The sequence below is a fragment of the Mastigoproctus giganteus genome, chromosome 6, assembly GCF_048544385.1.
Source record: "Mastigoproctus giganteus isolate SK-2022 chromosome 6, ASM4854438v1, whole genome shotgun sequence".
Taxonomy (NCBI): Eukaryota; Metazoa; Arthropoda; class Arachnida; order Uropygi; family Thelyphonidae; genus Mastigoproctus; species Mastigoproctus giganteus.
In genome coordinates this window covers 216,074,505-216,146,593 of record NC_143580.1, presented here as the reverse complement: position 1 = coordinate 216,146,593, position 72,089 = coordinate 216,074,505, and the positions used below count along the sequence as shown (strand labels likewise).

The following is a 72,089-nucleotide window of genomic DNA, read 5'->3' as shown; positions in this document are numbered from 1 at the left end:
TGTTATCTGCTGAAATAAAGTTGCTTTCTGTTGAGGTGTATGAAAAAATATAAAGTTTATCTGACTTTCTTAACTGATGTAATTTAACCGAATCCATATTACATGACCCCTGTAGCATGCTGTGATGTGTATATATCGTATGGTATCTTTATGTACAATAAAGATTAATTAATTATAAAATAACCTTAAGACTGAGAGAAGACTACATTTACCTCTTTTCATCTTTTGGGAATCTAAAGAAAGTCAGATTTTTCAAATCATTATAACAATTTGAACATGTGAGAGCTGCACAATATTTTCCACCACGTTTTGCATCCATTGAAATGCAATCCTATATTAAAATAAATTGATACAAATTAACAAATGCAAGTCAGCAATATTTATACAAAAAATTTCAAATGTAGAATATTTATATTTTTCAGATGTTTATATTTTCTGGGGAAAGAAAAGAAAAGCAACTGGTTGAAACAAAACAAACAAACAAACAAACAAACAAAAAAAAAAAAAAACCTGGCTGAAATTAATAATATATACAAGCATAAATGAACTATTTATATAAATTTACTATTTGTAAAAGCAGTTCATTTCCAAATTGAAACATAGGGAAACATTATATACATGGAATCATATCTGAAAACAATAGATAAGAATACAAAGTCTGACCTTGGCATTTTATAAATAATCTTTATTGCAGCACTGATCATAAATCAGATTACAATCTTTTGCTTCATGGCCAACAGTCAGGGGATTAACATAAGGGAGAAACAAAGAAAAAAAAATAAGTTAAACTTAGTCCATGACAACTCCCAGTTAGATCATGAGCTCTGGCTGACAAGATAGACGTACAAATAAAACATTACAGAGAAATTAATTCAGAAATGAAACCATATAAATCCAGTTCATATTTTGCCTTATATCGTATGTAATGCTATATTTATTATACTTAATGATAAAGAATCAAAAGTAAAATTTTTACTTTTTGCAAGTTATGTGTATCCCCACTTCTCTTTATATATGAAGCAATGATCAGAACCCACTGTAATCATGCCCAGCAAGATAGCCTACACTAACTATTCTATCATGCCTACTATATAATCTTTCCTCAGCCTATTGCTACATTTTATTCTCATCTTATGATAAGATAGACTGAGATATAAAACATTATTTCCTTAAAACAGATCATTATTCATGTACTCTATGCTTGTAGTCTGTTAAAAAAAGGCCACCAGCCTGGAGTGTTCCTCATTTTTCAATTGACTGTTTCAGCCTGTTTTGACTGTTTGAAAATCTTCATATATTTATAGGATAGGTAACACAGGAAGCTACATATAATGTGGCTCCCTGTGTTACAAAGTTGATCATTACAAATTTGAAAGGTCTTAGAATATCACCCTCAAAAAATAGTTTTACAGATCTGGAAGTGATTATTTTTTTTATTTAGAAATGCAAGAATTTAAGAGTTAGTAAATATAACAGCTATGATTCTTTCATCCATTTCTGTCTGGAAATAGAAAATTATTATTACATTGTCTGTTTGCAAATTATCACAAATCTTTTATTCTGTTGGAGTCTTAGGTCATTTCTGGGTATATTAATTTCTGTAATGAAGGAAATTTAACTGGCTTATTTTCTAGTAAAAAGCTTTATCTTGAAATAGTTCAATCATTCATTGCTTTAGACAAAGTAGCTAAACTTAGAAACACCAGAAGTTTTTTTTTAATGGAAAAAGGAAGTCAAGGTTATATGCATGGCTTTGAGCACACTTCATTGGAAGAGGTTTTTATTATTTAAATATTTTCTCTAAGAAGTTAAAATTATCAATAAAGGGAAGAATACATTTTAGTTCTCTTTAAAGATGAGTTCCTTTAGGAATAGTATTTAATTCCAGAATTTGTTGCCTTCTCTGTTATGATATTAGTTTATTTATTGTCTTCTCCAAGTTGTCTAAGTGTGACTGCTGAACCCAGAATTTCTGTAATTCAAAATGACTTAAAAAAATAACCAAAAAAATTAACAGATGAACCAATTCCCCCCACCAAAAAACAAGTACATTTTGGAATTTCAACTGTTATGATGTATTTATTTTTCATGTGATGATCTGTTCAGTCATCCAGTGTATGTGTACATTCATAGTTCAAGGCTTGATTCTAATTATAGACAATTCAAATCTACAGATGCAATCTTTATAATCACATTTTTAAACCATGAGTAAATACAGTAGATGAAGATGTTTTCTAAATCATTATTATAAATACAGTAAGTTGCTAGGCCTAATTTAGCCCTGAAAGTTGTGTGGAAAAGTTAGTGAGAGATCAAGATCATAACTTGAAGGGGATTTTAAACACCTTGGAAAAGAGACCTTAAGCAATTCTCTTTATTAGAAGTAATGCTGACAATATGATACATCTATAAAGAAGTAATGATAGAGCAATTATTATTATTAGCCATATGGTGCAAGGAAGACTGAGGCTTATGCTGCATCAGCAAAAACAAAATTTCTGAATTACCCGGAGAGAGAGAGAGAGAAGTAGAAAGGACTCACCAAAAAAAAAAGAATGATGATATCCAGCTCAGGACCCTGGGTGTCAAGCCCATACTAACCAGATGTGAGCCCAATTGATAACTAATGCAAAATGACTGAATCTATAGAAATAAGACTTTGCTAAAAATAGGGATGCACAAATCTTAAAATTTGCATCTGAAGTAGCAGCTGATGATTAATAAATAGCTATGAGTAAAATAGGAAATCAGACTAGGGAAGCAAAATAGGAAAACACAATCAGTGCTTCTGGTGAAAATATTAATGACAGCTTCAGAAAGAGTGATGCACAGATCTTAAAATTTGCATTTATCTTCAAGTAATTTTCACATAATTACTTGCAGTTAACTCACAAGGGAACTATCCACACAGTCATGCTGAAATCTCATCTGAAATTCTGCTCGTTTATAGAATAATGAGCAAAATAAGAAATCACTGTTGTAAAAATTCATGCTTACACAAGTCTCATTTTCTTAAATCTGTTAGTATGGTGGATCCTCTAAACTTGATATGTGCTAGTCCTGTACTTTGACCACCATATCATTGATTGAAGAAGTGTAACCAGTACTACACTAATAATATTTTTGAGTTAACTCATTTGCAATTGATTCTTACTTATGAGCACTGAATTGTGGGTACCAGAGCATTATCATATTGTTGCTAGTCACCAATGAAGATGAATATCTAGATGTTCTTTAAGTCCCTTAGTGTTGTGAAAGAGTATTGCCATTTCCATAGGATGACCTAAGGCAGTGGTTTTCAACCAGGGTGCCGCAACAACATTCCAGGGTTCCGTGTAATTTGGGTTTAAGTTACTTAAACTTATTTTTTTACATTTATATATTTATTTCATTATAAAAAGGTACATCCTTATTATTGTGTTATAAACCATTATTATATAAGTATATATAATTTGTATTACAAATTGTAATTTTGTTTATAATTATATTAGTATAATAACTACCATATATTTTTTTATATTTTATATATATATATATATATATATATATATATATATATATATATATATATATATATATATATATATATAGAGAGAGAGAGAGAGAGAGAGAGAGAGAGAATTGGATCTGACAGGCAGAAAATTGAATAGGGATGCCACAAAATAAAATAAATTACTTAAGGGTGCCATTATTAAAAAAAGGTCGAAAACCACTGACATAAGATATTCCTTGAGTGGCATAATACATAAGTAAACTGTGTTGTTTGAAGATAACAAAGCACTCAAAACCTACACTGGTGTTATTACGTTTATTTCCGAATTGTAAATAGGTACACGATGGAGTCGAACATTTTGTGGTACTTTCTTTTTTTGCAGTTACTGAAGAAGTGATCAGAAAATACCACAGAAAGTTTGACTCCACTATGTACATATTTCCAATTCAGAAATAAACATAATACCAAAGTAGGTTTTATATTTTCTGAGTTCTTTATTATCTTCAAACAGTATTACCATGTATTGTCCTCAATGAGTATTATTTGTGTTTTATATTTTTTGGCAATAAAGGATTTTATATATATATAAAATTCCACCTATATAACTTACATTCTGATGTAGTTTGGGAAACATTTTACATGGTTGTTTAAAACAATTATGAAATAAAAAAAAACTCTTATACCATATGGAGTTTTATATATGGGTTTAGTAATTGACTAAACCCATATATAAAATGCAATAAACTAATTAAACTTGTACAATAGCTCTACATGATATAAGAATGTATTTTCTTCCACAACTATTTACGGCACCTCCGTAGCCAGGTGGGAAGGCTACGGAGGTGCCGTAAATAGTTGTTACCACCAAATACGGAGGATGCGGAAAGGTCTGACCACCGCATATCCCGGAGCAATATGGCCTTAGTTGCTAATGCTCCTAAAAACCAAATAACAAACAAACAAACAACTATTTACATTTCAACTTTATAAAGCAAAAATGTTTTTTCATTATGGACAAACTGTTTTTTATATTGTCTTTTTTATTTAGCCATAACAGTACAGCTCTCTATTCTGTCCTCAAATGAGATTGGTCCACTTGATTGGGTTAATTGAGATTGGTCTTTTGAAACCTTTTATCTGGGCATTGTTATTTGTTGACTGATTGGTACACTTTCTTGTCACATGACCGATTAACATTCACAGTGTCTTCATATTAGTTTTCCATAATGTCAACCACATCAACAGTTTTCATAAAGCAATCAACAGTGACACCATGCATATCAAAATATTACAAAGACAAAACTACAAATCAACCGAAAGCAGTTTCGAGTAAAGATATATAGCCCTGCCTTGTGGTTATTTTTTAAATTAATTTGAACAGTACAATATACTTATTACTTCTGTTTGATATCTTCTTGAGACATATGTACAAATTTGCTTCATCAGCACTCCTCTCAAGTCTCTTTCTGCAGTAGCAATTATAAATCTCGGCACATCAATAGATAATGAAATTTGGGCATTGAATTTTGGATACTTGCAATTGGTATAGGGCAGCTAAAATTTTGAATAAGAAAGTATTACTTGACATAATCTCTAAATGAGAAAATTTTCAGATGAGCTTTTGACATGACAATGTTAGATGGTTCTTTTGTCAGAAAAAATATGCATATGTTAACATTTATTTTGATAGCTTATTATATAACTGCAAGCTTAAAATATAATAAAACAGGCCTACGTGCTCTGGATTCATAATGCGAAAATTTATTTTTATTTTTGTTACACAGAGCATTAATAAAACTACAATAAATAAATTAGCTTTCGGCTGGGTGGCAGCCTTCATCGGATTAAAAAAAAATATATATATATATATAAATATTTTTTTTTTTTAAAAAAAAAATATATATATTTTTTTTAAAAAAATATTTTTTATTTTTTATATTTTTTAATATAATATAATATTTAATATAATTTAATATTTTTTAAGCTTAAAATATATATTTTTCTGAACAGAACTGTCTATTTATATAAATTAGAACTTACTAGTAATAAATTTTTTCATTCAGGTGATGATGACAAAGAAAAATTCTATCTGAAGCTAATTTTATGTCATGCTGCCTCTTCCAAATACAAATTTCTTCTTCTCTAAAATAAATTCTGGGGAAGAAGGGGGGAAAAAAGAGCACATATAAGAAACCCATTTAATAAAAATTAATTTGATATGTATCTTTATTATGTAATAAATTGATTACTTACACAAATATTATTAAAATTGGCTAAACTTTAGTATAGTGTGCTACTGAGTGTGGTAGATGAACAGTTGAAGTGAAGGATATTATTGGTTCTGTCAAAGTGAAGGATGTGACTGCTAGCCATTGTGTGTGGCCGACGAACAGTTGAAGTGAAGGATGTAATTGTTCCTCCCCTCATGTCACGTGACATGTTACAGGGAAAGGTTATATGATGAACAAAAGGTCATGTGAAGGATGTGAACTGAGAAAAATAGCTGTGATTAGAAGGAAAAAACACTTACAGGAATGGTCATATTTTCAATCGACTTTCATTTCTGTTTAGTGAAAAAAGTTTAGGTTAGTTTATGGCCCTAGTTTGGGACAGATTCACACAAAAGAAGTGTGAGTTTTTAATAGACTTTCATTTTAATTTATCAGTTCATTCCTACTTTCTATGCTTACTACCTTGTTTTCTGCAACTAGTCGAAAGTACGTTACAGAGAAATGTCACTTTATGAGAAAAAGGTTATGCGATGTGGCTGCTCTCTCTTCTTCTACGGAGTTCTGTGATTGGCTGATGATTAGGAAGGCATAGTTTCTTTTATTTGCATTTTTGATTATTTGCTAATATGCCTTGAGTTTATTGGGAAGTTTGTTAGTTTTTGTTTGCTGTGGATGTCCTTGTGCAGAGAGTTTTTCTTTGGTTACTTTTGTTTCTTCGTGCTGCTGCCGTGATTTGTTTGTTTCCTCATGTTTGTTGTCTGTTTAACTGTAATGGAGTGAGAGAGTGAGTGCAAAAATGTTGTATCTTTTGCAAAATGGTGGTTGTAAGAGTGTGTTTGATTTGTGTGTTATGTGATTGATTTGTATATTTTGTATACAGGGTGTCTCAAAAATATTGGTACAAATGTTTAGGGAAGGTAGGTAACATCTAAAGGAATGTGAATCGCATAGGAACCTATAACCGGAAACGTCACAGGAAAGTAGTAGCAGAGGCACAAGAAGCAGAAATGATACAAGACTGTAATTAGCGGCAAACATTTATTTGACATAATATTAACAATGGAGTACGAGATGGATGCATTTCATGATGTTACAACAGACAGATGCTCGAAGGTTCCACCATGAGACGTGATGCATGCATGACACCGATGCAGCATGGATTGGCAGACACAGTTGAACACACCTGGAGTTTCTTTGACAGTAGCAGCAGCGCAGACGAGTCTCGCCACGAGATCCATTTCCGTCTCCACAGGCGATTCATACACGATAGATTTGAGGGTCCCCACAGAAAGAAATCAAGGCTCGATAAATCAAGTGAGCGTGGGGGTCAGACAAGGGGTCCACCATGGCCAATCCATCGACGCTCAAAACGCCTGTTCAAATGGTCACGAACACACCTTCTATAATGGGCAGGCGCCCCGTCATGTTGAAACCAAACGTTGCGTCTCACATTTGCTGGAACATTGTCAAGTAACCCTGGTAGAACTTGTTCAAGAAAGATCCAATATTTAGCGGAGTTCATGCAAGATGGTAACAGGTACGGGCAGACTAAACAGCCACCGACCATACCTGCCTACACATTTATTGCGAAGCGACGTTGTGCCGCATGGGGGCGCACACCGTGTGGGTTGTCGTGAGCCCACACATGAGCATTGTGCTGATTGAATAAGCCTTCCCGAGTGAAATAAGCCTCATCCGTGAACAAAACATAGGTTGGAAAATTCAAGTCTTGAACACTTTCTTGGAGAAACCACTGCGCAAAAGCCATACGTGCAGGATGATCTTGGGGGAGCAGTAACCGAATCCTTTGGAGATGAAAGGGGTGTAAGGAATCGTCGTGCCAAACATGCTGTACACTGCAACGAGACACTCCTAAGGCAGTGGCAACGGCACATGTGCTGGTAGTAGGATTATTCTGGACGGCATTCAACACACTTTCTTCCATAGCGGGAGTTCGCGTCAAACGTGGTCTGCCTGCACTACTCCTGTTACCTCTAAATGACCCATAATCACACAAATTTTGATGCACACAGGCAAACAAACGGTGGTCCGGTACATGTCTGTCTGGGAAGCATTCTCCATAAATTCGTTGAGCAGCTTGTCCATTGCCCTCTGCTAATCCATACACTAGGTGCATGTCTGCCAGCTCACAGTTCATATATCAATGCATGCTCTTCGTGCGGCGACTACCGCACCGTCTACCGACTTATCGGTTCCTATGAGATTCACATTCCTTTAGATGTTACCTACCTCCCTAAAAGTTTGTACCAATATTTTTGAGACACCCTGTATATATATATGTGTCACATGACCTGTTTGTCACAAGGCCTTTCTCTGTGACAGGAGGAGGGAAGGAGCAATCACGTCATTCACTTTGATTGTTTGTTGATCATACCCAGGGACACTCTGTTCTAAAGTATTACTTTAAAATTAAATTAAAAAAAAAAACTGGTTATGAAATTTATTTGCCAACTGATAAAGAGACACATCTACCACACTAAACAGAAAGGCAAAGGAATTTTACTGGTGCAGATAAAAGGATATGGATGTCTATTAAGACTACTATTTTTTCTGATAACTTGTTGATTAACAAAAAGTGTTAAATTTTGAAAATGATAAGAAAGCACAAACCAAATAACTAAAGAAATCTTGTTACTTTGACTTTCAGTAGCATTCCAGTCACTGTACATTATTTTTAAAGTAGTAAACAAGATGGTTGTCTCCTGGCTAGTGCCTTCAGCAATCTGGTTTGCACTTTCTTACCTCTAAAAATTATGTACTTTTCATTAGTTCTTAAGACAACTCAAAATAATGGAAGCAGGCCATTATTTTATTTGCCTCATCATTTCCTTTACATTCTATTCTACATAGTAAACATGTCTAAAGCTTTATCAGTTTGTTCTTCCAGAGTTTTCTTCAGCTTGTACTTTATTTCACTAAATTTTATTAGATGCAAACAAAAAATACATGTAATAATTTGAAAAAAAATAAAAAATAATAAAATAAAATAGTAATAGGAGTCAAGTTACAACAGAATGAATGGAAGTTCTGCTCCATTCTATGAAATTAAAATTCATAACACAGTAGAGAGGCCGGCTTTTGATTTTCAGTGAGGGAAGTAGAATAGTCTGAAAAATATATTTAGAACCAGAAGGGATAGCAAATCATTTCCCCTCCGTGCCCATCCCCCAATTAGCGGAGTGCGGGGACGACTGCATCCTCTTTCGGTTGTAGGCAGGATAGAGGATGCAGTCGCCCATGTAGAAATATATGGCAGGGCCGTGCAAAAGTTCTTGGGGGTCCGCATGCAAAAGGGATTAAGAGGCCTCGTTTCTTTATGTTGAGACTTTGATCGCTCCCTCCATTGAGGGCCCCCAGATGGGGGCCCTGGTGCGGCGCATCCAATGCACTCCACATTTGCACGGCCGTTTTTGGTTAGCGTTATATCTATTAGGTAACGTTTGGAGCTGTTTGTTTCAATTTTCAGAGATGAAAATTAAAGTTATGATATAATTTCGATGTCGAAAAACATAAACTGACCTGCACTAACTTCATGTATTTTAACATTAGGAAAATAATAATATATAAAAATCTCACACCAACAACAGAAATTACAAAGCACAGTTTCAGTGAAATGAAGCATACCAAACATGCACTAACTAATGGCAAATACCTTTCCTACAAATCTGAATTCAAAAAATAAGTTTACCTTGAAATTTCATGACAGTAACACATTCCTAACATCTATAGCTCAATACGCAGACCAAGATGTACACAAACACCAAAACTAACAAAATATTTACAGAATACGCATTAACATTTACAAATAAAGTGATAAATAGCATCAAGCTGCCACCTGCTGGCGCTAACACGAAATATGGCTAGCACTCATAGAAGCCAGGTTATTAGGCCGATACGTAAGTTGTTATTGTTGGATTTTTTTTTTTTTTATATAGTATAGCTAGTGAGGGAGAAGAGAATTGGTTCTATGAATTTCCAGTTGGACAGTAAAAGGATGCTGACTGGTTGAGGCACGTGTTCAGGTTGGTACGGTAGAGATAGTGAGACTATCTCTACCGCCTCTGCCTATCAGTAGAGATAGTGAGACTATCTCTACTGATAGGTAGAGGCGGACCTGGTCAAAAATTCTTACCGGGGGGAGGGAACTTATGATATCCTCATACTAGTGAGTATGGCCAAAATCACCGGCCCCCATCCCACCAGGGTTTTCCAGGTAAGTCTTATGGCTAGTCTGCTTCTGCTTATCGCCCAATTCAGAAGAATTGGCCCATACAGTGCCGTACTGTTCTCCCCGGGCACAATATTCAACTAGGGTTCCACTCGCAAAAATTAAAGATGGTATTCTTAAATTTAAAAATAAAGTAAAAAAATTATTCAAATCATAATTATTTAAACTTTAACGACCAGTACATTAAACTTAAGTTTTCACATCATTACCTTACGATATTTACTTGATATAAATTTGTCTATAACTTCTGATGTTTTTATAAATAAATAAATTTTCTGTTTATACTACGGGACGACCAAACGGTCAGAGGAGTTCACAAGATAGATAGAATACAAAAAACACCACCGTATTCAGTAATCACGGGCGTGAACCCCGGTCACTCAAGACACGTGTACTTATATCTTTTAGTACATCTAGTTTTATTGACATAACGGCCAATCCATAATTCTTTCTTGGCCAATTGTTGCTCGTGAATACGTTTTAATTATTTTGAGTCTTGAAAAACTCCTCTCTTCAGACGCAGCCAACTTTCTCAGCCACGGAGTGAGAAAAGCCCATAAAAGTTCCTCGAGTCATCGACGGGATTTGAACCCGAGCTTTTCCACGTGGTGAGGATACCACTCTGCTACCCACGTAGACTTCCCCTAAAGGATCATGAACAGTAAGTATTCCAAGAAATGTCCACAAATTTTTATAGTGCAGCTAGACACAAAGGCACTGAAATATTATTATTATTAGCCATATAGTGCAAGGAAGCCTGAGGCTTTTGCTGGGCCAGCCAAAAAAAAAATTCTGAGTTTCCCCTGAAAGAGAGAGAGCGTCAGATATAGAAGGGAATCACCAAGACAGAAAGAGAAAATGATGATATCCAGCTCAGGACCCTGGGTGTGCCAAGCCCATAATACCAGGTGTGAGCCCCTGGGTATGTTCCACCTGCCAGTAATGTGGTCTACTACAGATTGCAACTTGTAAAGTACTGTGTTAGCGAACAATTTCAAGCTCTTCTGCTCCGCGCAATAAGCGAAGTAATGTTTTTTTTTTATATATATTTTATGTAAAGTACGTTTTTTTAAATACGAATCTAGCAACTTCGATGATTGCCCCGTCGAATTATGTGTCCTCGTGTATTCGCATGTCCGAATCTCACGAATGCGCCATAAAATACTAAAATAACCAACCAATAAGGGATGGTTGAGTACTTTTTACCAATTATGGACACAAAATCCGTCATATTTTCCCACTAATATAAAGGGGTGAATTCAAAATTTAAAACTTTCCATCTCATTATAGGGGACATAGTGTTAGATTCAGAGAAATGCGAACAGTATTAAATTGGAATCTGCATTATTTTGGATTTTTGTTTCATTAAAACTAGGTTTAAATAATACAAATAGGCAAAAATTAATTTTTTATGACATTTGATTATTCTATAAATAAATAAATTTGATATGTATAATTAATATATTGTATTTAGAAACGACCATTTTTCATATTTAAAAAAAATTAAAATATCATCGGAATTCGAGATCTCTACATTCCTGGGCCCCTGCGCCTACCCGATCTTCGCGTACTTAGAACCCGCACGATGCCCGTGGAAGTATCCGTGGAAACGATAGGCAGCAGAACCAGAACTCCAATAGAACAAAGATTGCAAAGAATTTATTAGAGATAGAGATGTTATCTTCAAATAGGCCTACAAGGCTGGGACAATTCATATTGAGCAATTAGACTTCACACCAGCCGGTATTTAAATAAACTTCAATACTGCAACTAAAACACTTTATTTACAATAAAATAAAATTACAAGTATATAGAATAAAAATATAATCTAAAACTGATGTTTAATTTACAATAAAATAAGAAATGTAAAATAAAATATGATGATAAAAACAGCGAAATAATATACTAAAATACCATAACAACTGTAGCTTTCGGAGACAGCAGTCTCCTTTCTCAACAGCATACTTCTGGTGTGTGGCACATCCTTAAATAGCAGTTCCACGGCAATCGTCACATGGTTCCTCAGGAATATGGTTGGAATTTCCCATTTGCGCACCAGAACCGGAAATGGCTCGGGAGCGCGCTAGCTGAAACCGTTCATCTCGTCCAAGGACAACGGTTTCAAAGAGGGGATGTAAGCATACACCCATGTCTCTATTAATGGTTTTGCTAGCTGCCCCAATACGTAAACTAGCAAGCCATTTACGGTCCCAGAATCCCTGTGCATGATCCATGATGACAGCATCCTCCGGGGAAATTTGATGTTGCTTCTCCTAGAAGTGTTCTGCCACGGCAGACTTCCCGTAATTTGCGGACTTTATTGCATTCATATGCTCCCCCAGACGGTCTTTCAGTCGTTGCCCCGTCTCACCCACATAACACACCACACATCCGGGCATTTAATTTCGTATACCACTCCACTGTTGGCTTCTTTCGTTATGGGGCCTTTAATAACGGATATCACTGTGGCAAACCTCCGGCCCGGGAGTTGCACACAGCGTATCTGACACCCTTGAATTATTCGTGCAATGTGGTCTGAAAGGCCCGGATAGTAGGGAATGTATGCAGTGCTCACAGAGGCAACCGGCTCATTACGGGTGGACTCTGCTCCTCTAATAAATTTGTACAACATCCTCTGGGGGTAGCCGCATTTCTCGAGGTCTGCCGTGACACGAATAATTTCATTATCTTTATCCTTGGAGGTGCTACAGTGGGACCACCAGCATTCTACGGGCTCCCCAAGATACATAAAGTGGGCATACCACTCAGGCCAATTGTACCAATTGTCCAAGTTTAGATTCTTTTCTGAACTTGGAGTAGTCATGTTCAGCTCTGTGAAGAAAAGGAGGGATTTTTAATATATTTTTTTCATTTGATGCTTTTGCCAAATTATTGCGCCTTTGGCGAGTGCTGAATGCTTTTTACTCCTGTTATATAATCCGGTTTTTATCCACCAAAACTGCAAAATCGGCAATAGAACACATAATTCACAGACACGACATATCCCACAGATATATTTGCTTGCTCTAGTGCAAAAACAAAATAAATAAAAAAGTACAATTTCCAACCCTTGCAATTTTCTATTGGTATCTTATTTACATTTACATTCACTTATGTTTCATATCCATTCTTCTAAAGTAAAATCCTCTGACTTTCCACCATCCCTTGAACTAGTTAACAAAAAGCAGGGTTAGTCCTAGAGTTCAGAATGCCAGGTTTCAAGAATTAGTGTTAAGCTTACTCATTTCTTGTTGTCAGACGGAGTGAGCGACTTTTTGATTTGGGATCCTTTTCAGTTGTGGGACATTGTATATTGTACCCATTGCACTTCACCTAAGGACTAGCATTAGCATATGGACTCGAAATTCTTACGACATCACAGACCTGAACTACCTCTGGCAGCAATTCAAAACAATTAACTATAATGTTCGCTAAATTTATTATTATATTTTTTACACAAATGAATGACACAAGTGATTGTATTTTAATGAAGCTAAACAACAATAATAATGCATTTCTGAAGAGGTTCGTTGAACTTAAAATATTAAAGTACAAAATAGGGATTTTTTTAAAATAGAAGAGGGATTAGCAAGCATGTTTCCTGTTTACATTGAAGTGTGTATTGTTGGTTAGCGTGGTTGTCATGATGGTTCTCTATTAAAGTTTGTTTCTTATCATTTCGATTCAGTTTTAGAAATGGGTGTAGGGAAGGAGTCCGATGCTCAACAGTGTGCAATATCTGAAGATGAAGTAGCATTGTACGATCGTCAAATTCGACTGTGGGGTGTTGAAGCCCAGAAAAGGTACGATTGTTTAATTCCAAAATAGGCCTAATGTGACATATTCAAATGGAGTATTGCCGCTGAAAAGTATTGTTGTATTAATCATTAAAGTGAAAAATTTTTACAGTTTGTCTGATGTATTTCTTTAGCTAAGAGTGAAGTACTACATTAGAAGTTCTATACACGGAACTACAAGCTGTTATTATTATTTCCGGTTTGTCGGCTGTACTCCAATTATGAATGAATGAATGTTCTGCTATACTGGCACGACCACACAGGTCAGAGGAAATAATAATATCGATGTTAGTATGAAAAATCTCGTGGATGAGTTGTTGACCACCAGTGTTCATTTAATAAAAGCGTCCTCGAAAACCGATGGAAAAACTGGAAGCTGTAAATAGTCACTTTTTTATGTGAATACTGTGAACACCTCCTAGGCATGTGTTGATATTGGAGGAATGTTATTATTAGTTATATGGTGCAAGGAAGCTTGAGGCTTTTGCTGTACCAGCCAAAAAAAATTTTAAATTACCATGTTACTCTGAGAGAGAGAGAGAGTCAGAAGTAGAAGGGAATCACCAAGAAGGCAAGAAAGAGAAGAATGACCCTGGGTTTGTCAAGCCCATACTCATCAGATATGAGCCCCTGACGCAAAATATAACTAGGCAGAACTTTTGTATTGTCAGCCAAAAAAAAAAAAAATAAATAAATCGTGCATTTCTTACAATTTGTAAGCCATGTGCCCTTTACAAGTAGTTAGGAAAGAATATTCTTGTGGTCTCTCTTGTAAACTCTGCTGACATTATATGGTCATCCCGGAACATAAACAGAAAATTTAGTTGTTTTATTTCAAGTAGAGTATATTAAACTTTTTTAAGCTTTCCAATTCTACAATATTCATTAAAAATTTATTCGACTCACCAATTAACCTTTGGCTAAAGGACAAATTTCTTATATTTGATTTATATTTACTTAGTTTAAATATATTTCACTTATTCTTTTCTGTTCCTTAAAGAAAGAAAGAAAAGATATCTATCCATTTAAAACTCTAAATACCCTGATCAAAATATGCTATGAAAATGGCACAGGTGATGCATAAGGATAAAATGATACTTCATTGCATTAAATAAATTTGTTTGTGATCCTGTGCCACCAATTTCTTGTTAATTTTTAAATATTTTTAGCCATATTTTGTAAAACCAGTTTAGTTTCTGAATTAGCCCTTGCACATATCTAACACTAATTGAGGAGGACTGAATTAGCCCTTCCCAATTAGTGTTAGATATGTGCAGTTTGAATAAAACAGCCTTATTCTACAATATTCATTAAAAGTTTATTCCAGTAACTAACTAACCTTTGGCTAAGGACAAATTTCTTATATTTGATTTATATTTACTTAGTTTAAATATATTTCACTTATTATTTTCTGTTCCTTAAAAAAAGAAAGAAAAGATATCTATCCATTTAAAGCTCTAAATAGCCTGATCAAATATGCTATGATAATGGCTTCCTGACACAGGTGATGCATAAGGATAAAATAATACTTCATTATATTAAATATTATTTTAATGCAGCAAATATTATTTTATTCTTATATCCTAAGTTTGGATGCCAGAAAAATTTTCCATGGGAAATTTTTATTCACCATAATGGCCACTTTAATATTTATAAAAGCCATAATGCTATCTTATTTATTATTCTAAGGAGGAAGGCAGACTGATGTGTTCTTGTCTCTTTATCCATACCTAATCTTAGTTCTTTTTTATTTTTTCCAAAAGATCAGCATCCCTCCTAATAATACTGGATTGACTTAGGGTGGTTCATTGTCAGTTTTTCTGTTTTAAGTTATTTCTTTTTCTTTAAATTTAATGCATTTTCCCTCCCCTTTAATGCATTTTTTTAACTTGTGCTTTAAGGGATAGGGGTTCACTTGAGTTGTCTCAGAAGATAAATTATGCTTCCCCCACCTTACCTTATATTTGACTGTTTGGCTTCTCTGTAAATCCTATTATGCTGTTTTATGTTAACATTATGCTATTATGTTATTTTATATTTTGTCTTATGTTCTTTGTGTCTTCCTAATTCAGTTAAATTTCTGGTTTGGTGTTAGATGCAAAATTATTGTTTTGTCTCCATTCAGATAGGCTCAGAATTATGTTATTGAAAGGTTTTTTTGGTTATTTAAAATGAATTTTCTTTTAATTGCAGATTTTAAAACTCTTCTTAAGTATTTTTTTTTTAAATTTATGTTTTGTCTTATTTCATATCTGTGTATTTCAACAGCTTCAGAGTTTGTGTTATAGCCTGTATTAGTTTTTTTTTTTTTTTTTTTGGTAGTTGTTGGCGCATAGGCTTCTGTGGCCATAATGCACCTCCCAAGGTTTTTGCAGTACATTGATCCAAGCCCGAGGCGGGAATCGAACCTGCGATCTTTGGGTTGCCAGGCAGGCACTTTACCCACCCGGCTAGCCCGGTCGGCCTGTATTAGTTTGTGAATTTTATATTCTAATATAAATTTTTGATATTATATATTCACAGTTCTACTTTTGACCTTATGTTGTTTTCATATTCTTCTTCCACCCATTATTTCATTAATGCCAGGACAGATAATTTTTTTGCATAATTTTCTTTCTATTATGCTTATATATACAGTAAACCCTTGATTTAACAGACTAATAGGGGAGAAGGGTTGTCCGGTAATGCCAAAAATCTGTTAAATCGAATGTAACCTGGGGGGCATTTTATATTGTTCTTAATGTAAAAAAAAAAGCTTTAATACAACATACAGTACTGTACAATAGTAGTAGTAGTAGTAGTAGTAGTAGTAGTAGTGGCACTTGATGCAAGAAAGCAAGTGTAGGAGCTTATGCAGCATCAGCCAAAAAAAAAAAAAAATAAAATAAAAATAAATAAAAAAATCACACCATACCCTCCAAATGCCTGTCCAGTTCCTCCTTAAATTTATTTAACCTATCAACTTCCACAACGACAGATGGAAGTTTGTTCCAGCAATTAACCACCCGCTGGCTAAAGGCAAATTTCCGCACATCTGTTCTACATCTATCCTTTCTTAATTTGAACTTATGTCCCCGTAGGTTCGTATTCTGAACAAGTGGGAGGATCCCATCAGAATTCAGCGTGCTCAACCCATTCAAGGCCTTATAGACCTCAATCAGATCACCGCGCAGGTGCCTAGTCTCCAGCCACTGCAATTTGCAGAACTTAAGCCTCTCTTGGTAAGAGGATCCCTTCATTCCCCTCACCAATCGTGTTGCTCTTCTCTGTACACGCTCAAGCAAATCTACATCCTTCCTAAAATGAGGCCTCCAGACCTGTACGCAGTACTCAAGGCGTGGCCTGACCATTGCCTTATACAGAGGGACAATCACCTCCTTTTCCCTGCTAGCAAAATTCCTATATATCATTGACAAAACCCCATGACCTGCCCTAGCAGCCTGTCTACATTGCTCAGAAAACTTCATATCTGACTGCACAATTACTCCCAGGTCTTTTTCATTTTCTACCACCTTAAGTGTAGTACCACACAGTTGGTACGTTTCTCTGGGGTTACTTCTACCCATATGCAGTACTTTGCATTTGTCAAGGTTAAACTTCAGTTGCCACTTCTTAGCCCATCTGCCCAAATTATCTAGATCCTGTTGCAGTAGCACACTGCCATTACTGTCATTAACAACCCTGCCAACCTTCGTGTCATCTGCAAACTTCGACATTAAGCCTGATATACCTTCATCAATATCATTGATAAATATACAAAACAACAGTGGACCCAACACCGAACCCTGTGGGACTCCACTAATAACATTAGTCCACGAAGAGCAGCACCCATTGATTACCACCCTCTGTCTTCTCCCACTTAACCATCCTTTTATCCATTGTAGCAACTTACCCTTAATACCATTCTGCTCCAATTTGTACAGTAGTCTTCCATGCGCAACAGTGTCAAAAGCTTTCCTGAAATCCAAGTATATGATATCAAAATTATTTTTTGCATCCAGTTCCTTTGTGACCACATCATAATAACCAATCAAATTTGTCAGACAAGACTTTCCCTTAACAAACCCATGCTGTGTCTGAATTATTGCTGCAGTCTTGTCTAGATGATCCTGCAATGCATCTTTAACCAGTGACTCCATTATTTTACCCGGAACAGAAGTTAAACTAACTGGTCTGTAATTACTCGTGTCACCCTTCGAACCTCCTTTGTGAATTGGGGATACATTTGCACATCTCCAGTCCGTGGGAACCTCCCCTGAATCCAAGGATGCTCTCATAATTATGGCTAAGGGTTTGCTTAGTTGCTTTGCCGCCTCCTTTAATATAACTGGATAGATCCCATCCACCCCAGGTGCCTTTCTTATGTTTAACTTCAACAATTTCTCCTCCACTTTGCTCTCAGTTATTACAAAATCATTAAGCACACTGCTACAATTTGATAACCTTCTTCCATTTTCAAACTGTAATGATTCCTCACGTGTGAATGTAGATGCAAAATACTCATTCAGTTTGTTTGCTATCTGAGCAGGATCATCAACAGTCGAACCATCGATGTCAAGTGGACCAATCATATTCAGCCCCTTCCTTTTAGAGTTTATATAAGTAAAGAAATCCTTGCTGTTTTTCTTAGCATCTTTTGCCAAAGATTTCTCGTAATCCGCCTTTGCCTGCCGAACCTCCTTTGTGACCTGATTACAGACTAGCTTATATCTGCTACAGGCTTCTGCGTCGCCTGATAATTTATATGCATCCCATGCATTTTTCTTCTCTGTCACGAGTCTCATTAGTTCATTTGATAACCATTTAGGCCTAAACCTTGAACAATATTTCTTCATCGGTATGAAAAGTCTAGTAGCTTCCACGATTAATTCCTTGAATGCTTCCCACTTAGAATTTACTGTTTGTAACATCGTCAGTTGATCCCACTGTACAGAATTTAAAAACTGTCTGAGACCACTGTACTCCCCTTTACGGAAGCAAAAACCCTTTCCTTTACCCCTGACGGTAGTTAGCTCTTTGAGTAAATCCCACTTCAGCACACTGTGATCACTGCCACCTAGTGGTTCCTTTATCTGCAAATTCTTAATACACGAATGATCACTGCTGATAACCAGATCAAGAGTATTACTTTCTCTGGTTGCCTCTCGAACATGCTGCTGCAGAAAACAATCATCCAATAAATCCACAAAAGTCTGACTAGTGTGTGAGTGACCAACCCACAAGTTCCAGTCAATATCTGGAAGTTCCAGACAGTTCCAGTCAATATAAAATTATGTTGCAATTTGGCCTTTGATTTATGGATATTAGAAACAGTTTTTTTTTTTTTACACAATAAATTTCACAAACATGCTATTGAGATGCCTTGTTCTAATTTCTCAATTAGCTCTAATTTCTGTGCCACATTTTAAGTTCACACACTTTCTTTTAACTCCTCTATCACTTGATGCCATTTTAAATTGTAAGGATTGCAAAATTATTTAATAAATAAAGTCACAATTCAGAAATTACAGAAACACTCTGTATATAACATGGCTGTATGATAGCTCGAGGCAGACTGAGATCGAAACAAAGTGAGTCGGTAGACCTGCAGTTTAGTGTCGCTAGTCGCATTCAGCTCGCAAATCACTGCCTGCTGTTATCTGTAATCTGGGAAAACAGCTATTTGAACACTTTTCAGAATGAATAGAAAACAATTTCCTGAATTTGATTATAAAAGTAGGTAATTATCAAAACAATAATGGAAATAGGTAATTAATATTAATTTTTAATTAATAATAACACTGAAGTTTTAAAACTAAAAAAAATAATATGGTCGAGATTAATATGTACATTACTGTATTATTATTTGTCCGGTCCGTTAAATTCAAAATCCATTATATCGGGGTCCATTAAATTGAGGGTTTACTGTATATATAAATAAATCTGCAGCCATCATCAATCCATTGCAGGATCGAGGCCTCCTCAACAAGTCATGTTGAGGGAATTGACCATAATCTGCCATGCTGGTCCAGTGCGGGTTGGTAGATTGACTGTATTTAGCAGTCAGGTGCTTGAACTCCAGTTTACTCAAAAGGGCGTGTGCTGTTGCACTCTCGCTCTTGACCACTCTGCTATGGAACCCACACAGACAGAGTGAGCCCTTGTTATAGTGCTTTTGGAGGATTGGCAGCAAAGGGACAAAGAGTACTATAAGCAAAAAAAAAAAACCATATTATGAGCATGTATTACAAGCAAAACTCTCTCCTTTCTTGCTTTTGGAAGGTATTTTTCAAACTTCATTAATACGTTTATAGTAACATTGATTTGTAGTGTTTATGAAGATCTAGACAAATGTACTATGTTTACTTTTTGGCATCTTCAACATTTTTTTTTTTTTTATTAAAAAGAATTTTTTATCATTATTAAATTAAAACTAAGCACATCTTGAGTATTACTATATAAGTATGATAAATGTAGTATTAGCATAATAATAAAAATAATATTAATACTGTTGTCAGTGGTGATCCCAGGATTTTCTAAAGGAGGAGGTGCTAAAGCAGTATTTGGGGAATAATGATTTTTTATAAGGATGGGCTAAAGCAGTGTTCCAATGAATCTTTAACCATCATTTAGTAGTTAAGAATCCACATTATTTTTCTCACGGTGGGGGGGGGGGTATAGCCATTTTAATCCCAACCTGGGACCATAAATGAAATTTATTGATTCTGTGTTGAACACACACACACACACACACACACACACACACACACACACACACACACACACACACACACACACACACACACACACACACACACACACACACACACAGCACTAATTACTGTACCAGCAAGGAAAGCAGACAAATAATACTGGATTAAAAAAAAAAAAGTTGAGGAGAGTTTGCAAATGCTGCCCCGAATAGCTAGGCAGTCGTTGGAAAGTGTTTAAATGGGAGTGTTCTTGCTGTTAAAAAATACATAACACTTCATAGGATTGACCATGAGACAGGAAGAGAACAAAAGCACATTAAAAGTGAATGTGTTGATAATGAAAGTTTACAAAGTATATGTATGTATTAATTTTTTTCTTTTCAACTTTCTTCTTTTGTTCCTTCTGCCCTTTACACTTCTGCTTCTAAAAACCAGTAATTTATAGGAAGATATTTGTACACCTACACACTTACACTTTTATTATAGTTATGATAATAGAGAGCTATTAAGTGCTCGATAATTCCTATACTCAATTATATTATGAAAACAACAGGGATTACCTTTATTTTTGATATAGGATGCTTCTTTTATAGTTATATATCCCCCCCCCCCCCACACACACACACGGTGCCTCCGTAGCCAGGTGTGCAGGAGCAGCAGTGCATATCACATGCTTCTTGATTAGATCGGGGTTCAAGCCCGTGACCACCAAATATAGAGGATGCGGAAAGGTCAGGGAATGACCACTACATAACCCCGGAGCAATATGGCCTTAGTTGCTAATGCTCCTAAAAACCAAATAACACACGTTCTTTTTATTTTTGCGGGAGAAGTTTTTCTGTATCATCAATGAGCCTCATGCTGTTATGGCATTGTGTCTATTCTGCACAGAAATTTCATATTTGATTGTATCATTAACCCTAAATACTACTTTGATTTTGTTGATTACGTCCCAATGTTGTGCCTTAACTGTCATTTTGGCAGTCATCTATATAATTTATCTAAGTCTGACAAAACAGCATATTCTGATTATTTTGCCTGTTCTACTCATTATGTCATCAGTAGACTCTCGCATCTTTCAACCAGTGCTGTTAATGAATATTAGAAATAATAAGGGTGTATACAGAATATTGATTCCCCTCATGACAGGCCCAGTCAGAGCAATAGCCATTTTTTGCCTTCTAATGTTGAAATATGTGAATACTTTTCAAAATTATTCCCACAAAACATGTTGCTACATATTCAACATGGGTTGGGCAAATTTCTGGGCAGAGTTGTTTGATCTTTATTTAGCTATCCTTATTTTTTTCACCAAAGCATGTTTAACACTTTTGCAGAAATATAAAATTAATGCTTTCAAAATTAAAAATTTATTCATAACATTTTGACTGTTTGCCGTAGAATAGCATCCACTATAGTTTATGATGATTATCACTAAAACAGAAATCAGAAAGCCAAAACAACAAAATAAAAAAAAAATCCAGGCATTGCACTTTCATATTTTGTATATTAAAGAAAAAGTCATTACATTTATCTCTTCCCTTTTATAAAAATGACAATAAAAATGCTTCATTTTATTAAATGATGTTTTTGTATCAGAACCCAGCAGCCTAAGTAATTATTTGTTATTTGCCTAGCACAGTGTCGTTGTACTTAAATATTTTTAGCCATTTGTTTCTTAGAATTCTTTAAAGTTTAAATTGAATTCAGGTTCGTTCATTATTACAAAAATGATAAATAATATGGATTTATTTTGTCTTCAGCAGCATCATGATAATGTACATATTATTTGGGACAGTAATGAATAAGTACATTTTATGTAAATAAATTGTTGGTTATGCAGATATTATAAATTGAAGTGTGGTAGCACAGAAGTATAAATGAGATTGCAGGAGGCAGGAGCGTCATTTATAAACAACATACTACGTGGAAATGTACTCAGTGAATTTGAACATGAATGGAGGATGGGATGCCATATGGCAGGACTTAGTTTATGAATTATTTTTAAGTTTTTCAACATTCTGAAGACTAAATTCTCCATGCCAAAGTTGAACATTGACTAGGGAAAATGTGTCTTTTAACAAAAGCTCTCAGAAGAGTTGACTGGAAAAAGTGTTTTTCTAGCTGATATGAAGTTTTGTCAGTTACCAAAAGAATTGCTTGAGGTGCAGAAGCAAATGTCAGTGAGCATAATGTATGCACTGCATCTTGGGGTTCTGCAGATAGCTTTTTCCCATAATTGCATAGTGGCAGGTACAGTGGTGTCATCTCTTTTCTATTCTAGAGGGGAGTAGAAAGAGATTCCTAGGAGTGGCAAATTTCATTACTTATTGTGTTCATCAAATAAAAAAACTTAGTTTTATGGCACCAGGTTAAGAACATTTATTTTAAGAAGGCCTGTACAGTACAGTACAGTCCAGTTGTGACGTACTGGTGGCAGTTTGTATGGTCTGGGTCCAGTTTTGATTTTTTGGGCCTGCTTTTCATGATAGAGTATTGCATCACTGGTTTTTGTGGTTGGTACATGCAGAAGGAATGATGACATCTTTAGAGTTGTCATTCTTCCAATAATGAAGCTTTATGTTGCTGGATCAGCTGGCTCAAACTAGAGGCTACCTGCATGATCATGTGGCACTGTTCTCAGAAAGACATATGTTGTGAACTTATTACCTAAAGCAGTAACGATGCTCAAATATAAGCATATATAATTAGTGCTGAGGGAAGCCTTGGGAGGGGGGATCTCTTAGGTGCCGAGATGGGGTAACATTCCTACCCATGGTCACACTATACATATGGGCTGTATAGCCTCATGATATGATGTAATCTACATGTAAACAAACATCTATGGTGCATCAAACAGTAAGGGCCAGGGCTTTTGAGAGAGGAAGTTAAACAGGTACTATTTGAGCAGTACATGAACCAAGTGAACTGCAAGGTATTTTATTTATCCTTTTTGCTTCCAATAATACTGCTTTTATAATTTAATGCATGAACGATGGCACCCCAATTTTTCAGGCTCCTGCACATGTGCTTAATATACTTATTATTAAGCAGTTGCAAATGATTCAAGAAAGCAAGCTTATACAGCATCAGCCGAAAAACACACACACTTCCCATTTCACCTATCCATTCCCTCCAATAGTTTTTCTAGTTCTTCCTTGACTTTATTTAAGCTATCAACTTCCACAACAACAATGGAAGTTTGTTCCAGCAATCAACCACCTGCTGGCTAAAGGCAAACTTCTGCACATTTATTCTGCAACCATCCTTAGAATTTGCACATTAACAAGTTGAATTTATGTCCCCTTCATGTGCATAGTCTGAGCAAGAGAAGGAATCCTGTCAGCATTGAACTTGCTCAATCCATTCAAAGCCTTAAACGCCTTAATCAGATCACCTCCCTCTAAGTCTCCAGATGTTGAAAATCTGCAATTTATTGGAGAACAAAGGTCCAAATGGCCTGTAGTGGTTCACATGAAAGTGAAATTACTTTCACTTCATCTTTTGTCTTTTTAAACCATATATGGCTAGATCATTATGTGGTCTGAGGTTCCAGTAACCTTTTCTTTGGAGTCACCATAAAATATGTATAAATTCAATTCATAAAATAAATTCAGTTGTAGTGACATCATCCAGAATCTTGCTTGCGATGTCATAATACTTTGCACTGTGTGTGCACAGGAACTTGTGTCAGGAAGTTTACTTTTCTTTCAGATTCAAATTTAATGTTTTTCAATTATAGAACTAGCAAGTTTATAAAATTGAATAATTAAGTATTCCACACATTTGCCCTTAAAATTATATTGAGAATGTGAAATTACTTGAGGGTTAATTTATTTTTTGTGATTGTTGTTTTTTCCAAATGATAGACATTACTTAAGATTAAAAAATTCTTCCGTTTCATGTGTGGAGAAAGAGTTATTTTTAATTCATTGTTCATTGACATATAGTGCTCTACAAAATGTTCATTAAATCATTCATTATCGTTTTTTTTTTTTTTTTTTTTTGAAAAAACAAGGTTACCGTTGCCTTACTTCAAACACAAAGAACAATGCCATATGAAGTAAATAAATAAATAAATTTTCTGCTTATACTCCAGGACAACCATAAAAGGTCAGAGGAGTTCACAAGATAAAGAGAATACAAGAGCATTATATTTAGTAGTCATGTGGGCTTGAACCATGGTCACTCAAAATGCATGCTCATTTGTACTCTTGGCTTGACCACTTGGCTATAGTGACTTAAGTATTATTTGCAAGAATGGGATTTAGATCATATATTTTAATTTTAATCTCTTACCCTCTCTTCCCCCTCCACCTCCCACATACATACCTTACTTTAATTTCTTTATTTATTATTTCATGATTACCCTTGACTTAATTTTCAGTTTACAAAATATTAATTTAGCATAGACAATTCCAATGTGCTGAAAATGCTTGACACAGAGAAGGCACATCAGACTTGTTTAATTTAGTGATATGTTTAAGAAAGCATCAGTGAGTACCATTTTTTTTTATTTTTATTATTATAAATACTAGGAACATCTTATTATTGATATATATCTTGATCTTTGATTTACTGTTATATTATTTTGTAATACACCAAGTTCTGTGCTTAGTTTTGTTGTTCTTTCTTGCTTGTATTGTTTTTTGTTATATTGTAGCTTATTATTTGTTCTATATATAATACAAAGTATATAACAATATATTATATGTAGAACAAAGAATATGTCGAAAAGAACAGAGTTTATTTTTAATAATGCAGGTTTTTCAATTTTTACTTTTATCTGTTTATTTTTTGAATAGATTGAGAGGATCAAAAATTCTGGTTGTTGGTCTTGGTGGTTTGGGAGCAGAAGCTACAAAAAATTTGATGTTGGCAGGTGTTATGTCTTTAACACTTCTGGATCATAAAAATGTAAGTAATATTACCATAAGACAATGGGGTTCAAAATTGTGGGATATACCCCTCATCCCAAGGTGCAACTCATTGTCAGGGTAGGAGGGCCAATGAAATGTTTCTAAGCTAAGGGGAAACCCTGTTACATAAAGTTTGGGAACTACTGCCATAAAATATCTTTATTGGTAATAGACTGTAACTAAAAACACAATCATTTAAATTATATTAAAATTATGGAAAAAATTTTATTGTAGTACAGGTTATTCATTTTGTTACCACCACCAAGCTAAGCTAACCTACTATACTATGTGTTTATCAGGTTACAGTAAACATGTAATACAGTAAACATGGTTACAGAAGCTAAAACTACTTGTTTAATGAGACAGAGTTATCATCTGCTGCTTAGCAGCAGCAGCTCTCGTTAAGCAATTCATCAAGAGCTGCATATAGGATGATATCTTGTTAATGGAAATATCATTTTGTTGCACATTAACAAGTTGCAGTTTCCATGCATATTTTCTGTATGCTTGCAAGCAAGTAGTGAGATAATTTGATAAAACCACTAAACTGAATTCCATGTGGAACGTAGGTATTACAGATTCTCTCTGCCATATAATTGCCACTGCTATATACCCATTGTAAAATGATATATGATGGATTTCAGTTTCACTAGAAAATGCTATAAATATTACTTTAAGGGTGAAGTTTCAGCTACAGCTGTAGCTGAAATTTATTCATAAGGTAATATGATTTTTTTTAAATTTTATGAATACTTCCTACCCTATTATTTCATATAGATTTTTTTTATGCAACTGTTCCCGCTTTTGCCCATAATGCATTACGGTATTTTTTTATCTCCCTCCACCCTTGATCCTTTGTGACAGTATAGTGGGTCTGCCATTTTGAAACTAGAGAAATGCTTAAAGGTCTTTTCAGTTGGAGCTGTGCTGATCTCAAGCAGAGGGAGTAGGATCCCACTCCCATGAAATCACATTCCAAGTTTTTCAGCTGCACAACTTGCAAATTTGAAAAAAAGGCTTCAAAAAACCATACCGGAATGAAATAAAATAAAATAAAACAGCATAATGCAATGGTAATAAAACTGAACTCTAAAGCTTTCAACCATCCAAATTGCCTTTTCGATAGCATCTTAAAACTAATAATACCACTTCAGTACTACTCTATTCTGCCTTGCACCACTGTTGTGTTTGCTGCACAACTTCCTCCCCCCACCATCTGTCTGACAGTTTTACTGATGTTTTGCCATAAATGCCAGTGCCATTATATTACATTTTCCCCTGTAGGGCATATGGAAGCTCCCTCCACTCTCTTCATAGTGTATAAACTTCTAATTAGCATATCCTCTAACCATTTGTGGTGTTGCCACCTGTTTTCTTTCCTTAAAATTTAAACATTACTGGGAGTCAAATGGTTCACTCCCCCCCCACCAATAATGTGTTGCAGCTGCAGTACAGGCATATAATGCCTACCCTATCACATTATGCTTCTGAATTCTGTACTGCAGACAATGCGACCATGACTTGTCAATGTAATGATATTCACAGTCTTAAAATGGAATAAAATATTATTCTACTTAGTTTTAATATAGGAAGGAGTGACTTTACCTTTCCAAAAATATTTACCGACAGAGGAATATAATGAAGTGACAGAGTGAGCTTTATGCAATTGTTTTGCAATTGCACATGTTCAGATTTTAGGGAAGGAATGTAGGCAACACTGTAAATGGTTAGTATGCTAATTAGTGGATAGAGTGGAAGGATATTCCACCCTATTGGGAAATTTATTATTATAACCTTGCAATTTATGGCAGAGTATCAGAAGTAGAGTTGATAGAAAAAGGAGGAGGAGAGGTAGCACAATGCAGAATAGTGGAATAGAATTTAGGTGGTATCAGGCTGCATTAGTTTAAGATTTTAAAGAAGGCCACTTTGGTGGTTGAAAGCTTTAGCATTCAGTTTTTATACCAAATGCATTATGTTGTTTTTTTCTTCTTATTTTATATTCTTTTATTGCATTGTAGTTGGTGAAAGTTGCTCTAGTAAACTATTTTGTTTGGAATGGTTAGTATCATTTTGTTTTAGTTGCAGTAACATAACCAGGCAATTCACCATTTTCAAACTCCTTGGTTATGTTACTGCAATATAACCAGACAATTCAAGAAAGGGGAAACTGTATAATATGCAGAGTGACCTGTGAACACATATACATACTTTTACAAACAGAATAAACCATATGAACTAGCATACTGTAACCAAAGTATTCAGTATACTCAGGAAAACAATCCTGATAAACAACAAATGGAAATCATTGAGATTGCTATGCATGTATCTGTGAGATTTGTTTTTCAATATAAGAAAACTATAATATTTAAAAAAAATAATGTTCAACTGTCTTAATTTTTTTAATGAAAATAAAAAAAAAAAAAAAGTGGACAGCCCAGTTGGAACCTAATAACTAAAACGAACAATCAAGAATTTTATCACTGGGCTGCCCAGCTGTATTGAACGGATACTGTTAAACTCATACTTGTGTTTCAATTATACCTTTCTTAAATTTCATTAGTTACTCATTTTCTATTTATGTTTTTGTGTGTGCATGTGTACATATAAGTAAATGGGTCTGTAGGTGGTTAATGTAGAGTTAATTATACTGAATTAACATACTTGCCTTAAAGTATCTAAACAGTAAATGTGTAGTAAAGAACAGAGTAAGTAGTTTATTTTGGAGAGTAAGTAATGCAATTAATTTTTTTTTAGGTTAGTGATCTGGATACACTTTGTCAATTCTTTGTTTCGGAATCAGATGTAGGTAAAAATGTAAGTAAGCTTGCCAGTGTCTGTGCTTAAATCTATTGTAAATTTTATATTTGTTTTTTTTTTTTTATATACATGGTCTATAAAATAAAATGAACACCATTTTATTTTATAGATCTATTAATTAGCTGATGTACAGCTAATAACTTATAACCTTCATATAACACAATAGTTAGGATCTTATAAAATCTTGTGTAGCGCAAAACTGTGTTATACGGGACTAAGAACTAGTACAAAAAGAGGAGTTACATTCCAAAAGCTAATAAAAATAAATCTTTTTTTTTTTTTTTTATAACTATCAGAACCTTAATTTTTATTAAAAATAGTAATAACTGAATAAATATCTTACAAACTGTGATACATATATGCCAGATAATGTACGTTATTTTAATTTTCTTCCTCTTCATTGTTGTTAAGCACAATCAAACGAGAACGTTTTCTCTGTTGCAGTATATCTTCACCTTTTGAACTTTCTTCTGCAGCATCTAGATTTCGTGTATCTTCTACTCTCTTTAAAAAATCAGTTCTGGGTTTGTTTGCTTTTGCTTGATAGAGCTTTGTAAATTGCATGGTAGGGAGCTAAGCATGTTTAAAGTTCCTTTTGAACTTTGTGCTTCTTTCAGTTGAAGGATCTGCATTCAACAAATAAGAATCTAATTATTTGGCTAAGTTTATGCTTTTTAATAAAATTTTGAACTTCAGAATTTTCATCTGCACTATTATCCTCTGAATTGATTTGGTTTTTCTCCGATGCCATTTCCACCAAATCTGCTTTGCCAGCTTCTTTTTCTACCAGTAATTCTTGAACATCTTCACAAGTCATATCATCAAAACGTTTCCCTCCTAGTGACTTAGCAAGTTCTACAATTGCGACCTGTTTTTTGCCGGTTCGATCTTATTTCCTGAATGAACTGATTCTGGCCATACATTTTTCCGGCATGCACCTGTTGATAGTTTTACTTCTTTGAGTGATAAAGCTATGATTCCTATAGAGTCTACAAATGAAAAATGTTTCCATGCCTCCATGCACTTGTTTCCATGCACTTCAATAGATACAGAATAAATTTTTTCTAAAATCCATTCATAACAATTTTCTGATGTAATGAGTTTTAAAGGTAGATATAATGCCTTGATCTAATGGCTGAATTAAAGAAGTTGTAGTAAGTGGTAGGAACATAACTTCACTCTTTTGGATGGCTTGCCGTGTTATCCAATAGTAATAAAACTTTGAAATCTAGATTTTTCCGCTTTAAATAGTTAATGCTCCTAGAAACCAAACAACAACAACAACAGCTTTAAATAGTTTTCCACAGCTGTCACAAAACAATTTAAAAGCCATTCTTTAAATAAATTGGCAGTTACCCAAATTATGTAAAATTATCCTTAGACATAATTTAGGGCTGAAATTTAATTCACAACAAAGAAATTATTCCAATACTGTTCTTAAGTACAAAGTTTAGTAATACATACCCTGAAAATTTATAAATGATAAAATCAAAATAACCTTACAAAAGCCTTAAAAGTTATGAACTGCATGCTTCGAAGTCACAATTTTTTATGGTCTCAAACAAGCACAAGTTCAATAGCGCACACAGGGATTTCCCTACAAAATATGGGGATTTCCCAATAATTTTCTTTTTCCATAACAACTAGCGAATCAACACCCGGGATTCACAAAAAAAGAATGGAAATGTTGAAAAATTACATCCAACATAATAGCAGGGTTTTCTCCTCACAAAAGCTCAAAAATACTGTGTTATGTAAGTACCATGTTGTGCAAGGATTGCCGCAATTTATAAATCATGTTAGAGCGAAACCGTGTTGTAGATGTATCGTGTTATATGGGGGTTGCCTGTACTCAGTTTTCACCTAGTTTTTTTAATATTATTATTTGAACCCCTATTATTTTGAAAAACACACTGAAAATGTATTACAATGTATCCTTATGGACTATGTTAACAGTCTTACTACTTGGCAAAAGAACACGAACATTTTTTGGATAATGACTGTTGGATACTGTGTAATGCATTGCCACGTCAATTTATATGCCTATGCGAAAAATAATCTGCATATAAATTTAAATGGCAACTTTTAGTGATTGAACTTTGTCCTTATTAATGGTCATTGCAAAAGCAAACGATTACTGAAAATTGAAGATGCTTGAATTGAACTGAATAGTCACTTGGAATTGTAGAACTATGAGAGATAAAAACACTGGCCTTTTGTGCATCCTGTCAAAACTTCAACTTTAATCTTTTCAGGAGTATGTACATAAATTTGCATTTTTCACATATAGGCTCTGGTATGGCAGGACTTTAGAAATAAAATGGTGGAATGTCAGAAGTAGAAATAACACAAAATAAAAAATGAGGAAGAAAAACTAATGGTTATTATTATTTTTGGTTTTGATGTAGTAATATCTTCTATATCCAAGAAGTAGTCATAATTATTTTTAGTTATAAGTTTCAAATAATGCATCTATTTACATACAAATTGTCTTTAAACTTTCCAGTGCATACTGCCTTCCCTTATTGTGTTTCCAACAAAAATAGTATGCACAGTTTTAATATATGGAAACATGAAAAATAGCTATAAAAATCAAAGAAAGAAATTGCACCTGTTATCCAATTTTGGTTTAAAACTGCCAAAATTCTTTGGAATTTAGATCCAGAAGTTGATAAAATAAATGGTATAGAGGTAAATAAATGGATGCTGCATCAAAAGAAAAAAAATAATAATAATTAATTTTTTTTCAGAGTTTTTATTTTGAATTTCATTCTGGTATCAGGAAATCATATTAAATAGGAAGAACAACTTAGTATTTAAAATCATTTGTGTACACATTTCTCATTTTTATAATTTTTTAAAGTTGTCAAAATCTGTGACTTTTTTTTTAGAAAATTTTTACAATTTTCTAAAAAAATTGTAAATTTTTGTAGCTAGCAGAAACTTACTACTGTAATCCCCACATATTCTGCAAACCCACTCATGAAAGCGTTAACCAGTTTAGATTTTTTTTCCATATTTAAAGCAAAAAAATTTAGGTTTTCACAATTTTTGCCTTTATTGAATATTGGAAAGGTAACTGCATTTGAAATTTAAATCTTCTGAATCAAGCAGAAGTAGGACTACTGTACTACTTCCGCTGGTTGCACTTTAAAAATGCTTATTAGATGTTTTTAAAATGCATATATGTCAAATTTAAGGTATATTTTTATTGAATTGCAAAAATTTATTGATGTTTAACACATTTGCTGTAACCTAAATGTGAGAGGACTTGTTCAGTGGGCTGTAATTTTTGGAATGTTGATTTTTTTCAACATTCTGACATCCCCAGCATTCCACAAATTTGTACATATTGGTTGAAAACTAAAAGGTTGGAGCTCATTGCTAAAAGCAAATGCTTACTTTTGTGCTGAAAATCAGAACAAATCTTATAATTTTATAAAAAATTTATTCGTGTGCATAAACTAATATTAACACAAGCACAAAACAAATAAAGCTGTGTGCCAAGTTATAAACAAAAGCTAAGCATTACTGCAAAGCATTTAGTCAGTGTGCCAATGGTGCAGTTGTTAATTTCCTCTGCTTTTGCATTTGTGGCACTCGTTGGTTGACTGCTTGTATATGTGTTATGGCACAGGGCTTGGGTATATTGTGAATGCAGATATGCATTGGAGTAAATCACACCTGTTGCCATTTTATGCTTATATGCATAAAGGCAGGGGAACATATTAATGTTAACTGCTATTTTTTTTTTTTTTTTGTGTGCAATTGGAGCAGAGGAACTCCAGCTTGTTTGCAGTCAAGATTTGTTTAGCCATCAGGGTACTTCTGAAATCCTTCCTCACTAACATAAAGTGTCAGGTGTATGACCAAGCAATAATTGTACTGTAATTTCTTATCATTTTATGCCAATATTTTTATACCTATTTCCTGCCTATCAAACACTGGAAATCACTTTTTCTACTCTTTTACTTTCAGCTATAGTCATTTTACAAGAGTATCTGCCTTTTTAAATTTACTATTATACTCAGATAATTCTCCACCATTTTGGTTACTAGGTTGCTAAGATCTGAAAATGAGTTAGAAACATGCAAATACTACTAAAGTTATGGACTGACGTTATATTGGCTCAACTATAAATGCTTTAATATCGATTGAAGTGTTGGAGATACCCAACCTAGAGAAAAAAAAAAAATCCAGTTTAAAATAAATCATAAAAGTTTGTATTTTAATTTTTAGTTTTTAAGTACATTATATAACATATTTACGGTTCACTTTCTTTTTTTCTTTTTTTTTTTAAAGAGAGCAGAATGTTCTAAAATGGCTACTCGGCAGTTAAATCCTATGGTAGAAGTTATTACAGATGCAGCAGAAGTTACAAAAAAGGAAGAAAATTACTTTAGGAACTTCCATGTTGTTTGTGCAACTGATTGTCCACATGACATTTTATTACAGTTAAATTCCATTTGCCGCAAACATTCCATAAAGTTTGTGTGTGGAGCAGTTTGGGGCTTCTTTGGTTACTGTTTTTCTGACCTTGGAACTCATACTTATGTTGAGTAAGTTTTATTTGATGTAATCTTTAAATATCTCAAATTTAAAAATAATTATGAGATTATTGCTTTAGAAATTTTTAAAAATCTTTTTATTCTTTATAGAATATAACATCTAAAGAATTTACATTGTCTGCCATAATGACAGGAAAAAAAAATCTGAAAAACACTAACAAAAATGACTTAAGCAAGCCAGGGAAAAAATTAATTGTATAATTTAACATTATATGCTCCTGTTGCATTGAACTCGATCGCATAGTATGTTCAAATTAATATTAATTGAGATCAGTGAGCAGTACCATACAGTACTGCAAGAATCAATTAAATTTTAGCCGACCGGGCTAGCTGAGTGGGTAAAGTACCTGCCCGGCAACCCAAAGGTTGCGGGTTCAATTCCCGCCTCGGGCTTGGATCAAAGTACTGCAAAAATCTTGGGAGGTGCAATATGGCCACAGAAGCCGATGCGCCAACAACTACCAAATCAAAAAAAAAAAAAAAAAAAAAAAATTAAATTTTACCCAGGCAGCCATACCATAGAAGTCTCTTCATGTAAAGTTGTGATAACCAGCCTTGGTTCTGACCCCATTCAGCCAGAAATATATTATGGCAACATACTTAATAGTTTTGCATGTGATTTGGACACACACACACACAGGTGTTTCACGTAAAACCGGTCTGTCTCATACCGGTGTGATATTCATTTTTGAACAACTCCTGCGCGAAGTTGTTCAAAGAATGAATTTTAGCCAAATCATTTCAGTTTGTGTTGCTCAATATACAGTCGTCATTTGTCGCTTGTAAGTGATAGGTGTGTGAGAGTATCATCAAGAATGCCATATTTTGTGCAAGAAAGGATTTATATAATGGAAGCCTATGTACGTACTGGCTCTTTTAAGGAAACACAGTAATTGTTTTCTGAGAAATTTCCTATTGCTACCATCCCAGCTAAGAGTACCATTCAGTGCTTACTTTCAAAATGGCAGACAACAGGTTCCATTGTAAATGCACGGAGAAACTGTCTACCCTCTGTTAGGACTCCAGAGGTAGTGTTGAATGTTCAAAAGAAAATTTTAGCTAGCCCTGGAAAATCTATCAGGAAATTGTCACAACGAACTGGAGTGAAACCAACTTTTGTTTTCGTGTACTTCATTACTTGAAATTTAAATCCTATTTTGCAGCAAAATGTCTGAATTATTGTTGATGCAGCAAAATGTCTAAATTATTGTGTTTCTCCTTAACAAGATTGTAGATGGTGAACTCGACTTACTGCTTTATTTCATGAGTGATGAGGCATGGTTCCATCTTTCTGGTCATGTGAATTTTCATAACACTCGATACTGGTGTGCCGAAAATCCTAACAACTTACATCAGAAACCGCTTCATGGCCAGAAAATAGAGGTATGGTGTGTGGTTTCTAGCAATCGAATTGTTGGCCCAATATTTTTTGACACTACAGTGAACACAGCCGTTTATCTTCAGATTTTTGAGAACTTCTACACTACACTCAGTTAACAGAACACGAGTGGAAAACTGTTACTTTCAACAGAATGGCACCATGTCACGTCTTGTGAATCACTGGCCTGACAGTTTCACAAAGGAACGCACAATTGGCAAAGGGTTGTTACTGTTGCATTCTCCAGATTTGTCTTTGTGTGACTTTTACCTGTGGGGATATTTGAAAGGAAGAGTTTATGAGCACAACACCCACGCAATAAATGAACTGAAGGACAGCATTCGAAGAAATATCGAGGCCATCGATGTCACTGTTTTGCATCGGGTCACCTTGAATATGATTACTCGTGCACAAAAGTGTATAGATGCACAAGGACATCATTTCCAGCATCTCTTATAACTGTGTGTACATTTGGAGAGAATAAATAAAGTCACTTTTTATTGAATTTTTTTTTTTGTGTTTATCTCATTTTACTTCTGTTTGTTTGTTATTTGGTTTTTAGGAGCATTAGCAACTAAGGCCATATTGCTCCGGGGATATGCGGTGGTCATTCCCTGATCTTTCCGCATCTCCGTATTTGATGGTCACGGGCTCGAACCCTGGTCTAATCAAGAAGCGTGTGCTACACACTGCTGCTCTTACCCACCTGGCTATGGAGGCGCCTTTTCTCCTGTCTAGATTTCTCTAATTACTTTGCCAGTGACTGGGGCCGGTTTTACGTGAAACACCCTGTATTTGTTTATTGTGTTCAATTGGCTCATAAAGTGTATATTATAGGCGTTACAGTATAATGTTACTTTAGCTGCAACATAACATTATCTTGAAGTGCATCTCAGATTTCACTAGATTTTTAAATGTTTTCAAAATGCTATCATTTAAATAGAATGTGGTAGTAGTCTCCTTTTTGGGAAAGATGTTTACTCTAATGTATTTCAATAAGTATAAACTTCTTAATAATCTGAAGTTGCTTACTTAAAGAGAACTAAAATTATGATAAAAGGTTTTTTTTTTTTTTTTTTTTTTCATGCTTAGGAGAGTAAAACGGAACAGAATAATTATACTGTTATGCATGAATTATTTATACTATTCACTTGCCAGTGGATCACAATGGATGGTGTTTATTTACATTTATTAACTTAAGTAGAAACAACATGCACATGAGGTTCATTTTCTGTTGATAGATATTTCATTTTCTCAGATAATATTTACTGCCCTGGATTTTGATTCCCAGTCACTAGCCATAATATGCACTCTGGCTAATAAAAAAGTATACACTTAATCACACTGAAAACTACTATAGCGAGAGAGGTAATCATTAAGGAACCAAATATGTGGGAACATTATATCAAAAACAGAGAGGTGTTTGAGAAGTTCATGGTGAATATGAAGAGTTTATTTGAGGAGTTCTGGTAACATGTTACTTTTCAGCATTGTCCCTTTAGAGTCAGTACACTTTTGTCAGTACACTGATGCTGCAATGTGTTGATTCCAGCTGCGAAGAAAGTTTTCTCTTGGGCCTTTAGGAATGCATCTAGAGTAATGTTGCCACCATCAGTGGGAAAATAGATGCCAGCCAAGTATTTTTTAAAATTAGGAAATAGGTGAAAGTCTGATGGTGCTAGAGCTGATGAAAGGGACAATCCAAGATTTCAAAACTGTGCACATGCATTGTAGTCATGGCAATGGCAGACTTGTGAGTAGGTACGTTGTTCTGGCGGAACAAGATCAAGTTTCCCTTGGTGTCTATCTTTGATATTTTTACTCAAATGCCTCACAAGGTCTGTGTAATATGCCCCTTTGACTCTGACCTTTCTGAAGGTAGTCCAGTAGCAACACTCCATCAGCATCCCAAAAAAAACAATGCCATCACCTTTCCAGCAGAAGGAATCTTGGCTTTCTTTGGAGTGGGGAGAAGAGCTGTGTTTCTACTGTTTAGACTGCTCCTCTGTCTCTGGCTGAAAGTGATGAATCTACATCTAATCCATGGTCACAAACTTTGCAAGGTATATTGCTTGATCTGCTTGAAAATGATGCGAATGTTTACTTGATTTTGGACAACTCTTGTGCATTTTTGACATGCTGTCAACAACTTTGACCCTTTGTGCTGATGCTGTTTTTATAGTGAAAACCTCTGTTATCATGTGGCACATGCATTCAGATGAGATGCCCAAGTTTCTGGCAATGTACTGAACTACCACTTGTTGATCACTCATCACCAGATTATGCACACCATCAACAACTTCTGGTTCGATGGATGTTGCAGGTCTTCCACAGCATCAGTCATCTTCCAGGCTCTTTCTCTCTTGTTTCAATTCTGCTGCCCACTTCTTAACCATGGAATAGGAATGGACATCCCCTTCCAATGTTGTGACCATATCCTCATGAGTTGCTTTTGACAGTAGTGCCTTTTCCCCCAAATATTGGTGACTGATTTTGTCCATCTTTCCTCATACACATAACTGTTGACTTCAGAACCTGTAATTAAAAAAAGACATTATTGAAACTGCATGAAACTTGGTGAGTTACTATTTGGAGTGTTATACATTAAGTATACAGAAATTTTTTAATATTGGACCACTAACATTTTATGCTCAGGTCACAAATTTTTCAAATCTCTCCTCATACAGCAGTTATATTGATCTCTGGCTAGAGCTGTAAAATGCTCCCACTCTTATAAATCATTATATGCAAACATTATTATCAAGTTTTCACTAATAAAATGCTGTCAACAACTTTGGAACCCATCGTGTTTACACAAAGTGCAGAATAGCACATATGCTTTCCTCCATAATATATTATTTTTCACAAACAACACCAGAAAGTCATTTTGCATAATTTTTGAAGGGTTCTAATCTTCATATGATGATAGCAGATAAGGCAAGTTCCTTATTTAGAAAAATATTTGCTGAATTGAAAGTGGTGAAAAATTATGGTTCTGGTATGTAAAAACAACAATATTTTGAATGAAATACTGCTTGATAACAGCCGTATCATATTTTATGATAGTCTTGTTGTCATAATATATTATTATAATGATATTTATTGATTTGCTTTTTGTTTTAGTTTTTCAGAGTTTTTTTTTTTTTGTAAGTAGCATTAATTAATAATTTTTTCCTTTTTTTATGCATATCAGTACTATATGTTTTTGTAGTTTTTTACCTAAAAAAATACCGTAATACAAAGATTATTATTCATGCGGAAGAAAGATTGTAGAACACTATTTTAGTGTGATGCAACAGAAAAAGGATCTGTATTTTTGTATAAAAAAAGTTTTAAAAAAGCTTTACAGATTCCTGTTTCTATAAAGTTTTAGATCAGTGGGGAGGAGGAGAGGGGAAGGAGAGAATGTCTTAACAAAGCACAAGTGTTTAGCAAAGAACGATTTATAGAGTGATTTTCTAAAAACTGATTATTTATGGTCATATATATATTAACTAAACTGAAAGGTTGACCTTGGTGTTATTTAAAATTTTTATTTATAATATTTAATCTGATATGTAATCAAAATTTATTCTTATTAGGGAAGTCACACAGTTTAATAAGGATCCAAAGGGGGATAGCAGTGATGATGAGCCTCCTGCCAAAAAGTCAAAGCAGTCTACAAAAACTACAAAAATAGTTGAAAAAGTAAGAAACTGAAGTTTTACCAAGGCAATTCTTTAACAGTAATTGTGTTAGTAAGAGTTTTAAAGTGTTTTAAGTTAATGTGTGCATTCTTTTATGTTTCAAGCATGGTAAATTTTTCTTTCTTAAATAAATTTTTGATGTGAAATATCCTTGGGGCACCTCAACCGAGTAAGTCTGATCGTCACAAAAAATTTGATGCTGAAGTGATGTCGTCTGCAGCTTCAGCCAGAAGCGTTGTATTGTTGCAATCATACAATTCAACAAATGACAACAACGATCATTGTATAAATGTACATACAAAATGTAGGAGTCCAGCTATTTGATCAGGTTAGTAAGAAAGCAAGTGGTGAAAGCATGGCTTCAGTATTTTGCCAAGGATGTTTCGCATAAAACCATCTACCGCACCTGCGCCAGTTTTTTTTTTGTAATAATTTTTATTTGCTATTTTTATAATATTAGTATTAGTAATGGCCGTATGGTGCAAGAAAGCCTATGGCTTATGCTGCACCAGCCAAAAAAAAAAATCCGAACAAAACAATGATAAAAATAAATAAATAATAATAATTAATAAAAAAAAAAAAGAAATTAAACCTATCATCCTATGTGCTTCCCTTACCCGAAAGTACCATCCAGATGACCTTTGAATTTCCCCAAACTGTCGGCCTCTACCACCCATGAAGGCAACTTATTCCAGTAATTTATAACTAGCTGGCTAAAATAAAACTTCCTGCAGTCCAATCTAAACATTTTCCCCCGTAACTTGAATTTATGTCCCCTAGTCTTGAAAATTTTGTCCTCATTCATTTTACTGATGCCTCTCAGAGCCTTAAACACCTCAATCAAATCTCCTCTAAGGTGTCTAGTTTCCAAACTCTGCAACCCACATATTCGAAGTCTTTCTTCATAAGGACACCCTTTTGCCGATCTCACCAGGTGAGTTACCCTTCTTTGCACCCTTTCAAGAAGTTCGATGTCTTTCTTTAGGTGCGGTCTCCATACTTGAACACAGTATTCCAAGTGTGGTCTAACATAAGCCTTATATAATGGGATTATCACGTCCCTATCTCTACTTGCAAAAGTTCAATAGAGAATCGATAGGACACCATGGGCCTTCCTTGCAACCTGTTTACAATGCTCAGAGAATTTCATGTCTGACCGTATCGTAACACCAAAGTCCCTTTCCTCCAGTACTGGGTTTAGTTGAACTCCACCAAGTGAATACGTTTTTTTGAGATTACTGTTTCCCAGGTGTAATACCTTACACTTTGTTGGATTAAAGCACAGCTGCCATTTTTCCGACCATTCCTGAAGTCTATCTAGGTCTCTCTGAAGAAGCTCAGCTTGACAGTGATCATTAACTACTCTACCAATTTTAACATCATTTGCAAATTTAGACATTACGTCCTCTATCCCTTCATCAATGTCGTTTATGAAAATTAAAAACAACAGTGGTCCTAATACTGACCCTTGGGGAACCCCACTTCTTACATCAACCCAATCTGAGGAATGGCCATTTATCACAACCCTCTGCCTCCTGCCCTGAAGCCATCCTTCTATCCATCTAAGGATTTTCCCAGTGATTCCAACCTGTTCCAGCTTATAAAGCAACCGCTCATGTGGGACTGAGTCAAAAGCTTTGCTGAAATCTAAATAAACAGTGTCGAAATTAAATTATTCCCTAAATCCAGCTCGTTAGTGACTCTTTCGAAATAGCGAACCAGATTTGTTAAACATGATTTTCCCTTTACAAAACCATGCTGAGTATCCTTGAATTTCAATTCTATCCAAATGATCCTGAATTCCACCCTTGATCATTGCCTCCATGATTTTCCCTACTACTGAAGTCAGACTGACAGGTCGATAATTTCCAACTTCACTTTTAGAGCCACCCTTATGTATGGGAGATACATTTGCACTTTTCCAATCCAAGGGAATCTCCCCAGAATATAGTGATGCTCGCATAATTAGCCTCAATGGTTCAATGCACTCGCTTGCCGCCTCCCTTAAGATTATAGAGAATATTCCATCAACTCCAGAAGCCTTACTGGTCTGTAGGTTCGAAAGTTTTTTCATTAAATAATCTTGCGAAATTTCAATATCATTAATTATATATTTTTTAACTTCGCTCCCACAATTTCCCATTGCCACAAAATGCTTTTCATTTGTAAATATCGATGCAAAATAACTGTTGAGTTCATCTGCAACGGCAGCTGGTGTATTTATTACTATCCCGTTTCCCTTACGTAATGGTCCGATCTGGTTTGTCCTGCTCTTCTTGGCATTCATATATGTGAAGAATTCTTTATCCCCCCTCTTTGCTCTGTTTGCTAGTGATTTCTCATAAACTGCCTTTCCCTGTCGAACCTTTTCTGTGGCTCTATTACACATCACCTTGTAGCTGTTATAGGCTTCAGTACTTTTTATTGCTCTGTAACCTTTCCATGACACCTTTTTCTGCTCAAGTAATGTGGCAACTTCACTATTCATCCAACTTGGAACCCTCCTCGTGGAGTATTTTTTTTAATGGTATATATGCATTCAAGGCATCTGTGATTAATGTTTTAAAAGCGTACCACAGTTCAATTGTATTCATTCTCTGCGCCATATCTACCCAGTTAATAGAGGCCATGTAGTACCTTAAGGCATCGTAATTTCCTTTTCTGAAATTAAAACCCATTCCTTTGCCTTTTACTTCTGCTACCTCTCTCGTCATCATCCACCGTAGAATTCCGTGATCACTTTCTGCTACTGGTTCCTCTACTGTCAGCCCTGTTATGTCATCTGATTCATGTGTGATGATGAGGTCTGGGATATTCTTTTCTCTAGTACTTTCCCTGACATGTTGATACAAATAACAGTCATCTAGTTGATTTAAAAATTTTGTTCCCCATGTCGAGTTTCCTTCCCATTTACTCCAATCAATTAGAGGCAAATTTAAATCACCCATAACAAGGCATTGATGCTTACTTGCCCATTCCATTTGCATGTAGAGGCTTTTGTCATAATCTTCACAATCACCTGGTCTGTAGATTACTCCTACTCGCATTATACCTTTGTTTCCAGCTATCTTACACCATACAGACTCTATACTAGCATGTGAAATGTCTGAATCCGGGAAAGCTATCGTCGCACTCAGGCTGCTTCTGATAAGAAGCATTACTCACCACCCCTTCTGTCTACCCTATCCTTCCTAAATACATTATACAAGCTGTACTTAAACTCGTCATCCCCAATTTCCTGGTGGCACCACGTCTCTGTAAGTGCTATTATGTCCGCGTTACTTGTTTTAACCAGCAGTTTGAATTCGCTCATTTTATTGACGACACTTCTAACGTTACTGTATAAACAATTAAGATTTACTGTTCTTGTATATTTAACAACCCTAACACAACCCTTGAAGTTTTTTAGGCTCTCTTCCCTGATATTAGCTACCCGCTCACGTGAAACGTTTCTGCCCCCAGAACATCTAGATAATACGTCCAGTTGGGGTAACAGATAAGAACTCTTAAGGTATGTGCAAGAGTTACTTTGACCAATATTATCAGATAAACGCGTGTCAGTATTATCCATATCCCCCCCTAACTAGCAGTTTCCCTGAACCTTTAAGGTATCCTCAATAATACTGGCAAAAACTTTTGCACCACCTTTGTTTAAGTGTATCCCGTCTCTACAAAACAAATTCCTTCTACCTACAAGTGTGGGCCATGCTGATAGAAATTTCCCCCCTAAAGCCTTGCAGATTCCTTCAAGTCTTGAGTTAATCCACAAGGCTCTTAACATATAATAAATAGATGTGTTATGAAATTTAATGAAATTCTGTTCAATATAACTTAACATATTTTTAAAAATAAATAACTCAAGTTTTGTATAAAAAAATTGTCTGATTTTAATGAAATTTGGAATGGCTGGAATCTTAGAAAGCCAAATGTGAAATTTCACGAATATTCATTTATTCATTCTGAGTTGAGCTGTTATGTATGATAGACACATGGATGGATATGTTGGATCTCATAGGCACGTGTGCATATACAAACATGGTTGAAAGAGGTTACATATGCTAGAATACATTTTAGGAGTGCTGCAAATGTTTATTTTCACTGATTTATTGTGTTAAAAGAGTTTAATATGTAGATGTCTTTATATCTACAATTTTTGCAACTGTGATGTACAAGTATATTTTCTTTAATGCTCATAATGTTATATTACATGGCTAAATTGCAGGCTAAAATTAACCACTCCTTCAACAGATTGCGGTACAGTAAGGTCTAAATGATAGTGGATTCCCAACTGTTTTGACAATGAATAAAAACATTTGCATGTGGGATTGTGTCTGCAGCACCTGTTGTGATATAAGGAGGAAAGAAATGACTTTTTGGATTGCAGAATATCTGTGTATAAAACACGATGTAAGCTCTTTGAGCCAGAAAATAAGTGAAGCAATATCAGTCATCACCACGAAAGAAGTGCATGATTTTCAAAAGCACTGGAAGGCTATGTTCATGCTGCTCTTTGATTTGCAGCAGTCTGTGCCTGAGTCCTCAAAGTTAAGTGCCTCAAAAAGGCACTTAACTAAGGCCCAGACACTTGAATGATGATATCATTTTGTTACACAGCAATGCAGTCACACTTTACTCAATACACTATGGTGAACATTCAAAATCTTCAGTGCGAAGCAGTCTACATATAGTCCAGACTTGTTACCTTTCAATTTTTGTTATGGGAATGGTGAAAACTAATATGGCAAGATATTGATTCTGAATGAATGGACAATATTTAAGTAAGCCGGCAATGGTTCCAACATCAACCAAAAGATTTTTATGAGCAGGGTATAAAAAATATGATGTGTAGATGGAAGAAGAGCCTAAATCATGGAGTTTTTTTGAACAGTAAGGTACCCATTGTTGGTAAGAAGTAATTTTGTTTTCATTTTATTTATCATCATTGTTGATGAAGTGGTTTTCAGTAAAGTTAATCCTGGTTGTATTGCGAAAAAACAAACCAAACATTATTTAATATTGGAGCATAAACTGAGTTATTCTGGGGAATTCTGCAAGCATGATGAAGAGTTATTGTCATGCAAAGTGTCACTTACTAATGAAACTCACACAATGTTGGACAGTTTGACAAAACATCAGGGAACAAGGAATATATCAACAAGCTCCAGACAATTGTGATGTGCAAATAGTTGTGGTGATGTTCAGAGACAGGGCCAAGGAATACATCAGGACCATGTCTCCAAAAAATTCAGTCCATAATTGTCCTGATTGCCATCTTTTTTGCCAAGAACACTCTCCTTTCTCCAATGTATGAGTGGATCCTCTGTATTTCTAGGGCATTGAAGAGATGCGAGAATGGTTCAGCTTGCCATTATCCCATTTCAGAAGCCAGAAATACACGGCAAATGTCCTTTTGAGAATGGACTATGCAGCATAAAAGTCGAAATCTCAGAGGCTATATAGGATGACTTGGTAAAGGTTTGCTAGGATATATTTACTTACTACTTTTAAGTCGCTGTATAGAGGAGCTTACTTGGCAACCCATCATAGGTAGAGAAGCTTTGATTGCATCAGGTTGAATTTGCTTACCAAATGATAACCTTGTGTGACTGAATGATGGAAGTTGGAGTGCTGTTGAGAACTGGTTTTCAGTGAGAAAATTGCGAGCCAAATTTTAGGGTGTTCATTTGTAGATTTAAGAAAGATGTTAAAGCAGTCCTCTAGGTCCTTTAGTCATCTTTTGATTTGCTCAGTGATCCCTTATACTGTGTTAGATAGCAGAAATCTTGTTAAGAAATTGATGTTATCAGCATATATTATCCAGTTTTGTTTATTGACTATGAAAGACACCATGATAGCAATGAAGAGAATACCAGATAAAACTCTACATTGAGAAATGCCAGCAGTTATTTCACATGTGATTTTTCCTTTGTCGTTTAAGACAGGTATTGTCTTGAACAGCAAAGCTGCCAGGAATCAAAACATGTCATCTTGCAAATGTAATATCCTTGTAGGAGCTGTAGCAATTGTAGTATGCAGAATGCTGAGCGGATGTTTAGGTATATAATTGAAGGCTCCTCTCTTTGGTTTAATGCTTCTAGAATGCAATTTGTCGTGGTTGCCAGATTGGATGGTTTGCTCTCTCAGAGATTGCATGACATCTTGCTGGGACTGTCAGGGAGGATTTAACAGGTGATAGAAGGTGGTAATACTTTCTCAGGAATTTAGTAAGGGATGTGTGGATGATTTGCCCAAACTGGTTGGGAACAGTTGATTTCTGGGTCTTTGGATGGTGCAGAACAGAGTACTCGTTCCACTGTGGTTTATGATAAACAAACTTACACATTTGATTTCTCTTGTATCCAAGACTTCCAAGGCATGTAAACCTTTGTTACTGTAGTTATCCCATTGAAATCTCTATCAGTTGATTGTTTCTGTTTTGTTTTTTCAGTCACTATATCTTAGGCGCCTCCGTAGCCAGGTGGGAAAGAGCAGCAGTGCGTAGCACACGCTTCTTGATTAGACCAGGGTTCGAGCCCGTCACCACCAAATACGGAGGATGTGGAAAGGTCAGGGAATGACCACCGCATATCCTGGAGCAATATGGCCTTAGTTGCTAATGCTCCTAAAAACCAAATAACAAACAAACAAACATCACTATATCTTTTGTTAAAATTTTTCAGCTATTATGTCTTTTATTAAAATTTTTGGCTTATAACAATTTAGTTAATCCTGTAGCTGATATCTTCTGAAGAGCATCATCAGTGAGGAATCAGTATGTGTGGTTTAAATAAAATTTTCTCAAATTCAAATAGCTAGTCTCTGTCTCTTTATCTTGTATCTGTAAGTCTTTTTTCCACGTTAATTCTTGGACATCTGGGTTGGAGGGGTGTCAAATGATGGTGATTATAGTTGAGTTTTTGATCCCCTTTTTCTTAATTCTAAGAGGTGTAGGAACATCCTAATCCAGTGACAGCAAATTTTGGAATTTCTTGCCACATGGCAAATTACACTGGTGTTCAAATCATCCCTTAAAATTGTAATTGGCATCAGAATAATGTAAGCATATGGTAATATTTCTTACAGATTGCATCAGATAAGATTGACACGTGTAGGTGATGATGTAATATTGCATCAGCTGTTACTTTCAGGTATATAAGCATGCTCTGCAAGAGTTGCAGTCATTCCTTGTGTCAGGATGGCAAGTTACATGCAATTGACACTATGAAGAAAAAGTGCTATTGTTGCTTTACATGAGGAAGGATGTTCTTCCCGTCATATTGCTTATAGAGTGTCTTCTAATCAGTCGACAGTGGGTAGATTTCTTTACAAACCCAAGAATACTGGTTCTACTGATAGGAAAAAAGGAATCGGTCACAAACGAGTCTCTACGCCAAAACAGGACCAGGTTTTGAAGCACTTATGCCTTAAAAACCGTAAAGCTTCTTCATCTGAGCTGAAAAAAGAATGGGAAGAACATACAGGAGTGGTAGCAAATGCAGTAGCAGTCAGAAGACGCCCCTCCTCACACAAAAAATGAAAAAGGCCTGATTAATTTGGTGTAAGGAGCATGTCAAATGGTTGTTGTTGTTTGGTTTTTTGGAGCATTAGCAACTAAGGCCATATTGCTCTGGGAATATGCGGTGGTCATTCGCTGACCTTTCCGCATCCTCCATATTTGGTGGTGACGGGCTCGAACCCCGGTCTAATCAAGAAGCGTGTGCTACACACTGCTGCTCCTTCCCACCTGGCTACGGAGGCGCCATGTCAAATGGACCCCTGAGCAGTGGAAGTCAGTTATTTTCTTGGATGAAAAGAAATTTAACCTGCATGGCTCTGATGGGAGACAAACGATTCGCTGTAGATGTGGTGAAGAATACCATCCAGACTGTATGGTGTCTACAGTGAAATTCCCTACCAGCCAAATGATATGGGGGTGCATTTCGTATCGCGGAGTAGGTGCCCTGCAGTTTATACAAGGTTCCGTAAATGCCAGTGGATACCTTGCTATATTGGAAGGCAAATTGCTGCTAACCATTAGAGACTATTTCAACCTGCCAAGTAACTGCATCTTTCAGGACGACTCTGCTCCTTGTCATCGGCCGAGAAGTGTAAGTAGGCACTTCTGTAGTTACTTTAGCTTCATTTCTGCCTTAGAAGTTCAACAGTAATGTGCTTACATATGTTAGGTGAAAAAATGGTTGGAAGAACGGTCCATTACAACCGTTTGCCGGGCTGTTTGCTGGCCAGGAAACAGCCCGGCTTGTCAATGCCTCGACGGTGTGCTGCTGTCATCAGGGCCAGAGATGGTTCAACTAAATATTAGTTTGCACCAAGTGAACTTTTCATTTTATTTTCAATTTAAAATGATAAACTGAAGCAAATTGAAGGCTTCTGATAACATTTCAGCCATAATTGTCATGTTTACCAAAACTGTTGTATAAGGGTTGCAAATGCTCATTTTGGAATATTTTGAGGGCGCCTGTCAAATATTACTTAATAATAATATTAATAAATTAAATATAATAAATTAAAGATATAAATAAATATCTTTTGTTTATATTTCTATTTGTGATGCTAGTTATTAATGTAACATACCATCACGAAAAAGAGTTAGAAATGTGAAATTCCTAAGTGATGCACTTTCTTTGAACACTAGTGTATAACCAAAATATTGCAGACTACATTTAAGAATTCAATCACCACTTTCCATAAAAAATGATTAAAATATCCCATTCAAAAACTTTAAGGTCAGGCTTTAAAGGAAATCAATCATTCCCTCCCCACCCATTAATTCATGGCTGGCTCCTAACTAACTACAGCTAGGCCTCGCATAACGCGAGTTCGTTTAACGCGATATTCAGTTAACGCTATTTGAAAAATGATATCACTTTACACGATGGAAATTTCCAGTTAACGCGATCTTTTTTTTTTTTTTTTTTTTTTTTTTTTATGCAATAGTTGAAAAAGATTTGAATCGCGCGTTAAGCTTACCGCGAGTCGTACGGTCAATAAACAAACGTTTGCCTGCTGCCCGCCTCGGTGTGTTCCATCAACCATCGGAAGAAGACGTGTTTGTCTCCTGCTAATAAAGTCAATGCAGACTTGCATTTAAAAATTCAAATTTTTAAATGAGCCAGATGAAAATGTTACCGCGAAGGAGATAACGGTAAAAGAATTAGATGAAATATTTCGTATCGCATAGAACCTCAAACAAAAGGTTTGATGTTCTCTGCGATATTTATTTCGCCAGGGCCCAGAGAAGATTGTTGTCGGCTATCGGAAATTGATTGATGAAAAGAGAAAGTCAACACTGTTCAAATATTTCCACAACAGTAATTTCTTCATTGTGTATTTTATGTCAGAGATTCCCAAAGTTTCTCGGTTCACGGTGCCTTTAATGTCAGTAATTTTTTCAAGGCGCACCCAGACCAAAAGAAATACCTAACAGTTTCGTTTAGTAGTTAGGTCCAAACAACTTAATAAGAAATGCTAAAACTGTGAACTACCTCGAGCTAGTAGTTCGCGCGGTGTCCGACAGATGTCGAGTATCGCTGTGTTTTCCTAGAAAATTTAAAATATTCCGCGGTGCACAGTTTAAGAACCGCTGTTTTATGCAATAAACATTTAATTCCATTTATTTTCATTATCTTTTACATTATATACAGTTAAAAAGTTATTTAAAAGGTATTTTTAAAATTCTTTATGGACATTCCAGACGGTCAAGGACCAATTATAATTTTTCCTATTGGTTATTATATTTGATTAACGCCTTCCCGTTTTGCGCGATGCGCTCGCGGGACGGATTAATCGCGTTAATCGAGGCCCGCCTGTACATGAAGGAATGAAATAGAATGGGCCTGTGGCACTGGTTTCCTTGGTTTAGAAGAGAATACAGCAGAGCCAGAGGAATTTTATGAAAACTGTTTGAAATAATTAAAAAAAACAAACAGTTTTATGATTATAAAATAAATTTAATATAGATTAATAAAAAAATGTTCATCCTTACAGAATTGATGCCATGAGGAGCTCGCTAGCATCCCTACCTACCCACATGAAATTGATGCTAACAGGAGTTAAATATGAACTGTAGGCCCCCCATCACGTTGAAACTCAGGTTGTAATTTCTAACAATAAAAGGGGAATTTAAACTTTTTATTTATTTTTTTTTTTTTTCAAATCAGTTGATTAACTGACCTTATTTTTTCCAAATCAGGAGAAATAATAATATTTTGAGGCATGCACAACCTTGTCAGTAGCCACAGGTGTAACCCATCTAACTAGATTGTTCAAACTGAAATTTTTTGTATAATTTTCAGGTTTTCTGTGTCATTTCTAGAAGAAACCTTCATGCTCATAGCTGCAACAACTTACTTAGTTGTTGCAGCTATGTGTCGTTATGAAAATACCTTTAAAGTGGTGAGAAGCAAGCAACTCTCTCCCTTTCTTCAGGAGATAGATCCATTCTTGTTACCAACATGGTCACATATACCATTTATTTTAATATAGTAAGCATTTATTTTATATATTGTAAATGTCTGTTATGACATGTACAGTATATAAAATAAATCATATCATTATTCTTATTTATTTGTTATTATTTATTAGACTAAGGCGCATTTAGGGCTAGAGCCTCAAGCTGCGAACAAATTTAGACTATGTATATAAAGTGCTTAGCATCATAATACACAGCCATTTCTGAATAAACAGAAAATTTTTAAGGTGGCATCGTTTTAGGTTATATCTCATATTGTGAATACCTTCACAACGAGTTGCCATGATATTGCACTACTTCGAATAAGTAACGCTTCACCTAAGGAGAAGACTAGTGTTACTTATTCTCAGATAGGTACCACCACCCAGACAGCACTGTTTCAGGGCTATTTGGCCCTTCGTCAGTGAGTGGGTAGGTACCCAAGTGATGCAATGATGGCAAAAACAGTTATGAAGTATAACTCCACAATATGAGAGATGCCTGATGGTGTATGATGTATTTAGACTAAGGCGCATGATGCTAAGCACTTTATATACATAGTCTAAATTTGTTCGCAGCTTGAGGCTCTAGCCCTAAATGCGCCTTAGTCTAAATACATCATACACCATCAGGCATCTCTCATATTGTGGAGTTATACTTCATAACTGTTTTTGCCATCATTGCATCACTTGGGTACCTACCCACTCACTGACGAAGGGCCAAATAGCCCTGAAACAGTGCTGTCTGGGTGGTGGTACCTATCTGAGAATAAGTAACACTAGTCTTCTCCTTAGGTGAAGCGTTACTTATTCAAAGTAGTGCAATATCATGGCAACTCGTTGTGAAGGTATTCACAATATGAGATATAACCTAAAACGATGCCACCTTAAAAATTTTCTGTTTATTCAGAAATGGCTGTGTATTATGATGCTAAGCACTTTATATACATATTATTTATTATTATTTTTATTGTTTTTTATTTTTGTTTTGCAGACCTTAGATTTTGTTCCATTAGGAAAGGCATTGGAAGTGAAATCAGGAAAATCAGGAACTGGCTTAGATAAAAGGACATCGCCAGTATTTTTACTTCTTCATGGTATGTATACATTATATATAGCATAAAGGATTATAAACAAAGGGTTATATATAGAGCTATATATAGAGTTTTATATAGTATAACTCTTTTAATAATCCAGTAAATAATTTAATACCAAACAGTTATAAAAGTTATTTCAGAAATAATCTAACATCATATAATTTCTCATTAATCTAACAAAAGATTGATCACTGTTAAAAAGCAACTGTTTTTAACAGTTGCTTTTCTTGACTCTAATAGAATTAATTGGTTGCAGACAACCAGTTCATATGTATCATACATATGGCTTTTGTCGAGCAGCTTGTTAACCCAGTAAATGAAAATGTATGCTCTGTAATCATTCTTGACTTATATAATAAAAAAAAAAAAAAAGATATTGTGAACTATTTTATTCTTACTTCTCATTATGTTGACTTGAAAGTCAACCATCATGAGAGGTAAAAAAATCAGGAAAAATGCTCATTATAATGGATTCTTGTTATATACTAATTTCTGGATAATAAAATGACCAAAATGCTGAACAAAATAAGAAATTAAAAAAACTGTTGTATATCCACTTCTTATCTTTATCCATTTCTGTTATAACAATAATTCTTTCTTACAGTAAAACAGTGTGGTAATGAAATTAATATAGTTGGTCCTGTTTTTCAGAAGACATAAAGAAAAATTAGTTATTTACTTTAATTCAATGAATTTATTTTTTGATAGAAATTAAAAAGTATTTGTTGAGGCGAATTTATTATTATATTTGAAGGATTTTTCTTGCTAGCTGTTGCTGCACTTTTTTCTTTTTTTCTTTGTTTGTTGGGACCTAAAATTGCCATTGTTTCTACACAGATGTCCTGAGGTTTATATAAACTTGGTGCTGAACAAGGGTGATAGTATAAACAAAGGTTCCATGAATATTTTCTGTACGAATGAATGGTTTTGTCAAAATGGGTGCTTTAATAAGAGTTGATTTAGTTCATATTTAATGATAATTGATTTAGCATATTCATGCATTTTTTCTTATTGTTCTTGTAATTCTTTTGTAACAGTAATATTTAGGTTTACCAAAAAGCATAAAAGATTGCCTTTACCAGATTCCCGCATTGAAGACATTAAAGAACTTAAAAAGATAAAGGAAGAGACATTATTTGAACTAGGAGTTAAGAGCGAAAGACTAGTTGATGACATCTTTGGGTGAGCTTAATCATTCTTACATACTCATTAGTCAATCTTGTCAAAGGTTAAGCTTCCAATTATCTACTGTAGCCACTGTGTGGTAAACACAGTTTACAGCTTCCTTAACAACGAAGTTGTAAACTTTTTATACCACATTAACTGGTTTAAGTAAACTGTGAACTATTTTAAGTTTACAACTTGCTGTTTTTATGGCTGTTGCATAAGTACAGTTAGTACCACAGTTAGCAATCTGTGCATTTTTTATGACAGCACACAGATCAGGCAGCTTGCATACCACTGACCACATACATTACTCCAGGACCACAGCTAGTTCTAATTTTTATATCAGAAAAAATATATATATTTATATATATGTATATATAAAATATATTTCAAGTAAAAAGTATGCTAACGAGCTTTGTGTATAAATTAAAAATTAAAACTAATGATTTATATATATATAGTATATAAAACAGGTAAAAAAAGGAAAACAAAAAAAGGAAAAGAAAAGAAAATAGATGTATCTGGACGCGCATGGCTACAGAACAGGATACAACTATGAAATAGAAATAATTGATAAAGGACACAGTAAGATGGGAAAGTTATTAACAACAACGTGCCAGGCCTAATGGAAGAAGATATGAGAAGAAAAGAATGTTAAGAACCTAATAAATTAAGTGGAATTAAGTGGAAATAATGGCTGGATTAATAAGCCAAATCATATTTACAAAAGCTAGAAAGGAAGTGGTAATTAATGCATATTAAAAAATAGTAATAAATGAAAATAAAAATGAGAATAATAACGAAAATAAATTGGTACATAGATCAGGTATTTCATCAGGGGACTACACCCGATCATGTACCAAAACACTGTGTTTCTATACAAACCCATGCTAATGGAGGTAGCATTAAAGAATAATATTATTGAATAATAAATGTTAGGAAAAAAAAAAAAAAATATTGAAACCTCCAGAAACATGAGTGAGGTAGCCCCAACGCAGTGTGTATATTTTAAGTAAAATTGTTAAATTGTTAAATTAAAAAAGTGTAACAGGCAGCAGCATAGAAATGGGAAGTAATACAAGTTATAGGGGGAAACGTAGTAAAAAAAGAGAGGCGAGAATAAGAAAAGAAGGAATGTCCGAATCGCCTTCGTATTACACTAATAGTTCAACAGATGGAAAAAGCAGAATAGAAAGTAGAAAGACGTAAAGAGAAGGAAAAGATTTTAAAGCTACTAGGCAAGCTAGGTTCGTAAGTACCCAACCTCTTAGAGAGGGCCTTGGCTGTGAAGGTGTTAGTAGAAGAGGAAAATTAATACCGCTGGCCTGTGAGATGTAAAAAAAACTAGTATAAAGAAGAATAAAATTAAATACCTTTAAAATTATGTAGCATCAATTAGTAAAATGCATAATAAACATGATTAATAAATAGAATACAAACAGCGAGAGCTATGACGACGGTGAAGTTGCTTAGTAGAAAAAAACAGTGGAAGCCCTCTATAGTTAAAAGTGAGGAAAAGGTCCGAATAATAATACAGGCATACCTCGATTAACGAATAGGATGCGTTCCACGAAATTACTTCGTTAAGCGAAACTTCGTTTTCAGAGGTAAAAATACTATGGCCAGAATAGGGATACGTTCCTACGTAAAGAAAATGAAAAGCTTTTTTTCGAACAAAGAAAAGTTTTATTAAATAAACAGTCAACTTACATACAAAGTGAAATCACATTTTAAAATATGAGTCTAAAGTTGATTGTTTATGCTTTTTTTTCTCTTTCATTTAACAATTGCCTATACGGAGTTATTGCATTTAACACTGATCGCTTAACTATAACACTTCTTCCTAAATCGGGATCATTTTCACTAAAAAAATTTAAAACGTTTTCAATGTCATTTAAGCACCTTTTTAAATCTTTGGTTGTTAACACTTTTTCGGCAGGAACTTCTTTAACTTCGCCTTCATTATCTTTGTCTTCGTTGCTAACAAGGTTTTCTAAATCTTCCACTGAAAAACCATCATCTTCTGCATTCAATAAATTTCTAACATCCTCTTCATCGACATTTTCGAAACCTATTGATTGAGCCATCTGGATAACTTCATTTCTAATTTCTTGGATGTTATTTTCTTCTTCTAGTACAACTTCTGGCCATATTTTGCGCCAAACTCCATTTAAGCATTTCTTAGTGACTTCTTTCCAAGAACTATCAATGTTTTCAATTGCGTTTTTAATGGTGTAGTTTTTCCAAAAGGTTTTAACTGTCATTTCCACTTTATCCTCTAGTTCAGTTAAATTGCTTAAAGTTCGACGCAGATAATAAGCTTTAAATGATGCTATTACTCCCTGATCCAATGGTTGAATCAGGGAAGTTGTGTTTGCTGGAAGAAACACAACTTTGACAGGAATGCGTGTCCAACGTGTTAAGATCAGTAGGATGTCCCGGAGCATTGTCTAACAACAAAAGAGCTTTTTCTTCAAAGTTGTTTTTTTGACAATACCGTTTTACTCCAGGACAAAAGTGGTTAACAAACCAATCAGTAAATAACTCCTTGGTAACCCACGCTTTTCTATTTGCTTTCCATATTACAGGTAAATTCATTTTTATGTTACCTTTTAACGCCCTCGGATTTTCTGAATGGTAAACTAATAGCAATTTTAATTTATAATCACCAGAGGCATTTGATCCAAAGAGTAATGTTAAACGGTCTTTGGCTGCTTTAAATCCAGCAGCTGATTTTTCTTCAATAGAAATGAAGCTTTTTGTTGGTAGCCGTTTCCAGAACAAACCGCTTTCGTCAACATTGAACACCAAATTTGGAAAATTTTCACGTTCAATTATTTCCTTTAGTTTTTCTGGAAACTTATTTGCAGCTTCAACATCTGCACTTGCAGCTTCTCCTGTTAATTTTACACTATGAATCCTGGCCCGTTTTTTAAATTTCTCGAACCAACCACGAGAAGCCCCAAAGGTTTCCGTAATTTCTTCAGTTTGTTTAGATTTCAGGTGATTAAACAAAAATAATGCTTTTTCTTGAATCACCATTTGACTTAAAGGCATATGACGTTGTGACATATCATCTATCCACAAACTTAACATTTTCTCCATTTTTTCTAAAATTGGATTCCTTAAGCGAGTTAATTTTGCCGCTGTAACATCTGTACAATTCTGAGCAGACTGTTTTATTTTTTCTGATTGACTTAGTATGGTTGTTAAAGTTGATTGCGCTAATCCTAAAGAATGTGCCACATCGGATTTTCTTTCGCCGCTTTTAACACGTCGTACGATATTTAGTTTAGTTTCCAAAGAAATTGCTTTTCTTTTCTTTGATTCTGACATTTTAATTAACTAAAACAAAAATATTTCTATTAAAATTTACAAAATCTACGTTATGTAATGCTACAAAGAACCTACGTCGATTATTGCAATGCGCCACACTGAAACAACGTCAATCATGTAAACAACTAAATTACGCGATTGACACGCAAAACTGTTATAACAGACATGCCCGCAGCTCGGGAGCACTCGGCAATACGTAACGAGTCGCCATCAGTCACTAATCGGATGATTGTCGGGCGTTGGCCTTAAATTGGAATATTTTTTTATGTTAAATGGGGCTTGAAATTGCGGACTTCGTTATATCGAGGCTTCGTTATCAGAGGTAACGTTAACCGAGGTATGCCTGTAATTAAACATAATTAAAATAAAATAAGAATGGAAATAAAAATGGGAATGAGAATAATAATTTTCATTATTATTCTCATTTTTATTTTCATTTATTACTATTTTTTAATATGCATTAATTACCACTTCCTTTCTAGCTTTTGTAAATATGATTTGGCTTATTAATTCAGCCATTATTTCCACTTAATTTATTAGGTTCTTAACATTCTTTTCTTCTCATATCTTCTTCCATTAGGCCTGGCATGTTGTTGTTAATAACTTTCCCATCTTACTGTGTGCTTTATCAATTATTTCTTATATATATATATGTATTTTAATTAGTTGTTTTCTGGATTTGTGCACTATACTAAACTTTTAGAGAATACTTCTCTTAGTGAGCTTCCATGTAAGTGGCAGTTACAGGAATGAAATGCCTTAGCATAGCCACTACTACGTCAGGTAGCTATCACCTGTGTTGTGGCATCCAACCACAATCCCTTCAATGTATGATTGTAATTGGATGCCACAAGAGTAACTTTTCTGTATACACAATTGCAACTCATCCAAACCTTTGAATAGCATCCAGTAGTAGATATTATTCACAGCTAATACCTCAACGAAAAAGAAAAAAAAAAAAGGGTCTGGATGGCCTCACAAGCTTATGGACATGTTCAACAAACTTTAAAGACAGTACTTCAAGCCTTGTGCACTTTGCCTGTGAAAAACATTATGGAGCAGGTAAAAAAGGCCACAGGAATACGTGCTAATATGTCAGCCATCTGTAGGGAGCTGCATAGCTTTTGGTTCAGAGGTAGATCAGCTGCACAGCACAAAACAGTATTTAAAGTGGTATCATTCTTGATTTTCATATACACTAAGTGTCAAAATGTGCTATGGCACTTCTTTATGGGATGTATTTTCTGTTTTGGAGGCAGTATGATATTATGCCACCGTTTCAACTTGTTTCGACTTGGTGGTAGTGCCTGAAGCTATAAAGTCCATAACCTGCTTGAATGTTTGGACAGTTATGCTCTACTAAGTTGTTACAATACTGTAGAAACAGACCTTCCTAATATCAGCATAACATGATAACACTATCATATAGCCATGATCATACGAGACTGGTTTGTGGGCAATGAATGTTGAAAAGTTGGACTGGCTAGCTTAGAACATTGACCTTAATCCCTTTGAACACCTGTGGGATGAATTGGATCACTTGATTAGGCTGCAGCCAAAATGGCCTTCTAAACTGGCTCTGGCAGCTGTTTTTCAGGATGATTGGAAGCAAATTCTGGAAGCACTTATTGGAAGTTTGTAGAACCTATGTTCAGTAGGCATAGGGCCTACCAATGAAACTATAGGCAAAAAGTGGCCCTACTACATATTAGGTTTTTGAATTAAAAGTGGTTTTTGGAAGTACATGTGTGTGTCAAAATACCAGAGTATTTTGCCACATATATACCATGCATCAAAATACTCTGATATTTTGATGCATAGTATAACAGGTGTTCTATAACTCTAGTAGATAAGGCATAACATTATTCACATCTTCTACAGCAAGTCCATAGAGCTTACTGAAACCTCATATTGAATTCTAATCCCTAAAGAAACAATTGTTTCTGTAAACATGGCCTTTCAAATACTTGAATGGCTAAACATCTGCAGGAGTGAAATTTGGTAAATATGAAGGCCAAAATTGGAGAAATTCCTACTGATAATTTTATGGATTCAAATGTTTCACACAGTAGAGTAGGAACTGGTCATGTGATATGTGGTTCTGTTTTCATTTTATTTGGCTTGTGCCCAATGGCTTACGTGTGGATAAGATTTGATGCACCCTTTTAATTTTATGGGGATGTTGATGCATGTAAACAAAAGAACCATCCTGACAGTGCTCCAAGGAATCAGCAGTTCATGAAACCAAATGTGAGCTGTGAGTGTTGGAAGCAACATGTTCATCAGCGTGCAAAAACGTCTAGTCAAACTCTGGTAAAACTTGAGGACATTGTTTGTGATCTGTTGTAAAGCTTTCCTGTTTCTTTAAATTTCTTAATTATTTTAAACAGGAGGTCTTGTTATCTTTTTTAGAGCATGAAAACAGCAGAAAGTTGTAATGTCTGGTTATTTTCATAAAAATAAGTGAACAATTAAATATTTACCTTTTATCCCACACAATAACACATGCTTTAACATTTCAGTATGTAAATCTTGGTCCTCTGGTGATGGACATTGGAACTTTTTTGTTGTTCTTAAAAAAACTCCATTAAATTTATATTTCACTGTGTAAAAAGTTTTTTCTATTCTTCATTTTACATTTTTATATTTTAAAAATGTCTAAGGACTTTATAACACCCTGTATACACACACACACACACACACACACACACACACACACACACACACACACACACACACACACACACACACACACACACACGTGCATGGGGGCCTGTATTTATAACTAGTTGCATGAGGCGCTAGTTGGAAGCTCCTTCTTGCTGGAAGTTTCCACTTACAGTGGGCTTTCAAATATATATTACCAGAAGGAAAAGGTGTTCTGATAGTTGCAAATAAATGATTTAATTCAAAGAAATATTTAAATTGCAAATATCTCTGCCAAATAAATTACACTGGTTTACAGTGTATCTGGGGTTTGAGTAAAAGTATGTGGCAGTTATTTATGCATGTTTACTGATTACTAAACTGAAGTCCGTTTGTTTCTATCATGTAAAGATTTTTCACAATTCACTAACAAAATATTACCTATTATATGCAAATGTGTACATAACTATAGTTTCTACAATGGTTTACAAGTTTTATACTCCTATATTCTTAATCATTATCAAATATTTGCCTCAAATACAACAGATTGTGCATGTTTAACCCGTAACTGCACACACTGCAAGGTAGCCGACCTGGACCCAGGAAGGTAGACGGCCCCCTACCCCGCTCTTCTGGCCCATCTGTGATTCCCAGAATTTTATTTTCCGAGTGGAGTCTGGAGACTCCTGTGTGTAGTTACGGATTAAACATGTCTGAGCATGCACTCACTTGTTTGTACAGTCCACTCAACCACAGACCCTATATAAGTGGCACATCCCTTATGCGGTCACAATACTCGTGTAAAAACTGTCATGAGCTCTCATTGTGTTTTAGTTTTCTTTTAGTATGGCAACCAGATAGTGTATAAACAGTCCCAACATATTTTGTTACATATGTGGTTGTTTTGTTCCTGTAAAGCAGAGGCGAAATATTACTGATTTTGTAAAAAAATTGTATTATGCATACTTTGACATAAAACTAGGCGATCAGGATAAATTGTGGGCACCACAAAAAGTATGCCGTACTTTTTATGCCATATGGTAGGCCATATCATATGTTAGCATGTGTCGAACATCTTAGAAAATGGAGTCAAGGAAAAAAAGGTGTGCTTGCCATTTGCTATTCCTATGGTGTGGCACGAGCCAGTAAGCCATGCTGAATGTTACTTTTGTGTATGTGACGTTAAAGGTTACAATTCAAAAAATAAAAAGGACATCAAATATCCAGAACTACCGTCAGCCATAAGACCGGTTCCACATGGACCTGATCTGCCTGTAAAACCTCCACCAGAAACTTTGGAGTCCATATCTTCTTCCACCGAAGCAGAAGCTAAAGAGGTTAGTGAAGAGGAATGTTATCAACCAGAAAATATTTTAGCGCCACAGCAACTCACGCAAGTTGAACTGAATGATTTAGTAAGGGACTTAGGTCTTCCAAAGTATGCTGCTGAAATTCTGGGATCCAAACTTCAAGCGAAGAACTTACTAGTTCCAGGTACATAATTTTCCTGGTACAGAAATCGTGAAAGGGAGTTTATACAGTATTTTTCACAAGAAGGTCCTCTTGTATATTGCAGTGATATTGCTGGTTTAATAAGTGCCTTAGGACCTCCATCATATGTTCCTAGTGAATGGAGACTATTTATAGACTCTTCTAAGACTGTTTTAAAAGGTGTTCTCTTGTATAATGGAGATAAGTACACATCTGTGCTAGTTGCTCATTCAGTATACTTAAAAGAAACTTATGACAATCTAAAGTTGCTTCTGGAGAAAATTAAATATCAAGATCACGAATGGCAACTATGTGGAGACTTAAAAGTGTTATGTATGTTGTTGGGGCAACAGGGTGGGTACACTAAAATGCCATGCTTTATTTGTGAATGGGATAGCAGAGCTAAAGCACTGCATTGGACAAAGAAGCAATGGCCTTGGAGGCACAATCTTACACCGGGGTCAAAAAATATTGTGCACAAAAGTTTGGTGAAACCAGATAAAATACTTTTACCTCCACTGCATATCAAGTTAGGCATAGTGAAGCAATTTGTTAAAGCATTGGATAAGGATGGCAACTGCTTTAAGTACCTTTGCAGTAAATTTCCCGGTTTATCTGATGCGAAACTTAAGGAGGGTATCTTCATTGGTCCCCAAATTAGAAAATTTGTTTTAGACTGTCAGTTTGAAACTACTATGAATGAAATTGAAAGGGAAGCCTGGATTATTTTTAAAAGTGTAATGGAAAACTTTCTAGGAAATCATAAATCACAGGATTATGAAAAATTGTTCAAAATATGCTCGAAAAGCTTCGCAATTTAGTTGCAATATGAGCATCAAAATTCACTTTTTGCATGCCCATCTTGATTTTTTCCCCGAAAATCTTGCACAGATGAGCAAAGAAAAAGGGGAGAGATTCCATCAGGACATTAAGGAAATGGAGCAGAGGTACCAGGGAAGGTGGAATACAAGCATGATGGCTGACTATTGCTGGTGTTTAAAAAGAGAAAAACCTGGCACTGTACATAAAAGAAAAACAATTAAACGTTCTTTTCAAACAAAGAGACGAAGGTCTGATTAATGAAAGTTTTGATTAATACTTGTTAGTATTTATGTATTTTTTATATATGAAAATGTAATCCTATCAATTTGTCATTACTAAATACAATAAAGTTATATACTTTCATAAAAAACAATACTTTTTTATTTCTTAAATTGTGATGTATCTGGATGTGATAGAAAAAAATCTAAGTCATATTTGAAATTACAGCAACATATTTTGGCAGTAGGACCTATTGAAATTCAAACCCCAGTGAACAAACTTAAATTTGTAAACTAGTGTTATTTGTCTATATTTACACAGATATTTATTTGATTTAAATGAATATTTCTCTCCGTATGAGTGTGCAAAAAATATTTAACTAGGAAATGAAACTAATCAAACATAACGCAACAGCACTAGTCCAGGAACTTTATTACAACACCTTGTATATAAAAAGACAGTAAAAAATTGGTAAATTTTAATGTTTAGTGGTCATGCAAAATTTTTTTGTCAAAAAATTAACTCAATTTTTGTATCGATAGTTGGATTTGAATTGTATCATATAACACCTTTCATTTTAGACTTCCTGCAACAAAATTGGTCTTGTCAAACCCTGCAGATAAGGGAAAAAATTTAATTTTCCTATTAATATGGATGTTTTAGGTCAGTGTTTCACTTTTGTGAACACCTAATAATTATAACAATGTTAATAATTATGTTTATAATTATAACTGCAGTAAATTAGATTACAGTCATTTTTAATTACAAGACTAATAAATATAAAGAATGTTTGTGTACTCAAAGTTTATAAATGTTAATTTTATATTCACATTATAAAAGCATGTCTAAATGATATGTTATTTTACAGTCATGTGTTTGGAGAATTGAGTCCATCATGTGCAGTGGTTGGTGGAGTGTTGGCTCAAGAAATAATTAAGGTTAGCTATTATTAAACTAGGAAATGAAAAGATAATTATTACTGTACTAATCTTAAAATAAGTTTAAAACAAGTTTAAAACCTAATTATACTAATTGCATTTCAAGTGAAATTATTTAAATGAATTCTTGATTTTATTAAATTAATCGTTAATTAGTAGTAGAGGTAGTAATAGTAGTGGCAAATGATGCAAGGAAATAAGTTTATATAGCATCAGGAAAAAAAAAAAAAAAAAAAAAAAGGAAAAAAACCCTGACATCATTTGTCCATTTTCTCTAATAATTTGTCTAATCCATTCATGCCCTTCCACAACACAGATGAAGGTTTGTCCAACAATCAGATTACTCTCTTGCTGAAAGAAATTTTTCAGCATCTATCCTGCAACCATCCTTTTTAAATACAATCAGTATTTAGTTTACTCAATCCATTTAAAGTCTTAAACATTTCAGTCAGGTTTCCTCACAGATAGCTAGTTTCTGGACACTGCAATTTACAGAATTCAAGTTTTTCATGGTAAGAGTACTATTTCATGCCTTTGACTAGTTTTGTGTACTTCTCTGCATCCATTTCAACAGATCTGCATCCTTCCTAAAATGAGGCTTGCAGTCCTCCTAGCAGTAATAAAAATGGAGCCTAGCCATTATTGTATAAACCAGGATAATCACCTCCTTATTGTTGCTGTACAAATTCTTATACTGGCATAAAAATAAAATAAAATAAATTGCAGCCATTATCAACCCACTGCAGGATGGAAGCCTCCTCAACAATTCATGTTGAGGGAAATGGACCATAATCTGCCACGCTGATCCAGTGCGGGTTGACAGATCGATCGTATTTAGAAGTCAGGGGCTTGAACCCCGGTCTACTCAAAGAGCGTGTGCCACTGCACTCCCGCTCCTGACCACTCGGCTACAGAGGCATACCCTGCACTTATGACATGTTAGGTTATAGACCACTGTCGTAACTCAAAAATCATTGTAACTCAAAGCAATCCCCTTTTTTTTCACTCATCTCTGCATATACTGCAACCATCATATACGGACATAACTTACACAGATAATGCATTTAAAACTAAAATAAACACTGGCCTTATTTTGAGAAATAGTGTAAGCATACTAAGCACTGGATAGTAGGCCTAGGTACAGTACTCAGTATAGACAGTTAAAATACAGTAGCAATGTAAATAATGTGCAGTACACTTGACTTACTTTTAATGTAGTTTTATTTTTCTTACTAGGGCTAGCAGATGTTAAATAGAGAAACAAAAATTTATTGAAGGAAGTCCGAAGGGGAGGATATATCTTCATAAGTAGAATCATCAAGGGCTACACACTTTCTTGCAGAAGATTTGAATGGACTTCTTGAAGCAGTAATAAGCCTAGAAAGAGTAGGGTTTTGGGTTTTGATGTTGATGGTCTGACTGTACACCTTAGGAAGTCTTTTGGTGGATGTTGATGGTCGAGCAGGACTTTCAGTGTGTGCTGGTATTTCTTTGAAGTACCAGTCTAAAGAACTTTGCATGCTAGACTGCCTTTTCTTTTCCCTTTAGATTTCGGTGTAACAGGCATAATCCCTTACAAGGTTAGCATTGACTTTTGAACTTCTTTCAAAGTCCCTATCATGCTTCTCTAAAAGAGCCATGCCAATTTTAAAATTCCAGATAGCTTCTGATAGAATTTTTGTGGTAGCCCTTCAGACTCAGAGCTTGATATGTCTTCAGACATCTCTTCATCTTCCCTTTTCTCATGAAGTGCAAGGAGATCTTCATTGCTTAGAGGCTCAGAATGTGACTCCAGAAGTTCAGCTACATATGGCTCAACTTCCAGTTCTAATTGCCTTTGCCATCTGTACAATGTTATTATTTACATCTGGAACAGGATTTGAAAATCCTGTTCCAGATGTAAATAATAACAAATCCTTCAATGTCATCAAGCAACTGTGGGCATAACTTTTTCCAGGCAGTGTTGTTATCTTCACATCATTCCAACATCTCGTATAGTCTTTATTCCATCCAAGATGTTGAAGCCTTTCCAAAATTTTGTTGACAACTTCTTGCCCATCTCCTTCTTTTGTGTCAATTGCTATAATGCACTTAGTGAAGGTTCTTCTTAAATAATAAAGTTTGAAAGCAGCAATGACACCCTGATCCATGGGCTGGACAAGTGAGGTCGTATTTGGTAGTAAGGATATCACTCGAATGTTAGGGTTCAGATCATCTAACATTCCAGGGTGTCCAGGTGCATTGTCTAGAAGGAGAATAATTTTAAATGGGATGTTATTGTCTTTACAGTACCCTTTAACTGTTGGTACAAAGTAGGTCAAAGCCATTCTTCAAAAAGGGACACAGTAACCCATACCTTCGAATTAGACTTCCAAAGAACTGGAAGGCTAGTCTTAGCATAGTTCTTCAAAGCTCTAGGGTTGGCTGAGTGGTAAACAAGCATAGGCTTTAGCTTAAGGCTACCTGATGCATTTGCACCTAACAAAAGCAGGTGGGCAGGAGCAGCAGTGTGCAGCACACGCTTCTTGATTAGACTGGGATTTGAGCCCATGACCACCAAATATGGAGGATGTGGAAAGGTCAGGGAATGACCACCGCATATCCCTCGGAGCAATATGGCCTTAGTTGCTAATGCTCCTAAAAACCAAATAACAAACAAACAAACCTAACAAAAGGGTACGCCTATCTTTTGCTGGTTTGAAGTCTGGCATAGTTTCCTCCTCCTTTGGAATGAAAGTCCTAGATGGCATCTTTTTCAAAAACAGGCCATCTCATCCACATTAAAATTTGATCCTTTAAGTAGTCACCATCTTCAATAATTTTGTCAAGGTCATGTGGAAAGTTTTCCTCAGCAACAGTATCAGCAGCTGCTGCCTCACCTTGCACTTTGATATTATGTAGGTTAGAACGTCTCTTAAACCTATCAAACCACCCTCTACTTGCTCCAAATTCAGCATCCTTAGCTGCCTCACCTTTCTTAGCTTTCATTTCATCAAAGAGGCTTTGAGCTTTATATTGAATGATACCCTGGCTTAAAGGCACACGGTGACTAGTCTGATCATCAATCCCTATCATTAAGTTTCTCCCTGTCTGCAGTTAGGCTGTCTCTCTTTTGAATTGGAGTAGTATGCACTGGTATAGCGTTTTTCATTTCATCAAGAATGTTTTTTTTTGTTTGTTGTTTTTAAGCACAGTGATAACTGTAGTGCAAGCCAAGTCTAGCCTTTGGCTTATCTCATTGTTTGATATACCTTCATCACAAGTTTAATAATTTTGACCTTTGTATGTAAAGTAACTTTCCTTACCACTTTTATCTGCCATTATACTGTACTGTATATTAAGTTATTTTATAATTTAACCACACCAAAATGGTAAAATAGAAGTTATAAATAGTTTAATATTCACTTAAACACAGAGTGTGCATAAACGAGATGCAAAGCAAAATGTGTTTGTAAACAAACTGATGACAGCAATGGTGGGTGGAAGGTTGATGCGAGTGGTAGTGTCATGTTGCTAAGGTGTTGGAACTGCGAAGCAAGTGTCTCAAGTTGAGGTATGGTGGCAATTGAAAAGTTTCATTAATGCGAAGCATCGCAAGTCGAAGTGTTGCAAGTCAAGGTATGGCTGTATATCATTGGCAGAAACCCCATCCACGAGCTGTCCCAGCAGGCTATCTTCACTGCTCAGAGAATTTCATGTCAGTCTGTACAGTTACCCCACATCTTTTTTTTTTTCATTTTCTGCTACCTTTATTTTGGTACTGCCCAATTGGTATATTATTCTGTGATTAATTTTTATTTATCTGTTAAACCTGAATTGACCCTTCTCTGCTCTAGAGCAAAGTTTCCACCATCCCCCCCCCCATACTTCTCCTTCAACCCATAGGTTTTGATACCTTTCGTGTTTGGGGTTTTCATAAAAAAAAAAAAAAAAAAAGCTCAGTTGTCTAGTTTTTCTTGGCCTTGTAGTAGCATATCCTGATTCTTGTCATTAACCACTTGCCAGCCCTTGTATCATTCGCAGCTTAAATATTAAACTTGATGTGCTTTCATTAATATCATTAATAAATACCGAAAGCAGAATCTTTAGAGACTCCACTAATAACTACTAATGACATTAGTCCATGAGGAGCAGCAGCCATTAATAACTACTCTCTCTTGCCACTCAACCATGCCTTTATCCATAGTAGTAACTTGCTTCTATTGCATGCTGCTCCAGCTTGAACAGTCTTTCATGTGTAACAGTAGCAAAAGCATTTCCAGAATCTAAGGATATGATTTAAAATTATTTTTTGCATCCAGTTTCTTTGTGAGCTCCTCATAGCAGCTAATCATATTGGTCAGACAAGATATCCCCGTAACAAATCCATGCATGCTGTGATTTCCGTTCAATCCATTCCTGTCAACATAGTCCTGCAATGCAGCTTTAACCACTGAATTCATTATTTTCCCTGGCATAGAAGTTAAGCTTACAGGTCTGTAATTGCTCACTTTTTTCCTTCTTTATGAATAGGAGAGATATTTGTACATCTCCAGTCTGTAGAGACCTCCAGTGAAAGGATGCTCTCATAATTATGTTGAAAGGTTTGCTCACCTCCCTTGCTGTTTCTTTCGGTATATTTGAATAGATTCCCATCAGTCCCAGATGTGTTATTTACTTCAAGAATTTCTTTTCCACTCTCCTCTTAGTTATCACAAAATCATTTAGCTTCTGGTTATAACTTGGTGCACTTCTCGTATCCCCAATCCTAAAAACTTCATGTCTGAATATAGTTGCAGAATATTTATCAACTTTGTCAATGATCTGGAACAGGATCATCAACAGTTGTGCCATCCTTAACTAGTTGATCAATGTGGGTTCATCCTTTTCCTTCTAGTATTAACATAAGCAAGGAATTGTTTACTGTTTTTTTGCATTCTTAGTGAAAGATTTCTTGTAATTTCCATGGCTTCCCCGACCATCGTAGTGACTCAAATGCAGTGTAAGAACCAACCCTTAGAAAAGGAACTTGAACTGTCAGATCCATTTGAAAGAAAGATAGCCACCACAACCACAATTTCCATAGTCATAGAGGAATATAAACAGTCCTTAAGATCCAATAAAGGAGCAAAGAAATTATTACTATACCTTATATTCCAGTTCTTATCTATAAAATAGCTAGAACTGCAATTTCTACTTATTATTATATAGACTTAGTGTTCCTCAAGAACATTCTGCAGCAACACGAACAACCCCATAGGTCCAATAACTTAACTGCCAGTGCAGCCAGTTATAAACAGAAGAATCATACCATGGAGAAGTCTGACCCAGTCTTACATGCTTTAGAATGTGGGCTGCAGTGGGATTTCAAAGCTATTTATGTACCTCCCACCAACAGTAGCTATCACAGATAGCTACTGTTTCTTCATAAAATTTCTGTAAAACCGCAACACAACATTCTACAGGACGGACCTCTATAGGAAATACAATAAAAGCTGTCCAGAAACCTAACAATCATCTTTTGGGACCATCTAAGACCCCCAGCCTCCACAGAACCTTGAGATTGAAAGATGACCCTTCAGTTAAGAAGAACCAGCAGCCAGACAGACAGACATACTGTGAATTAAGGAATAGCAGATAAACAGAATCCCTCCTTTACAGTTTGGTAATAATAATTAACATAGTTCTATGTCAAAAAAAAGTCTTTTAGCAGTAATGAGTTATAATCAAAGAAACTTGTAGAAACATTTCCCTGGTGAAAATTTAAACCAGTAGAATTCCTGCTCATGTTTTTTTGATTTAATTCTCCAATTTTGAAGATTATGAGATATTGTATGTAAGTGGTAATACTATGGATTTTGTTAATTGCTTCTCAAAGTGTTAAAATTCTTCTAAATATTGTACATTTTCCAAATGTTTGTAATGGTTAACTCTGCTACTAAGATTAATGCAGTATGTAACCTGGATGATGAAAAGAGGGGACAGGTTCACAGCTATTCCTTATTTGTCTAATCATGTTTTTTATCTCTCCAATCATTTTATACTTTTAAATAACTTAATATGATCCTCACACAATATCAGTCTGACCTAGGACATTGAGGTAACCTTGTTTTGCAAGACCAAAGCAGATGCTTTTTTTGAGGTGGGGTTGAATTTAAATTTTATTTTTTTATTATAAATATAATTTTAAAGTAACTATTTTGTAAAGATTTATATTGTTGTAATGCAGTTAAGTAACTTTGTTGAAGGCTGTTCTTACCAGCAAGTAAATCTTCAACTAATTATTGACACAAAGTAATTTTCAGTAAAAATAAAGTTTTACTTTCAGTATAAGCAACTGGAGTTGCAACAATTTAATTTTAATTCTGTCTTTTTTTATCCCTGACTTCATGATAAATTCCAAAGTTGAGTTCAAAATTCATTACTGTTAAAGGGTTTGTACTTGACCAGAATGGTTGAGTACAAATCCTTTAACAGAAATTATTCAGTATCTAAAATATCACAAGTTAAGCTGAAATCTTTCCTTAAGTGTCATTTTCTTTGTAATTCTGCCTTATAAGATTTTTACATTACTTTTTTTTTCTCTGCAGGCTGTTACACTAAAGGATGCACCAATAAAAAATTTCTTTCTTTTTGATGGAGAAGCAGGCAGTGGTGTTGTTGAAAACATTGGAAAATGATGGACAGTATTTTTACTTCATAAATGTGACATCACTTTTATGCATATTTTTTACAGAAAAATAGTTAATTTTCTGTACCGAAGATGTGTGGTTTTATAGATATGAAGAAAACATACTTCACTTTGTATATTTTGTCTCATATTCTTTTCTATGAAAACTGTAATATATGTGACCATTGATCATTTTTATTGGAATTCTCCAGATTAACAATAAACTAGCCATCTGTTTTGCAGTCTGATTTTATATAAATCACTTTTTTATATAGTCGTATGATACTCATATAGAAAAAAGTTGTTATTTAAAAAATGAACATCATATAATGGTAAAGTTTCTTATTCAAGTTGTTTTGTTGTTTGATTATTCAGTTAAGGTGAATAATTTATTACATTTATTAGTAATTATTTATTACTATAATAATTACTATTTTCACTTATTTTCTTTAATAAAATCCCAAATACAAGTGGTATTAGAACCTACAGTACTTAGTACCATGCATATCTTGAAGGTTGAGAAGGTGAGAGAAGATACTTGTTGACATTTGTCTCGAATTTCTGTAGATTGTAATTTTTAGGAAGTATATGTAAAGGGAAGTTGTTCCAGATTACAGAAGTGTAAGGGATAATTGAGGAAGAAGAAAAGTTGGTTCTGTGATTTTGAAGTAGGACAGTAAATGGATGTTGACTGGTTGCAGCATGTGTTTGGACTGGTTTAGAGGAGAGAGAGAGAGAGAGAGAGAGAGAGAGAGAGAGAGAGAGAGAGGAGGAATTGTGAAGAGCAGTGCTCATGGAAGTATCTATAGACAAGGCATGCAATAGAAACAACATCTGTGAGACAGAGAGTGCAGAGACTTTGTAAGTGATGGGTCATTAATTAATCCAACTGTCCTCTTTGAATGCAGACTAGAAGCTTGAGAGTGGTTAAGGGGCACTGCTCCAAGTGTGAGAACAATATTTAATGGTATATGCTGTATTTGACATTTGTACAGAGTGAGTAGTTGTTTAGAAGAAAAGTGATGCTCAGAGAGAAAGAGAAAAATGGTTTTTTAGATGCAGAAGAAGCAATATATTTTTTTTTATGCCAAGAGAGATTAGAGGTTAGGGTAATTGCTAATAGAGACATATGATCTTGTCTGGAAATCTGAGTGTCATTGAAGATAAGCAAAAGAGCAGGAGAATCCTTTTTGTGAGATATAAGAGAGGACAAGGTTTTAGACAGATTGAAATTAAATAAGTTATCTTTGCCCCATTGGAGAATTACTTGGAGATCTTAGCATTTAAGGAATTGTTAGTGTATATTTGAGAAGTTGGGTAAGATTTCTCAAACTGGAAACTGGAATGTAATCTGCTGTCATCACAGAGGTATTAAGGGTAAGTTGCTACAATGGATAAAAGGATGGTTAAGTGGGAGAAGACAGAGGGTGGTAATCAATGGGTGCTGCTCTTCGTGGACTAATGTTATTAGAGGAGTCCCACAGGGTTCGGTGTTAGGTCCACTGTTGTTTTGTATATTTATCCAGTGATATTGATGAAGGTATATCAGGCTTAATGTCGAAGTTTGCAGATGATACAAAGGTTGGCAGGGTTGTTAATGACAGTAATGGCAGTGTGCTACTGCAACAGGATCTAGATAATTTGGGCAGATGGGCTAAGAAGTGGCAACTGAAGTTTAACCTTGACAAATGCAAAGTACTGCATATGGGTAGAAGTAACCCCAGAGAAATGTACCAACTGTGTGGTACTACACTTAAGGTGGTAGAAAATGAAAAAGACCTGGGAGTAATTGTGCAGTCAGATATGAAGTTTTCTGAGCAATGCAGACAGGCTGCCAGGGCAGGTCATGGGGTTTTGTCAATGATATATAGGAATTTTGCTAGCAAATTATCCCTCTGTATAAAGCAATGGTCAGGCCACGCCTTGAGTACTGCGTACAGGTCTGGAGGCCTCATTTTAGGAAGGATGTAGATTTACTTGAGTGTGTACAGAGAAGGGCAACAAGATTGGTGAGGGGAATGAAGGGATCCTCTTACCGAGAGAGGCTTAAGTTCTGCAAATTGCAGTGGCTGGAGACTAGGCACCTGCGCGGTGATTTGATTGAGGTATATAAGGCCTTGAATGGGTTGAGCACGCTGAATTCTGATGGGATCCTTCCACTTGTTCAGATTACGTACCTAGGGGGCATAAATTCAAATTAAGAAAAGACAGATGTAGAATGGATGTGCGGAAGTTTGCCTTTAGCCACCGGGTGGTTAATTGCTGGAACAAACTTCCATCTGTCGTTGTGGAAGTTGATAGGTTGAATAAATTTAAGGAGTAACTGGACAGGCATTTGGAGGGAATGGTGTGATTTTTTTTTTTTTTTTTTGGCTGATGCTGCATAAGCTCATACACATGCTTTCTTGCATCACATGCCACTACTACTACATCAGGAAAACTATGCATAGGATTTCCAGTCAATAGAAGAAGGTCATTAATATATAAAAAAAAGAGTAGGAGAAACAACAAAACCTTGGAGAAGATAGAGAACCATCTACCATTGCATGCAGTGAGTGGACAGAGAGAAAATTGAATACCCAATTACAAAAACAATTGACAGTGAATAAGATGAAAGCTTATTTAACATTAGCAAAGGCACATGATGCAAGAAAACAAGCTTATATAGCATCAGCCAAAAAAAAAAGAAAAAAAAGCTTCTAATTTCATCCATTCACTCACTCCAAATGTTTGTCTAGTTCTGCCTTAAATCTTTTTAAGCTATCAACTTCTACGACAGATGGAAGTTTGTTCCAGCAATCAACAGGATTAAGCTCAGAAGAAGAAGGCTTTGAAAACAAGTGGAGAAATACCAAAAGGAACTGGAGTTTTCTTGGCATCAAGATTGTTCAAAATTCTTCTGATATACTTTTGACAGAAGATCACAGGATGCTCTAAGTGGAATGTACTTGGAATGGTAGGAGGTTTACCAAGATGGATAACATAAGCTATATCACCAGTGGGTTAACACTGACAGATTCCATATTGGTGATCATTGATCAGATGAAAGGCTCAGAATAGTTTAGGAGTTGGTGGTTAATGGATTTTTTTGTTACTTTAGAAAGTGTAGATTTAGCATTAGCATTAGTAGAGGCATTTGATGCAAGAAAGCAAGCTTATGCAGCATCAGCCAAAAAAAAAAAAAAAAACCCACTTCCACTTCACCCCTCTGTTCGTTCAAAATACCTGTCCATCTGAGCCTTAAACTTATTTAGGCCATCAACCTCCACTACAAGGGATGGAAGTCTGTTCCACCAACCAACTACCCGCTGGCTAAAGGCAAATTTCCGCACGTCTATCCTACAGCTGTCTTTCTTCAATTTGAATTTATGCCCTCTCAGGTGATTATTCTGAGCAAGAGGAAGAATCCCATCGGCATTGAGCATGCTCAAACCATTCAAGGCTTTATACACCTGTATCAGATCACCTCACTGGTGCCTAGTCTCCAGACACTGTAATTTGCAAAACTTAAGCCTTTCTTCGTAAGGGCACCCCTTTGTTCCATTCACTGATCTTGTTGCCCTTCTCTGTACTCATTCCAAAAGCTCTACATCCTTCTTGAAATGAGGTCTCCAGACCTGTATACAGTACTCAAGGTGTGGCCTGACCATTGCCTTATACAAGGGAATAATCACCTCCTTATCCCTGCTAGAAAAATTCCTGTATATCGTTGACAAGACACCATGAGCTACTCTTGCTGCCCGTCTGCACTGCTCAGAGAACTTCATATCTGCCTGTACAATTGCCCCTAGGTTCTTTTCATTCTCTACCATTGTCAGTGTAGTACCACAGAGTTGATACATTGCTCTGGGGTTGCTGTTTCCCATATGTAATACTTTACACTTGTCAATGTTAAACTTCATTTGGCACCTCTCAGCCCATCTGCTCAACCTTTCCAGATCCTGTTGCAACAGCATAGCGTCAGTAGTGTCCTTAACAACCCTGCCAACCTTTGTATCGTCTGCAAACTTGGACATTAAGCTTGATATACCATCATCAATATCATTTATAAATACAGAAAACAATAATGGACCGAACACTGAACCCTGAGGGACTCCACTAATAACATTAGTCCACGATGAGCAGTGTCCATTGATTACCACTCTCTGTCTTCTCCCCTTCAAGCATCCCTTTATCCATAGAAGCAATTTGCCTCCAATGCCACACTGCTCCAATTTGTGCAGCAGTCTTCCATGTGCAACAGTATCAGAAGCCTTTCTAAGATCCAAATATATAATATCAAAGTTATTCCCTGCATCCAGCTCTTTTGTGAGTGCATCATAGTATCCAATCAAATTGGTCAGGCAAGACTTTCCCTTAACAAAACCATGCTGTGTCCGAGCTATAACTGAAGTCTTGTCTAGATGATTCTGCAGTGCTTCTTTAACCAGTGCCTCCATTAATTTTCCTGGAACAGAAGTTAAACTCACAGGTCTATAATTACTTGTGTCAGCCTTTGATTCTCCTTTGTGAATTGGGGTCACATTTGCACATCTCCAGTTTATGGGTACCTCCCCTGAGTCCAAGGAAGCTCTCATAATTATATCTAAAGGTTTGCTTACTTCCTTTGCTGCCTCCTTTAATATAACTGGATAGATTTCATCCACCCCGGGTGCCTTTCTTGTGTTTATCTTCAACAATTTCTCCTCCACTTTACTCTCAGTTATTACAAGATTATCTAGCTTACTGCCAGAGTTGAATACACCTCTGGCATTTCTCTCACTGAACAACTCCTCATGTGTGAATGTCGATGCAAAATATTCATTTAGTTTGTTAGCTAAATGAACAGGATCATCACCATTTGAACCATCGATATGAAGTGGACCAATCTGATTCATCCCCTTCCTTCTAGAGTTTACATAAGCAAAGAACTCTTTCCTGTTTTTCTTTGCATCCTTTGCTAAAGATTTCTGGTAATCTGCCTTCGCCTGCCTAACCTCCTTTGTAACTTGGTTACAGATCAGCTTATATCTATCATAGGCTTCTGTGTCACGTGTTAATTTATATGTATCCCATGCATTTTTCTTCTCTGCCATACGTCCCATTATTTCATCTGACATCCATTTAGGTCTAAGCCTTGAACAATATTTCTTAGTTGGTATCTAAAGCCTAGTAGCTTCCAAGATAAGTTCTTTGAATGCTTTCCATTTTGAATTTGCTGTTGGTAACATCATCAGTTGGTTCCACTGTATAGAATTTAAATACCGTCTCAGACCATCGTAGTTGCCTTTATGAAAGCAAAAATCCTTCCCTTTACCCCTGATGGTAGTTACCTCTTTGAGTAAATCCCACTTCAGCACACTGTGATCATTGCCACCTAGTGGTTCCTTTATCTGCAGATTCTTAATGCACGAAGAATCACTGCTGATAATCAGATCAAGA

The 72,089-nt window shown here is 35.2% G+C and overlaps 1 protein-coding gene across 1 annotated transcript; it reads left to right on the top strand.

The window, feature by feature from the left end:
- The first annotated feature begins 13,602 nt into the window (after nt 1-13,602).
- Nucleotides 13,603-66,678, top strand: Aos1 (SUMO1 activating enzyme subunit 1). Its single transcript, XM_090375671.1, has 9 exons — nt 13,603-13,776; nt 25,268-25,379; nt 28,139-28,198; nt 32,504-32,760; nt 37,729-37,834; nt 49,298-49,400; nt 50,438-50,582; nt 59,950-60,019; nt 66,589-66,678. Exons 1-9 carry the CDS (start codon nt 13,670-13,672, stop codon nt 66,676-66,678), a joined length of 1,050 nt encoding a protein of 349 aa, XP_090231797.1. The 5' UTR covers nt 13,603-13,669.
- The last annotated feature ends 5,411 nt before the right edge of the window (nt 66,679-72,089 follow it).

Coding starts and splice junctions, on each gene's coding strand:
- Aos1 (XM_090375671.1), top strand. CDS start 13,670: ATGGGTGTAGGGAAGGAGTCCGATGCTCAACAGTGTGCAATATCTGAA. Junction 49,401..50,437: donor AGTATTTTTACTTCTTCATG/GTATGTATACAT, acceptor CTTTTGTAACAG/TAATATTTAGGTTTACCAAA. Junction 60,020..66,588: donor TGGCTCAAGAAATAATTAAG/GTTAGCTATTAT, acceptor TTTTCTCTGCAG/GCTGTTACACTAAAGGATGC.